The sequence below is a fragment of the Capra hircus genome, chromosome 13 (genome assembly GCF_001704415.2).
Source record: "Capra hircus breed San Clemente chromosome 13, ASM170441v1, whole genome shotgun sequence".
In the NCBI taxonomy this organism is placed as follows: Eukaryota; Metazoa; Chordata; class Mammalia; order Artiodactyla; family Bovidae; genus Capra; species Capra hircus.
This window is the reverse complement of record NC_030820.1, coordinates 48661791-48733879: the sequence shown is the minus strand read 5'-3', so window position 1 is coordinate 48733879 and position 72089 is coordinate 48661791. Positions and strand designations below refer to the sequence as shown.

The 72089-nt window shown below is 40.3% G+C and overlaps 1 protein-coding gene across 1 annotated transcript; it reads right to left on the bottom strand.

Annotated features, from left to right (window-relative positions):
* BMP2 (bone morphogenetic protein 2) lies at window positions 32140-42568 on the bottom strand. Its single transcript, NM_001287564.1, is given in 3 exon segments — window positions 32140-32989; window positions 40889-41238; window positions 42439-42568. Coding segments are annotated over 2 exon segments (1188 nt in total). The 5' UTR covers window positions 41232-41238; window positions 42439-42568; the 3' UTR covers window positions 32140-32144.

Below are 72089 nucleotides of genomic sequence, written 5' to 3'. Positions count from 1 at the left end.
CCAAGGGACTCTCAAGAGTCTTCTCCAACACCACAGTTCAAAAGTATCAATTCTTTGGTGCTCTGCCTTCTTCACAGTCCAACTCTCACATCCATATATGACCACAGGAAAAACCATGGCCTTGACTAGGTGGACCTTAGTCGGCAAAGTAATGTCTCTGCTTTTGAATATACTATCTAGGTTGGTCATCACTTTTCTTCCAAGGAGTAAGCGTCTTTTAATTTCATGGCTGCACTCACCATCTGCAGTGATTTTGGAGCCCAAGAAAATAAAGTCTGAACTCTTTCCACTATTTCCCACCTATTTCCCATCTATTTCCCATGAAGTGTTAGGTCCATGAATCAAGGCAAATCGGAACTGGTCAAACAGAGATGGCAACTGAACACTGACATTTTAGGAATCAGCTAACTAAAATGGGCTGGAATAGGTGAATTTGACTCAGATAACCATTATATCTACTACTGCGGGCAAGAATCCCTAGAAGAAATGGAGTAGCCATCATAGTCAAAAAAGAGTCTGAAATGCAGTACTTGGGTACAATCTCAAAAATGACAGAATGATCTCTGTTCATTTCCAAGGCAAACTATTCAATAACACAGTAATCCAAATCTATGCCCCAACCAGTAATGCTGAAGAAGTTTGAAGTTGAATGGTTCTATGAAGACTTACAAGACCTTCCAGAACTAACACCGCCAAAGAGATGTCATTTTCATTATAAGGGATGGAATACAAAAGTAGGAAGTCAAGAAACACCTGGAGTAAAAGGAAAATTTGGCCATGGAATACAGAATGAAGCAAGGCAAAGGCTAATGGAGTTTTCCCAAGAGAATGCACTGGTTATTGCAAACACCCTCTTCCAATGACACAAGAGAAGACTCTACACATGGACATCACCAGATGGTCAATACTGAAATCAGATTGATTATACCCTTTGCAGCCAAAGATGGAGAAGCTCTATTCAGTCAGCAAAAACAAGACCAGGAGCTGACTGTGGCTCAGATCATGAACTCCTTATTGCCAAACTCAGAATTAAATTGAAGAAAGCAGGGAAAACCACTAGACCATTCAGGTATGATCTAAATCAAATCCCTTAAGATTATATAGTGGAAGTGACAAATAGATTCAAGGGATTAGATCTGAAAGACAGAGTGCCTGAAGAATTATAGATGGAGGTTCATCACATTGTAGAGGAGGCAGTGATCAAGACCATCCCCAAGAAAAAGAAATGCAAAAAGGCAAAATGTTTGTCTGAGGAGGTCTTACAAATAGCTGTGAAAAGAAGGGATGTGAAAGGCAAAGGAAAAAAGGAAAGAGCTGCATAAGTTGCTTGTATATTTTTGAGATTAGTTGTTTGTCAGTTGCTTCATTTGCTATTATTTTCTCCGATTCAGAAGGCTGTCTTTTCACCTTGCTTATATTTTCCTTTGTTGTGCAGAAGCTTTTAATTTTAATTAGATCCCATTTGTTTATTTTTGCTTTTATTTCCATCAGCAGATGAATGGATAAGAAAGCTGTGGTGCATATACACAATGGAGTATTACTCAGCCGTTAAAAAGAATTCATTTGAATCAGTTCTGATGAGATGGATGAAACTGGAGCCGATTATACAGAGTGAAGTAAGCCAGAAAGAAAAACACCAATACAGTATACTAACACATATATATGGAATTTAGGAAGTTGGCAATGATGACCCCGTATGCAAGACAGGAAAAAAGACACAGATGTGTATAACGGACTTTTGGACTCAGAGGGAGAGGGAGAGGGTGGGATGATTTGGGAGAATGGCATTCTAACATGTACACTATCATGTAAGAATTGAATTGCCAGTCTGTCTGACGCAGGATACAGCATGCTTGGGGCTGGTGCATGGGGATGACCCAGAGAGATGTTATGGGGAGGGAGGTGGGAGGGGGGTTCATGTTTGGGAACGCATGTAAGAATTAAAGATTTTAAAATTTAAAAAATAAAAAACTAAAAAAAAAAAAAGGAAAGATATACCCATTTGAATACAGAGTTCCTAGGAATAGCATAAAGAGATAAGAAAGACTTCATCAGTGATCATTGCAAAGAAATAGAGGAAAATAATAGAATGGGAAAGACTAGAGATCTCTTCAAGAAAATTACAGATATCAAGGGAACATTTCATGCGAAGATGGGCTCAATATAGGACAGAAATGGTATGGACCTAACATAAGCAGAGATTAAGAAGAGATGGCACAAATACACAGAACAACTATACAAAAACATCTTCATGACCCAGATAACCACGACGGTGTGATCACTCACCTAGAGCCAGACATCCTGGAATGGGAAGTCAAGAGGGCCTTAAAAAGTATCACTATGAACAAAGCTAGTGGAGGTAATGGAATTCCAGTTGGGCAATTTCAAATCCTAATAGATGATGCTGTGAAAGTGCTGCACTCAATATGTCAGCAAATTTGGAAAAGTCAGCAGTGGCCACAGGACTGGAAAAGATCAGTGTTCATTCCAATCCCAAAGAAAGGCAATACCAAAGAATGTTCAAACTACTGCACAATTGCACTCATCTCACACGCTAGTAATGTCATGCTCAAAATTCTCCAAGCCAGACTTCAAGTACATGAACCAAGAACCAGAAATTCAAGCTGGATTTAGCAAAGGCAGAGGAACCAGAGATCAAATTGCAAACACCCACTGGATCATCAAAAACGCAATGGAGCTCCAGAATATCATCTTCTTCTGCTTTATTGACTAAGCCAAAGCCTTTGACTGTGTTGATCACCCCAAACCACTGAAAATTCCTAAAGAAATGGGGATACAAGACTACTTGACCTGCCTCCTGAGAAATCCGTATCCAGCCCAAGGAACAACAGCTAGAACTGGACATGGAAAAACAGACTGGTTCCAAATCAGGACAGGAGTATATCAAGGCTATATATTGTCACCCTGCTTATTTAACTTATATGCAGAGTACATCTTGGGAAATGCTGGACTGGATGAAGCGCAAGCTGGAAGCAAGACTGCTGGGAGAAATATCAGTAACCTCAGATATGCAGATGACACCATCTTTATGGCAGAAAGTGAAGAAGAACTAAAAAGCCTCTTGATGAAAGTGAAAGAGGAGAGTGAAAAAGTTGGCTTAAAGCTCAACATTCAGAAAACAAAGATCATGGCATCTGGTCCCATCACATCATGGCAAATAGATGGGGAAACAATGGAAATAGTGTCAGACTTTATTGTGGGGGGCTCCAAAATCACTGCAGATGGTGATTGCACCCATGAAATTAAAAGAGGCTTGCTCCTTGGAAGAAAAGTTATGACCAACCTAGACAGCATATTAAAAAGCAGAGACATTACTTTGCCAACAAAGGTCATATAGTCAAAGCTATGGTTTTTCCAGTAGTCATGTATGGATGTGAGAGGTGAACTATGAAGAAAACGGAGCACCGAAGAATTGATGCTTCTGAACTGTGGTGTTGGAGAAGACTCTTGAGAGTCCCTTGGACTACAAGGAGATCCAACCATTCCATCCTAAAGAAAATCAGTCCTGAATATTCATTGAAAGGACTTATGCTGAAGCTGAAACTCCAAGACTCTGATCACCTGATGTGAAGAAGTGACTCATTTGAAAAGACCTTGATGCTGGAAAAGATTGAGGGTAAGACAGGAAGGGGATGAGAGAGGATGAGATGGTTGGATGGCATCACCAACTCAATGCTCATGAGTTTGAGTAAACTCAGGAGTTGGTGATGGATAGGGAAACCTGGCATACTATAATCCACGGAGGTCGCTAAGTGTCACACACAAATGAGCAACTGAACTGAATTGAAGATCACAGTTTTTTCAATAATCCTTCAGTTCAGTTCAGTTCAGTCGCTCAGTCATGTCTGACTCCTTGTGACCCCATGAATTGCAGCATGCCAGGCCTCTTAGAGATGTAATTTTTTTTTTTTTTTCGTACTCTGTTCCAAGTCAAGTCATTCTTTCTAGCAGTTATGCTGCTGGTCTTCTTGCTACACCCCAAGAGAGCTTCAGCACTAACTGAAACAGGTCTTGTGAATGGGGTAAACGGAAGCCTCCCCAGGCTAAAATGGCATCAATTTTCAAAGTTCCCCCCAAATTTCTAAAGTTGCTTTTTGTATCTTTGGTGAATTTAAGAGTTATAAATGTTTGGTTTCACAGTTTTGCCCAATTTTATCATTGCTTTCTGTCAAGAGGATTTACCTTCCTTCTTACTTCTTCTATCAAGAAGTCCAGAACTCTAGAATAAAACTGTGTATCTATGGAATCCCAGAAAATTGATTACTAATGGGAAGAAATCTGGAAAATATCATTTTACTACAAAATAAAATAAAGATCAACAACCTTGAATTTGGACCTTTTGATTGAATAGTAACAAAAACTAATAGTTAAAAAAATATTTTCATCTGGGAATTAAGATAACTGGGTTCTGGTTCTGATGTTGCCGCCCATGAGTTGCCAATCCCAGTGCACTGGTTCAGCTAGCTGAGCCATGCATTTCTCAGCTGTCAAGCAGAAGTCCCTGTCAGGGTCTTTCTAGGTCTAATGTTTGAGCTTCATATGAAAACAGCAAAAAATAACTGAAATATACTTAAAAGACCACAGTGATAATGAAAATAAAGCAAGCATGTTGCACTATAATGCCCACAGCCACTTTGGTTAAACACAATAGTGATCACGGACTTGTCTTAGCACACATTCAGAGAATGTGAATATGTCACTAGAGTTTTGACATGATCGTATAATCAAAATCTGATCCCTTGGACAGCAAGTAGGTCAAACCAGTCAATCTTAAAGGAAATCAACCCTGAATACTCATTGGAAGGACTGTTGCTGAAGTTGAAACACCAGTATTTTGGTCATCTGACGTGAACAGCTGACTCACTGGAAAAGTCCCTGATGCTGGGAAAGATTGAAGGCATAAAGATAAGAAGGCATCAGAGGATGAGAGGGCTGGATGGCATCACCATGACCAATGCAATGGACATGAACTTGGGCAAATTTCAGGAGATGGTAAAGGACAAGGAGGCCTGGCATGCTGCAGTCCATGAAGTCCCAAAGAGTCAGACACAGCTGGGCAGTTGAGCAACAACAACATAACCAAAATGCTCAACCAATGGCCTGCTTGATAATATAAATAATAACTAAGTAACCAAGGCCTAATCACACAGATAACAAGTATAACATGTGTTTGTTCATCTAAAGACAAGGCTTCAAATCTCAGCTCCCTGCTTAGTAACTGTGGGTGAGAATCTTTAATCATTCTAGGCCTCAAGTTCTTCATCTAAAAAATGAGTATAAAATCATATATCACTATAATAGCTAAGAGGATTAAAACAGACATAGCATTTCAAGTTCACAGCGGAGTGTGGCACATAAATGCTCTATAAATAATGGTAGGTATAATTATTTCATATCGCCAGGGTTTGCTCTGAGCTGGCAATGGAGGTGACTATGTGCATAAAGGTGGAAAGCCATACCAGATCCTTATTCCTTTGCCTAGACTGATGCTGGGATAAGTTATGCTAGGAAAGCCCTCCATAAACTAAATATCAGTACCTGTTATAAGCCTCACAACCCTATAATGTGGAACTGGGAAGGTACAATGGGATGAGGTGGGAGGGGAAGTAGGAAAGATGAGAATTGAGCAGCCAGTGAAGAGAATTCCACAGAGGGCCACTGATTTGCTTCAGGTGGTGGAAGGAATAAAGTGAGAATCTGTGAGGGTGACAAGAAGCACATAAGGAGCACAGAGGAGACTGGTTCTGCCTAAGGCTACCTCACAGGTCCCATTTCAGAAACTAAAGTCTTCTCCCTTCTCTCTTTCACAGCCCCAAGCATCTATATGTCCCAATGACTCATTGTTCTCTCTTCTTTATCAGCAAAATATGCAGTTTCACTCCTCCACCTTGCCTCCCAAATTGGTCCCAAGCCCAGATATTTCCCAAAACTGTGCCTCATTTATCCCCCTTGGCAGGCGTCCCTAAAGGTTCTCTGGCTGTTCTCAGGCTGACATGTTGGTGACCATATTTACCCACTATGGTGTGTGTTCTTTTCTGATGTATGGGCTTTTCTTCCGAGGCTCTAGGAAACAGCCTCTCCAAGCGACTCATTAGGATGTTAGGGGTTATGTTGATTCTCACAACTGACAAAGTCAGTTGTGAGAATCAGGTATGGTTCACTCAGGCTTCATATGATGTTCTTGCCTCTGCCCATCCCCAACTTCATCATGAGGTTGCAGCAGTTTGAAGAATCATAGCTGCATAGCATCTCAGAGAGAGGGAGCAAACGACTATTACTTCCTCTGTCTCTCTCTATAAAGAAAAAAATCCCCATTACCACATTTCCTTGAAAACGTATCCTTTTCTGAGCCTATTCCTGTGGTCAGAGAAATGCCATATACCAATTGACTATAGCCTGCATTCTTAAACTGACCCCTTGCAAATTCCTCAAAATTTCATGTCTACATGAACCTTCTGGGGATCTTGCTAAAATAGACTCTGAATCAAGAAATTTGGAGTGGTGTCTGAGATTCTGCATTTCTAGCATCCCAGGAAACACTGATGGCCTACATTTTGACTACAGAGAAATAATGGCTATACGGACTAAATATGGAAGGGTTATAAGCTTCCTAAAAATGACAACTTTGTTTCTATTCACCATTGAATAGAGCCTATAATACTACTCTGGTAGCTCAGACAGTAAAAAGTCTGCCTGCAGTGCAGAAGACCCAGGTTTGATTCTTGGGAAGATCCCCTGGAGAAGAGAATGGCAACCCACTCCAGTATTCTTGCCTGGAGAATCCCAAGGACAGAGGAGCCAGGTGGGCTACAGTCCGTGGGGTCACAAAGAGTTGGACATGACTGAGCAAACAACACACTTATAATACTAACAGTACATAATAGGTATCCTCTAAGTATTTGTTTAATTTTGAAGAACTATCTTCCAAAAATTGGGACATTGATGACTAGCCAGGTAACAGAACTTCTCTGAGCACAACTGTTAACCTTTGAACCTTTCCAATATTATTTAAAACACCCAATAGATTCTGAAAGCCCAAACTGAATAAGTGATATAATACTTGCACTTTGAAATTGGAAAGTTAAGTAATTCACCTTTCCTTGAGAATTTTCATAAGAAAACAGCTCAACAGCCCTCCTGAGACATCAATAATTAAACAGAGGAATATCTTTTCCAGGTATACACATTTTTGCAATTAGAAGTATTACATACAAAGGTTATTGAATGTTTGAGCCTCCAAGAAAAACTGCAATAATTTTTTGCAAACTTAAAAAATTGAATATAGTTAACTGTACATTATATGAGTTACAAGTATACAATACAGTGATTCACAACTTTTAAAGATTATACCCATTTATAGTTATTATAAAATATTGACTATATTCCCTATGTTGTACAATATTTCTTTATGGCTTATTTTATACTTAATGGCTTGTACCTCTTAATCCCCTTCCCCAGACTTTCCCTCTCCTTTTCTGTCTCTCCACTGGTAACCACTAGTTTGTTCTTCATATCTGTGAGTCTGCTCTTTTGTTATATATACTAGTTTGTTGGGCTTTTTTTTTTTTTTTTGACTCCACATATAAGTGATACCATACAATATCTGTCTTTGTCTGACTTATTCTGCTTATCATGGTGCCTTCCAAGTTCATGCATGTCATTGCAAATGGCAGTTTCATTCCTTTTTATGGCTGATTAGTATGCCATTGTATATACATTACCTACCACATCTTCTTTACTCATTCATCTGTTGATAGATTCTTAGGTTTCTTCCATATCTTGGCAATTATAGATAACGCTGCTGTGAACATTAGAGTAGGTGTATCTTTTCAAATTAGTGTTCTTTGGCTATATACCCAGGAGTGGAATTATTGGGTAATATGGTAATTCTATTTTTAGTTTTTGGAGAAATCTCAACACTGATCCACAGTGTCTGCATCAATTTACAGCCTCACCAACAGAGTGCAAGGGTTTCCTTTTTTCCACATCCTTGCCAACACTTGGTATTTGTGTTCTGTTCATTCTGACAGATGTGAGGTGATATCTCATTGTGGTTTTGATTTGCATTTCCCTAAAGATTAGTGATATTAAGAATCTTTTCATGTGTTGTTGTTCATCTGCATTTTCCTCTTTGGAAAAATTCTATTCAATTATTTTGCCCATCTAAAAATCATGTTGTCTTTTCAATGTTGAGTTGAGTGAACTGTTTATGTTAGATATTAACATGTTATTGATCGTATCATTAGCAGATATTTTCTCCTATTCAGTAGGCTGATGGTTTCCTTTGCTGTGCATAAGCTTTTAAGTTTAATTTGGTCCCGTTTGTTTATTTTTGCTTTTATTTCAGTTGTTTTAGGAGACAGATCCCCTCCAAATATTACTATTATTTACATTAAGACTGCTTTGCCTATTTTTTCCTCCGAGAGTTTTATAGTATTTAGTTTTACATTTAGGTCTTTAATTCATTTCGGGTTTATTTTTGTATATGGATTGTATGTATATTGTTGCATTTTATATATGTACTGTTTAATTTGGCTTGATGATATTTTGTTGAGAACTTTTTGCATCTATGTTGATCAGTAATACTGACCTGTAATTTTCTTTTTTTTGTGATAACTTTGTCTACCCTCCTACCCCTTTTGTTGTGGCTCCTTCTTTATGTCTTTTGCTTTAGGCCTTTTTCATTGATGGTCATCTGCAGATAGTTGTGATTTTAGTGTGCTCATGAGAGGAGGCAAGCTTACAGTCTTTCCAACTTTCCATCTCAGCTATCTCTTTGCAAACTTTTTAACATGCCTTCTCATACAGGATAAGGATAAGTGGCTTGTGAAAATGACAAATTATCCAAATTATTTTGAGAAGGCGAGCAGAAGTATCCTGCTTTAGAAGATGTCCTATGTGTCCCAGCAGTGCTCTCCCCTCTTGTCACCAAGCTATTTGCTCTACGGGTTCCCCTAGGGAGGCTATATGGGTCATTCCATTGTAGTGGGCTGGCTATGGGGGTGGTCTGATAGGCTTGTTTGAACCCTAGCGCAGTCGGTTGCCAGGCCCTGCAGATAAACTAGCTGTTAGTTAACAGGGTCTGGTCATGAGACGACTGGCTGCAGAACCCCAGGGGGTACCAGGGCTAGTGTTATCTCACTGGTGGGTGGAGTCAGGGTCCAGAAGACTCCAGAGTTGTTGCCTTCCCCCTAATGGGTGGAGGGTGCAGGTCCTGGGGTGTATGTCAAATTACTAGCAGGTAGAGCTGGATCCTAGAGACTGATTGCAGGGCCGAGGGTTCCCAGAGCTGGTGTCAGATCACTGGGGGTAGGAGAGGCGGGGGTGGGGAAGGAGAGCCTGGTTCCTGACATAGTTGGGTATGGGGTCTTCAGTGTCCCAAAGTTTGTGTTGGTCTGCTAGTGGTCCCAGGGTAGGGTCTGGCCTGCTGTGGGTGGGCTGAATCCTCAGGCTGAGTGATCGCGGTTTTCTTGAATCTGTTGTCTGCCCCCTGGTGGGTGAGGCTGGTTTAGTGGTTAGGGCAGGCTTCCTGGGGGGCAGGACCAATTCCTGCCCACTGGACAGTAGACTTGGGTTTTGGCCCACTAGTGGGTGAGGCCATGTCTAGATGCCATCGTGGGTTCAGGAAGTCTTTAGGTAACCTGTCCACTGATGAGTTGGGCTGTGTCCCTACCTAGTTAATTATTTGCCCTAAGGGATCCCAACACTGGCACCTATAGGCTGTTGAATGGGACCAGGTCTTGGTGCTAATGAGCTAGAGGGTAGATTGCATGATGGTGTCTGTCTGCACCCTTGTTCATGCAATAGAAAGCTCCAAAATATGGCTGACACCAATATCTATGTTCCCAGGGTGAGCCTCAGCCACCCCCCACTCCACACACCATCACCAACTCAATAATAGACATGTGTTTGAGCAAACTCTGGGAGATGGTGAAGGACAGGGAAGCCTGATGTGCTGCTGCAGTTCATGGGTTCACAAGGTGTCAGACACAACTTGGTGACTAAACAACATCAAAATGTCTATGTCCCCAGGATGAACCTCAGCCGCACCGCTCCCCGCCCCCTGCAACACACACACCCTACACCCAGTCCCTCCTGGAGACTCTCCAAGACCAAACTACTGCTTTTGGTCCTACCAGATTACCGCTTTTCTCCTGGGTCCTAGTGGGCATGAGATTTTGTGTGCATCTTTTAAGAGTGAAGTCTTTATTTCCCCCAGTCCTTTGGGACTTCCAAAAGTAAGCCCTGCCAGGCCTTCAAAGCCAAATGCTCTGGGGGCTCGTCTTCCCAGTGCAGAACCCTGGGCTGAGGAGCCCAACTCAGGGCTCAGAACTCTCACTCCTGTGCGAGAAGCTCTGCAATTATTCTCTAGTTTGTAGTTTGCCCACCTGGAGGTATGGGTCTTGATTCTATCTTGAGTCTGCCCCACATATCCATCTTGTTGTGGTTCCTTCTTTATGTCTTTAGCTTTACATCTTTTTCTTCATGGTCATCTGCAGAGAGTTGTGATTTTGGTGTGCTCATGAGAGGAGGAAAGCTCAGGGTCTTTTCACTCTGCCATCTCAGCTATCTTTTTGGAAACTTTCTAACATGCTTTCTCATATAGGATAAGGATAAGTGGCATGTGAAAATGACACAAATTATACAAATTCAGATTGAAATATTGAAATGAGATATCCTTTTGTTAATACAATACGTTCTGATTCATTAGAAAATATAAGAGCAGGTGATTTAGATTTGAAAGGACTTATAGTACTTTCTAAGAAGTTTTTCTGAAATAGTTTCACGTCTTCCCAAGTGTTTCTTCCTGTTTGCAGTCCTCAGCAGTAGCTCTGCATTCTGTAGGAGTGAAGACACTTGGATAGATGCCTTCCTGAATTCCATGCATTCGCCCGAGTTGATGGCTCTTGAGAGAAAACATTATCTCCAAACGAAAAACTTCAGATGGAAGACTGTAGAACATAAAAACAAACAAAAAGCCACACTCAGAGTTATGACCCCAGGCATTTCCCAGCTCTATTCCCTAATGAAACAACTTTCTGAAGTTAGAGGGGATAACAGCCATCCTCACATCAGTCAACACTGATGTAAGGCCTCTGTGACCTCCATCCCATTTACCTCTTGCTAGTAGATCTCAGGTGACTGTCAGAGGCTCAGTCAGTTCCTGGGAAAGGACTAATCCCCAAACCCCATTTTCTTATCCCCCTTTTCTTATCAGGGGGAAATGCACTTATTCCTTCTGGAGACTGACTTCCAGAGGTGACAAATGCAAACTGTGTTTTCTCAGTTGCCCCTAAACTCCAATCCTACCTCCTGCCAAGCTCACAGGGTAGAAGGTTCCTCTCTGGCAAGGAAGTTTATGCATGACTGTCTTTTTTCATGGGAGAGGGGTATATAGAACAAGAAAAGAGAAAGCAGGGCACAGATACTATCCTACATTCTTCCCTTCTCCCAGCAGAAAATGTTCAGTACTTCACCTAAAGGAAGTGTAGGGCACAAGACCTATTGTTTTCCCTGGCAATGAAGGGGAAAAGAGAATCTTGTCCCACTTTGGACAATTTTGAAAGCATCAACATAGCCAGTTCTATAGCTGAGGGACTGGAACATACTATGAACAACTTGGAAAACAAGAATCTCAGTAGCTATTGTAAAAAAGTACTGAAATGAACATCAGAATTCTTGTGTGGCTAGGGCATAGAAGCAGCCTAGATGTCCTTCGACAGATGACTGGAAACAGAACTTGTGGTACATATATACAATGCTATTACTCAACTTTGAAAAAGAACACATTTGAGTCAGTCCTATTGAGGTGGATAAACCTAAAGCCTATTCTACAGACTGAAGTAAGCCAGAAGGAGAAAGACAGATATTGTATATTAATGCATGTGTACAGAATCTAGATAGATGGTACCCTTGAATCTATTTGCAGCAGCAATGGAGATGCAGACAGAAAGAACAGACTTGTGGACAAAGTGGGGGAGGGAGAGGGTGAAATGAATGGAGACAGTAGCATGGAAAAATATAAATTTCTATATGTAAAACAGATGTGTTGTGCCGTGCTAAATTGCTTCAGTTGTGTTTGACTCTGTGCGACACTGTGGACCATAGACCACCAGGCTCCTCTGTCCATGGGATTCTCTAGGCAAGGATACTGGAATGGGTTGCCATTCTCTTCTCCAGGGGATCTTTCCATGTAAAATAGTTAGCCAGTGGGAATTTGCTGTGTGACACAGATAGCTCATCCCAGTGCCCCCTTACAACCTAAAGGGGTAGGATGGGGTGTGAGATGGCAGGGAGGTAGGTTCAAGAGAGAGGGGACATAAGTATACCTGTGGCTGATTCATGTGGTTGTAAGGCAGAAACTAGCACAATATTGTAAAATATCTTACAATAAAGAAATTTAAAAAAAAAATCTTAGTAGCTAAACTGTATACAAAGGTCCAGAAATTGTTGCCTTCAAAGAGATATTTTTCCTGTCAAGTTTTGTGGGAAGACCAGGGGACAGACTTGAAGATAGTCATAAGCAGTAAGTACCCCACATAGAACCCCAAATCCCTAGGTGAAACCAGAACTGTTATAACTCTTGCCTATCCTTGGAAGCAAAGAGAATTTTCCATAAGAATGACTATATATACACACACACACACCTCATTTTTCCCTGCCAGCCAGCCCTGTGCCCCTATATTCTTTTTAAGAACTTTTGCATTTTTGGACTTCCCTGGTGGTTCCAGTGGTTAACACTCCATGCTTCCACTGAAGGGGGCACTGGTTCAATCCCTAGTCAGAGAACTAAGATCCTGCATGTCAAGCAGCACAGCCAGGGGAAAAAAAAAAAAAGCATATTTGTTCTTCCTGCACTGTATGTCAGTCTGAACCCATACGATTTGAATGAACCAAAATGGCCACAAAGGGATCAAGCAGAGAGCCCTTCACTGTTCTTAAAAGGCCCTTCCCATGTTTTATCCCCTCTTGATTTTAGACTCAGGAAGTTTCGAAGAATGGTGGTAGCATTCAAAACTAAAGTAGGGAAAGGTTTCTGAATATTCCGTTAGGAAATATACTAGAATTAGGAAATTTTGCTTAGGAAAGGTAATTCTCTGAGCTTATCATGACCTTTGCAATACTGAAAATCTTTCAAGAACTCTAAATAATGGGTTTTAAGAGAGTAGTACAAAATCATTTTTAAAATACTAAGCAATATAGATAACTTAAAAGTATTACAAAGTCATCACTGCAAAGTGATGATTTTCCCCATCCTTTTCATTTCTATGCAAATCTTTAATCTAGGAAATGTTAGTGATTACTAAATGCCTCTCAAGCTTCAGGATACAGGGTGAATAATTGAAGTCATTCATTTATAAGATAAGGCATTAATGAGTAACTATGAAGATCATATAATCGAATTGTGGAAATTAACAACATTTCAAAGTTCAGTTAAATCCCTCTGAGAAGTTCTAGCTTTGCAATTCTAAACAGTTGCTGCTTCCACTTCAAAAAGTAATTCTTTAGCCTTCTCTTTGGTACCTTCCTTGTCACCACACCCCCACCATCCCTACTCCCAGTGCTTTTCTAACAAACAGAGAAAGAAAAAGGAAAAACAAAATAATAACTGTTAAAATTCCAAGGTTTTACTTCAAGCCAAGGCCACATTTCTAAGCAACTTTGATCAGGCAAATTCCCTCTAAGTGTCTCAATTTTTCCTCTAGAAAAGTGAAATAATGGATCTGCAAATTTGTAACGGCATTTAGAGATTGAATGAAGCCTACCTGCTGAGATTTCTGTTTCCAGACAGATGGAGTAGACATCCTTTTACTTATTCCTCCTGTTAAGTTGAACTAAAAACAACTAAACTAAAAACAAATATTAAAAGATCTTAAAGGTGATAAGAGGAGGGCAGACCAGCTAGAGACCTTGGCAGCTGAAGAACATAGGTAATGAGTTCTCTGAAGTTTCTCTGCAACTCATTTATTCCAGATTGAATCCTGGAGAAGTAACACCCTACCAACAACATAGATGGAAAAGGAAAAAAAAAAAGCGTGACAGAAAGCCTGCTCCCTGTGGCCAAAGGATAAGGAAAGGGATAGTCTACAAGGTGATAAACAAAAACAAAAAACCTCAGATAACAACCAGTCTACTCCAGCCAAGCAACACAGAATAAAACAGCAGCCCAATCGCTACCTCTACCAAGAAAGGCCAAGTGGAGAACCTATACACCCATAATTTGGCAGCTTGAAATGAGGGGCTCCAATCCTTTCTCTCTCAGGGTTTATCAGAGGAAGCCTAATGGAGAGTCAGGATTTTCACCAACATTCAGTAGTAACAGGAACACCACAGTCTACAGTGTCAGTGGAAAGCATATGGGGATCCTGAAATCCCACCCTTTCCATCAGTAGCAAGGAGCGTCTCTCCCCTGGAGTATCAGCAGAGTCAGAGGGAAGAACCTGGACTCCAACCTCATTCAGCAGTAAGGTGGTGGTACCCCCGACCTTCATACACCAGAGCACTGTCAGAAGATGCCTGATGCAACATAAGACTTATATAAGATCTGGAATCTTATAACACACTAAACTGTCTGGGTTTCAATTTTTTAAATTAATGTATTTATTTTATTTGGAGGCTAATTACTTTATAATATTGTGGTGGCTTTCAATTGAAGAAAGTAGGGAAAACAACTAGGCCATTCAGGTATGATCTAAATCAAATTCCTTATGATGATACAGTAGAAATGATTACTAGATTCAAGGGATTAGATCTGGTAGATAGAGTGCCTACAAAACTATGGATGGAGGTTTATAAATTGTATAGGAGGTGGTGACCACAACCATCTCCCCAAAAAAGAAATGTAAGAAATCAAAGTGGTTGTTTGAGAAGGCCTTCAAATAGCAGAGAAAAGAAAAGAAGTGAAGGGCAAAGAGAAAAAGGAAAGATATACCCAACTGAATGCAGAGTTCCAGATAATAGCAATGAGAGATAAGAACACCTTATGTGAACAATGTAAAGAAATAGACTAAAACAACAGAATGGGAAAGACTAGAGATCTCTTCAAGAAAACTGGAGCTACCAAGGCAATATTTCATGCAAACATGGGCACAATAAAGGACAGAAATGGCAAGGACCTAATAGAAGAGATTAAGAAGAGGTGGCAGAAACATGCAGAAGAAGTGTACAAAAAAGCTCTTAATGACTCAGATAACCACAATGGTGTGGACACTCACTTAGAGCCAGACATCCTGGAGTGTGAAGTCAAGAGGGCCTTCTCAAGTAATGCTTCCGGAGGGAAGCATTACTATGAACAAAACTAGTGGAAGTGATGGAATCCCAGCTGAGTTGTTTCAAATCCTAAAAGATGATGCTGTGAAAGCACTGCACTCAATAGATCAGCAAATGTGGAAAACTCAGCAATGGATACAGGGTGGTAAAAAGTCAGTATTCATTCCAAACCCAAAGAAAACAATGTCAAAGGCTGTTCAAACTATTGTGCAATTGCAATCATTTCACATGCTAGCAAGGTAACGCTCAAAATCCTTCAAGCTAGGCTTCAGCACTCTGTGAACTGAGAATTTATAGATGTAGAAGCTGGATTTAGAAAAGCCAGAGGAATCAGAAATCAAATTGCCAATGTTCGCTGGATCATAGAGAAAACAATGGAATTCCAGAAAAACTTCTACTTCTATTTCATTGACTATGCTAAAGTCTTTGATTGTGTGCACCATAACAAACTGTGGGAAATTCTTAAAGAGAAGGGAATAGCAGACCACCTTACCTGTCTTCTGAGAAACATGTATGCAAATCAAGAAGCAACAGTTAGAACCGGACATGGAACAATGGACTGGTTCCAAATTGGGAAGTACATCAAGGCTGTATGTTGTCACCCTGCTTATTTAACTTTTATGTAGAGTACATCATGCAAAGTGCCAGGCTGGGTGACTCACAAAATGGAATCAAGATTGGCAGGATAAATATCAACAACATCAGATATGCAGATGATACCACTCTAGCGGCAGAAAGTGAAGAGGAACTAAAGAGCCTCTTGATGAGGGTGAAAGAGGAGAGTGGAAAACGTTGGCTTAACGCTTTTTTAAACACTCTTAAAAAAAGTAAAACCATGGCATCTGGTCCCATCACTTCATGACAAATAGATGGGAAAAAAGCAGAAACAGTGTTAGATTTTACTTTCTTGGGCTCCAAAATCATTGCAGATGGTGACTACAGCCATGAAATTAAAAGATGCTTGCTTCTTTAAAGGAAAGCTATGACAAACCTAGACAGTATATTAAAAAGCAGAAACATTACTTTGCAAACAAAAATCTGCATAGTCAAAGCTATGGTTTGTCCAGTAGTCATGTAGTATGGATGTGAGAGTTGGACCATAAAGAAGGCTGAATGCCAAAGAATTGATGCTTTTGAACTGTGGTGTTGGAGAAGACTCTTGAGAGTCCTTTGGAGGTCAAAGAGATCAAACCAGTCCATCCTAAAGTAAATCAACCCTGAATATTCATTGGAAGGACTTTTGCTGAAGCTCTAATACTTTGGCCACTTGATGCAAAGAGCTGACTCATTGGAAAAGTCCCTGATTCTGGAAAAGATTGAGGGCAGGAGGAGAATGGGGTGACAGAAGATGAGATGTTTGGATGACATCACTGACACAATGAACATGAATTTGAGCAAACTCAGGGACATAGAGAAGGACAGGGAAGACTGGTGTGCTGCGTTCCATTGGGTCGCAAAGAATCAGACACAACTTATCCACTGAACAACAACAACAAATAAACATACCTGAAATAAATGATTAATAGGAAATCTTAGCAAAGCGATAGAAGACATGAAGAAAAACGAAATGGAAATTCTAGAACTAAAAGAAATAAAATAACTGATATATAAACTCAGTAATGAGTTCAACATCAGAAGGAACAAGGCAGAGGAAAGAGTCAATGAACTTGAATAAAACAATAGAAATTATAGAGAGGAAATAGACTTGAAGAAATGAACAGACTCAGGGATATGTGGAACTATACCAAATGACCCTGATATCACATTTTTAGATAATGATATTTTTAAGCAGATGAAGGTAACAAAATTACTCATACAAAAAATGGCAAAAAGTTTCCTAAATCTGGCCAAAAATGGGAGGTTGGTGAGGTCCAACAGGTTCAAGAAGCTGAGTGAAACTCAACCACAAAAAAAGCCAAAGAAATTGATTCCAAGAGACATCACAGTTAACCTTACGACAACTAAAGACAAAATCCTAAAAGTTGCCAGGGAAATGATGTATCACTTAGAGGAGAAAACTAGAGTTCAAATGGCAGTAGTGTGTTTCTCACCAGAGCTCTGGAAGCCAGAAGGAAGGGGCAGAAGATTTAGGTGGTGAAAGAAAAAAAAAAAAAAAAGAACTATCAACTCTGAATCTCATACCCAGAGAAATATCCTTTAAGAATGAAAGGAAACTTTAGACATTCTCAGATGAAAAATAATTCAGAGTATATTCCCAGCAGATCTACCTGAGAAGGACAGCTAAGGAAGAGTGCAGACTGCCTGCATTCTGGCAGAGATACAGTCATTGCCAAAGCCAACATGGAGCTCCACTTCTCCCACCTCCTTCCCCGTAGGCAGCAGCAGACCTAAGGTAAGGATGTATCCAGACTCCTCCCCAGACAGCGCTATAAACAGAATGAAAATGATCGAAGAATTCTTGAAATATCAGTAAGGAAGAAAGTCTGCAGAAAAGAGAAAATAAATCAGTTAAGCCTAGGACTTTCCTTCTCCTTGATTTTTCTAAATTGTATTTGATAATTCAAGTAAAAATTATAATATTGTCTAATGTGATTGTTAATGAATATAGAAGAACTATTTAAAACATCTATATTACAAATAGGGATGAGCGAAAGGACCTTCAGTTCAGTTCAGTTGCTCAGTCGTGTCCGGCTCTTTGTGACCCCATGAATCACAGCATGCCAGGGCTTCCTGTCCATTACCAACTCCCAGAGTTTACCCAAACTCATGTCCATCGAGTCAGTGATGCCATCCAGCCATCTCATCCTCTGTCATCCCCTTCTCCTCCTGCCCCCAATCCCTCCCAGCATCAAAGTCTTTTCCAATGAGTCAACTCTTCGCATGAGGTGGCCAAAGTATTAGAGTTTCAGCTTCTAAATCAGTCCTTCCAATGAACATGCAGGTCTGATCTCCTTTGGGATGGATTGGTTGGATCTCTTTGCAGTCCAAGGGACTCTCAAGAGTCTTCTCCAACACCACAGTTCAGAAGCATCAATTCTTTGGTGATCAGCTTTCTTTACAGTCCAACTCTCACATCCATACATGATTACTGGGAAAATCATAGTTTTGACTAGAGGGATCTTTGTTGGCAAAGTAATGTTTCTGTTTTTTAATATGCTGTCTAGGTTGGTCATAACTTTCCTTCCAAGGAGTAGGTGTATTTTAATTTCATGGCTACAGTCACCATCTGTAGTGATTTTGGAGCCCCCCACAATAAAGTCTGACACTGTTTCTACTGTTTCCCCATCTATTTCCCATGAAGTGATGGGACCAGATGCCATGATCTTAGTTTTCTGAATGTTGAGCTTTACGCCGACTTGTTCACTCTCCTCTTTTATTTTCATCAAGAGGCTTTTTAGTTCTTCTTCACTTTCTGCCATAAGGGTGGTGTCATCTGCATATCTGAGGTCATTGATATTTCTCCCGGCTATCTTGATTCCAGCTTGTGCTTATTCCAGCCCAGCGTTTCTCATGATGTACTCTGCATATAAGTAAAATAAGCAGGGTGACAACATGCAGCCCTGACACACTCCTTTTCCTATTTGGATCCACTCTGTTGTTCCATGTCCAGTTCTAACTAGGTTGCTTCCTGACCTGCATACAGGTCTCTCAAGAGGCAGGTCAGGTGGTCTAGTATTCCCACCTCTTTCAGAATTTTCCAGTTTATTGTGATCCATACAGTCAAACGCTTTGGCATAGTCAATAAAGCAGAATCCACAGTTTCTTCAAGCACCCACATAGCATATCCCAAGATAGACCAAATCTTGGCAATAGAACAAATGGCAACAAATTTAAAATGTTTGAAATCAAATAGAGAATGTTCTATGACCACAATGCAATCAAACTAGAAATCAACAGCAGAAAGGCAAAGTGAAAACATTCAAACACTTGGAAACTAGACAACATACTTCTACATAATCCACAGGTCAAAGTCTTATGGAAAAAAAAATAGAAAAAAACATTAAAATTTGTGAATGAGATAAAGGAGAGCTGAAAGGGAAATTTGTAGCACTAGATGAAGAATGAAGAAAAGTCTCAAATCAGTAAACTAAGCTGTCATCACAAGAGATTAGAAAACAAAGAGCAAAATAAACGCAAATAAGAAAAGGAAAGAAATAAAAGACAGAAATTAATGAAACTAAAAACAGCGAATCAATGAACAAAAATTTGGTTCTTTGAAAAGACCAATAAACCTTATAAATCTCTAGCAAGAATGACAGAAAATAAAAGAGAGAAGACATAATACTATCTGAAATGAAACAGAAGGTACCAGTGCCGACTCTGTAGACATCAAAAGGATAAGAAAGGAATATTACAAAATATTACAAAGGATAATAAAGGAATATTTAAGTGGACCAATTCCTTGAGAAGTATGAGCAAGAATAAGTCACTCAATATGTAGTAGATAATATGAATAGCCCTATTATTGTTTTAAAAATGAAATTGAATTCATTATGTAAATCGTCCCCAGAAAAGAAATCTTTAACCCATATGGTTTCACAGAATTCTACCAAATGCTCAAAAAAGAATTAAAGTCAATTTTATACAATTTTTTTTTCCAGAAAATCCAAGAGGACAGAACACTTCTTAATTCATCCTGTGAAGCCATTATTACCCTCATAACAAAACCAGAGAAAAATATTGATAGTACCAAAAAAAAAAAAGCAAAACAATATCCCTCATGAATATGGATACATACTTCCTTAAAAATATATTAGCAGACATAATTCAACACTATGTAAAAAACATTACATTTAATTATATTTAATACCATGACCAAGTGGGATTATTCCAGTGATGCTGGTAGAGTATTTGAAAATCAGTCAATGTAATCTACCACATTCACAAAGGAAAGGAGAAACATCATGTAATCACAGCAATGGAAGCGCCAAATGCATCTTTTGTGCATGTTTAAAACTTTTAAAACACAGGAATAGAATGTTTCGTCAACTTGATAAAGAAATGTCTTTTCAAAAATACCTACAGTAACATTCCATATAGTGGTGAAAGGAATTCAAGATAAGAGAAACACTAAGATGAGATAGGCTGTCTGACAGTTGGTCAACTTAGTGAGAAGATGACCTGGGGAAGAGGAGTGAGTGGGAGCCAGGAGGTGATTAGCCCCAGAAATTCCCCCTTGTCTTTGTTTCCTTAATTGAAGCATTCATCCAACTTCTGTTTCAGAGGGAGGAAAGTATATTTCGCCCAGTGAATGTTTAAGTTCCTAAAGAGTAAATAACTGTTACAGCTTTTGAAATTTCATATGAAATTATCAGAGTCATGAGAAAAGTGCTAATATAAAAATTAAAGTCAAATGAATTATGACTTCTGGATGCAAAGCAGAAGGCTTTGCTCTGGGCCATGCTCTGCTGAAGGCCAATGGGCTGCCAGATCCCTCCCACCTCACCCCACCCCCATCTGCTGGACTGGCCTTTCCCCCTAGCATCCCACAGGCTGGGTTACAGAGGAGAAAGCAGGGCAGTTCCTCCTCTACCATGAGCATTTTCCACCAGGAAAGGTCATGGAGTTACTCCTTTCCCCAAATTCAGTCCCATGACCATGGAAAAAGTAAATCACAGGAGGATCTTGTTCCCTGTTCAAGCTGGCATCTCAGAAGCGATCTCTGGCATTGTGACATTTTAGTTCAGCAAACTCTCAGATTGGTGACAACATAGGACCAATTCCCTCTCCTTTAGTGTCAGATAAGCTTAGGTTTTCTAGCTCTTCTTTCCCAAATGCATTTCCTCAGAATTCCCTGGTACCCAGAAGAAGGGAGAAAGAGACACAAAGAGAAGAGAAAGAGAGACAGAGAGAGTGGAATGTAAATAGAAGTATAGGAAAGTTCTAATTGGTTTTTTGAAGATTAGGTAAGTGATGGGACAAATAAAGATATCGATTTCCACTTCTGCTAAGCAAGGACCACCACTTAACTTACCCCATAACTAGATAGCCTGCAATGTTGTTTGGGACTTAGAAGTCAAACCCCAGCCCCCACCACAGATCCCTTGGCAGGAGCTTTCCAAAGAGCTGTGTTTTGGCAACAGCTGCTATAGAGGAAGGCTCTTATTTTTACACCACTGGGGCTGAAACACCAGCATCTCCCTCTACTTCCTAGAAACGGTACATAGTAATATGTGGAAGTGTTCCCATCCCACAAGTTTCCTTAATAAATTTCCTTAAGATTAACAGCAGTGTTATAGTTTTAATGTCCTAACTTTAATGGTTCTGGGAAAGAGGATCTTTGAGACTATCCCCCATGCTATGAGACTGCACCTGTATACTAGGAATATCTAGCAAGACTCTGTCTGCTCCTTCATGTCATGTCCTTAAATGTAAGGCCAGAATCTATAAAGCTCTTAGAGGAAAACATGGGAAGTATACTCTGACATAAATCACAGCAAGATCCTCTCTAACCCACCTCCTAGAATAATGGAAATAAAAACAAAAATAAACAAATGGGACCTGATTAAACTTAAGTTTTTGCACAGCAAAGGAAGCAATAAATAAGATTAAAAGACAAGTCTCAGAAAGGGAAAAAAAATATTGCAAATAAGGCAACTGACAAAGGATTAGTCCCCAAAATATATAAGCAGCTCAAACAGCTTAATATCAGAAAAACAAACAGCCTAATCAAAATTGAGGAGAAGATCTAAACAGACATTTCACCAAAGAAGACATGCAGATGGCCAACAAACATGAAAAGATGTGAACATCAATATTAGAGAAATGCAAATCAAAACTATAAAAAGGTATTACCTTACACCAATCAGAATGGTCATCATCAAAAAAATCAACAAACAATAAATGCTGGAGAGGATGTGGAGAAAAGGGAACTCTCCTGCACTGCTGGTGGGAAAGTAAACTGATACAGACATTATGGAGAATACTCTGGAGATTCCTTAAAAAACTAGGAATAAAACTACCATGTGTTTGCATGCATGCATGCTAAGTCTCTTCAGTTGTGTCCAACTCTGTAGCCCAGATAGAGTTGACTGTAGCCCACCAGGCTCCCCTGCCCATGGGATTCTCCAGGCAAAAATACTGGAGTGGGTTGCCATACCCTCCTCCAGGGGATCTTCCCCATAGAGGGATCAAACCCTAGTCTCTTATATCTCAAGCACTGGTAGGTGGATTCTTTAACATTAGCACCATCTGGGAAGCAAAATTACCATATGACCAGCAACAGCACTACTGGGCCTAGACCCTGATAATACCATGATTCTAAAAGACATATGTACCCCAATGTTCACTTCAGCACTATTTACAATAGCAAAGACATGAAAGCAACTTAGATGTCCACTGACAAATGAATGGATAAAGAAGTTGTGGTATGTATATGCAATGGAATATTACTCAGCCATAAAAAGGAACAGATTTGACTCAGTTGTAGTGAGGTGGATGAACTTAGAGCCTGTTATACAGAGTGAAGTATGTCAGAAAGAGAAAAATATCATATATTAACACATATATATGGAATCTAGGTAAATGATACTGATGTACCTATTTGCAGGGAAGGAATGGAGACACAAGGGAATTCAAAGAAAACCCTACTTTGGTTTCATTGAACATGCTAATGCCTTTGACTCTATGAACCACAACAAACTGGAAAATTCTTAAAGAGATGGAAATACCAGACCACCTTACATGTACCCTGAGAAACCTGTGTGCAAGACAAGAGGCAACAATTAGAACCTTACTTGGAACAACTCACTGCTTCAAAACTGAAAAAAGAGTTTGACAAGGTTGTATATTGTCACCTGTTCAACTTATATGTAGAGTACATGATGTGAAATGTGGGGCTGGATGACTAACAAGCTGGAATCAATATTGCTGGGAGAAATATCAATAACCTCAGAGATACAGATGACACCACCCTTATGGTAGAAAGCAAAGAGGAACTAAAAAGCCTCTTGATGAAGGTGAAAGAGGACAGTGAAAAAGCTGGCTTAAAACTCAACATTCAAAAGACTAATATCAAGGCATTTGGTCCCATCACTTCATGGCAAATAGATGGTGAAAAAGTAGAAGCAGTGATGAATTTTATTTTCTTGGGCTCCAGAATCACTGTGGATTGTGACTGCAGCAATATACTCTAGAGAGCATATTAAAAAGCAAAGACATCACTTAGCCTACAGTGGCCCGTATAGTCAAAGCTATGGTTTTTCTAGTAGTCATGTACAGGTATGAGAGTTGGATCATAAAGAAGGCTGAGTGCCAAAGAACTGATGCTTTCAAATTGTGATGCAAGAGTCCCTTGGATACAAGGAGATCAAACCAGTCAGTCCTAAAGTAAATCAACCCTCAACTGGAAGGACTGATGCTGAAACTGAAACTCCAATGCTTTGGCTACTTGATATGAAGAGCCAACTCATTGGAAAAGTCCCTGATGCTGGGAAAGATTGAGGGCAGTAGGCAAAGGGGACAACAGAGAGTGAGATGGTTGGATGGCATCACCAACTCAATGGACATGAGTCTGAGCAAGCTCCAGGAGATGGTGAAGGACAGAGAAGACTGGCATGCTGCAATTCATAGGGTTGCAAGGAGTCAGACATGACTTAGTGACTAAATAAACACAACAATGGAGATAAGTCCAAATGGAGAATGGACTTAGGTGGTCTTAGGTGGGGAAGAAGAGGGTAGGATGAATTGAGAGAATAGCAATGACATATATGCACTATTATGTATAAAATGGATAGCTAGGGGGAAGTTGCTGTATAACACTAGAAGCCAGCCTGGCACTCTGTGATGACCTACAGGATTGAAAAAGGGAGAGGGGAGGGAGGCTAATGAGCGAGGGGAGATACATACAAACATGTATATATATATATATATATATATATATATATATATATATATATATATATGCAGAGAGAGAGAGAGAGTTATGGCTGATTCATGTTGTACAGCAGAAGCCAACACAAATTTTAAAGCAATTTTCCTCATACTAAAAATTAATTTAAAAAATTACTTTAGCAAACTCATGAGTACATGGAGAAACAAAGGGATATCCAGGCCTCAACCTGATCCAGTCCATGGAAAATGATATTCAAGCATAAAAGATACTCACAAAAGAGAAAGAGGATCTAGAGCTCACTTAGAGGTTATTCCCCAACAAGGCAGAAATAATTTTTCCTTTGGTTTGCTGATGTTGGTAAGAGGATTTTAGAATTCTTAGCTTTCAGCTCTTTTTCAGTTAACAACTATTCTTGTTTCTGCACAGTTCAATATAAAGGGAGCTATCAAAATCACCTCTGTGCCTTCTCAAAACAGGTCAAATCCTCTATAGCATCATCATGGAAGGAGTTACTGTTCCATAGTGTATTAAAAATTAATGTCTCTGCTGATAAAAGCTGCATGGATCTCACATACGTAAATTTTCTAACTACAACAACACTTAACTTTTCCAGTTTTCCCCATTTTCTTTTACTCAGCCAAGTGATCTTCAGGTAATAAACACACAGCAAACAGCAAGTCTTTTGAGATTAGAAAATACTGGAATTTCCCTGGGCCTATTTCCTAATTTATGTTTAGCTCGCCCATTGATTGCCATGAGATTTGCAGTCAGATTCATTTCTGGGCCTTGATGTTTAAGCATCATTATTGCTGTGCCTCCTAATATTGTCAAGACAAAAGTACTGGTGAGGACAATAGGTTTACTGGTGATGTCAAGTGACTGAGCAATGTTTGCTGCTGCTGCTGCTAAGTCGCTTCAGTCGTGTCCGACTCTGTGCAACCCCATAGACGGCAGCCCTCTAGGCTCCTCCATCCCTGGGATTCTCCAGACAAGAACACTGGAGCAATGTTTAAGTCAGTTTTAACTTGTGGTGGTGGTTTAGTCACCAAAGTTGTATCTGACTTGCAACCCCATGGACTGTGTAGCCTGCCAGGCTCCTCTGTCAATGGAATTTTCCAGGCATGAATACTGGGGTGGGTTGCCATTATTAACTTGCTCAGTGGTAAAGAATCTGCCTGCCAATGCAGAAGATGCAAATGATGTGAGTTTGATCCCTGGGTTGGGAAGACCCCCTGGAGAAGGAAATTGCATACCACTTCAGTATTCTTTCCTGGGAAATCCCATGGACAGAAGATCCTGGTGGGCTACAGTCCATGGGGTCAACTTAGCAAGCATGCACACACAAGATTTCTTCAGCTGAGAACATTTTATCAAATTTATGTGTAGGGCCAGATGGGCTTCAGAAGATTCTAATGTCCAAAACAGTCTACGATGAACAAACTTCAGGGCTCCCTGTTTGATCTTCATGCCAGGAAATCCTGCCTATAAATGATTCAGTAAAGCTGGTAAAGTTTTCCATGGATTTGACTGAATTGCAGCACAGGGAACCCTGTGAAGAGGAAAGAAAGCATCTCAGAGGATGGAGGAGGGAAAAGGGCAGACCTGAAGTGAGCAAAGCATGTCAGCTACAAATTGTGTACACATGCAACATGAACTTGTGAACACACGTCCAACTTGGCAGATGTATAAAGATTGGATATTAATAATGTGTTCCTGAAACATCTTACTGAAATGATGATTTAAGTGACTTTGATTTAAAATTAGACTTTTTAAGAATTTTTTAAACATTTCCAATACTATCTACTGAAAACCAAATGCAGCTTCTTGGTGACTGTGTTCTGCACCAACTGAAGTCTTGTATTTCTGAATGTTACCTCAAAAAGTAATCTTTTAAAAAAAAGCAATCTTTTCTCCACCTCTTTGCCTTGCAACAATTGAAGCAGCTGGGGGCTGGCACACACTTTATTAGTGATTTAAAATACACCCTTAGAAACTAAGCTGGCTTTTTTTGCCCATCCAGGTGGGAAGCATGTTCCAGCAAATGGGAACAACACTTAAGAAAGTTCTCAAACAGATAATGCTTTAAGAGCTCTACTTCAACAGATCTTCTACCAGCCATCTCGGCAACAAAAGACCAGGGTAGCCTGGTAAGAGAACTAAGCCTTCCATATAAAGACAAAGATAAAACAGTTCAAGCAGCCAAGATTCGACATCTTTAAAAATGCCTTTTCAATCTTTAACTTTCGTCTGCTTGGTTGTCTAGCAACCAAGTGCCGAAAAGAAACTCCACCCAAAACAAAGTGAAACAATGCAGACACTTAGCTTCAGGAGTGTGTGCGTGTGTGTATTAAGATTCTCAGGGAGCAAAGATAGAAACTCGCTTTCAGACAATTAAAACAGAAAAAGTTCTGACAGTAGATAGCAGGAAAGGAAGTCGGGAGTGAGGAAAAAGCAACTCGAAAATGCGTAATGCAGGATGAGGGTATAGTTTCCACACACCGGGCTAAAGCAAGGTTTACACTCTTAAGTAATAAAAACAAACCATTAAGCTCGGCCCAGCACTGTCAGGAAGTATAAAACAGTTCTTGAAATTTTGCAGTGACTATACAACAGCTTTTCATAAACTCTGTTTCCTGATCTTCATTAAATGTTCACATCAAGTTGCCATGGGGCAATTAGCTTGCCTCCTGAAATCAATAAAAAATCAACAATTTGGAAATAGTTGTCCAGTAAAATAGTTCAATAATTATTCTCTCATCGTGTTGTGGCCAAGCAGTTCCAGTGTAAATGCAGACCAGATGAGAGTCTGCTCCTCAAGAGGGGCGCTTTCAGCAATGGGCAGTTTGCAGAAAAAGCTGCACATCAAGACACACTGCAGCATGAATGCAGTCCTGGCATGACTTGGAATGGGGCCCAGGGCTTGGGGCAAACACAGGCTGGAAGTGGCATTCAAGCCAGTGTCTGGCTGTCTGGAGTACTGCTTATGCACCTCAGAGAGACTCACTCCAAAGTGTGGAGACCTAAAATAAATAATAGACCCAACAGATACAAAATTAGGCACCCTACACTCAGCATTTGGTCCCCAGACAGGAACAAACCAAGATTATCCTCCTGGGTTACAGGAGGCAAGAGAAAAAAAATATGTGTATGTCTATGTCTGTGTGTATGTATCTACATCTATGTGTATGCCAACATTATAAAGAGTATATCTGAGATTAGGATTCATTCATTTCAGCATTACTTCCACAAATATTCCAAACTGAATTGCTTGCAAGAAACTTTCAAAGTTCTCTCCCAAAAAATAAAATGAGCTTACTAAACAGATGACCTTCCTAAGACATCTTGCTACAGAAAAGGGGTCAAGACAAAGTTCATTCTTTGCTGAGGGAACTCAGTTCCTTTTGCTTTTTCTAGCCAGAGTCCATTCACTTCAGCACCTTATTTGAAGCCAACCACAGCATTACAAATTCCAATATTCATTAAATGAAATGTCAAATACCAGCTTGGGAAGCTTTGTATCACCCTCTAAGCTCAGTGGTGTTGTACAGTGAACTTAGAACTTAAAAAAAAAAAAAAAAAAACAAGCATCATTTTTAGTATAAACAAGTGGTTCAAATGTATGACATCTATTTGCTGCCTTCAAAGGGAAAACTTTTAATTCAGATACTTGGCAATAAGATCACACGGGATCAACTCCATGGACTGACTTAAGTGTTAGACTTTTTAAAAGTACGTTAAAGGCTTGCACCTGCTCCCCCATCCACATAGATGTACTGACACGTATTTGACTAAACTGACTACCTACATGCCCAAGCAAGCAAGCTGAGCAGATTTTACAAGATAAGTAACCAAGTGTTTTCATGTCTGAGGGTGGCTAGAACACAAAATTGCCAGTCATCTTGTGGGGGAAAAGAATGTCTTTGAAAAAAATACATAGGGCATCATTTCAGATAAAATGTATCTAAATGCCTTCCTGTATATAGGTTTGGTTGTTTTGTTTTTCTTTTAAGTGCTGCTTCTTAATGAGGGGCCTAAACTTGGTCTTTCTGCTGTTGTGACAGAGAAGTCTTAGAATCTATACCTGGGAACATGTTGGAAATGTAGAATCTCAGGCCCTACCCCAGGCTGATGGAAACAAAACTGATGTAACATGATCCCAAGGGGTCTGTAGATCTATCAAGGCTGCATTCTCCTGGAAGTGATACTGGGGATTCCCATGCACAATAAAATCTAAGAAGTTTTATTTAGAGCATCATTTGTTAGGTAGAAGTTCACTTTGAAGTTTGCAGGGCAGGGAGATAGTCAGAAAATTCTGCCCTGGAGAATACCATAAGGGTATAATTTATGCCAGTGGGGTGGAGGCAAGAGGAAAAGCAATTTACTGAGTGAAGTAGACCTGCATTTATTCTCCATCTCATCTCACCTCACCCTACCTGCCCCCTGCAAAAAAATAAGCAGAAAATGAACAGAATAGTTCCAGAGCAGTCCTACTTCTTTGTGATTGCCCATCTATGTCACACTTATTTCTACATTTAAATTGTTCTTTACTGCAAGGTTGTATTCTTTTTGCCTTATTATAGATTGGGGGGCTGTAGCATCTAACATTCAGTGAATTGATATCTTAACATTAATATGATTTAAGAATAGAAATACACTATTTTAAAAAGTGCTTTGATTTTCACAAATGATTATTTCACTTCTGATAAAAAACTAAGGAAAAAAAATGGAACATTTAGATTATCCATAATGATGTAGCCTGTTACACAGACCAGACTGATAGATAATCTCTCAATTCTTCACTTCTTGAGATACAATATAAAACAGGAAATGGAGTAGAAGTTATGAAAAACATGGAAGCATAGAGAAATCTGTAAACCACTCATCTTCCTCCCCAGTTTTGAAGGCAAAACATGAACAGAGTTATCTGGACCTGCCATACAAGTTAAAACCATGCCAGGGAAGCAGACACAGCCCAGACAAGCACAAAACCAGATGACACAACTTAATCAATTTTGAAAGGTAATCTCCCCAAATTCAGAAACTTACATTTTTTGAAAGCCAATTCTAAAAGGATTCAAAGGTTCCTACAGAATAGAGACTGAAAACTGAAAACTGAAAACATTCAGTGTCATGGGGTTAGTTATGACATTTCTTTTTTTCTCAGAATGAAGAATGTGAGCCAAAATGTGTGTAGGAATGTAGAATATATGTAAGAATATTCTGTTTCTCTACTGAACTGCCAAGAGGGTCAGAGTCCTCAACTATTACAAAATCTCAGGAACTAAACTGAAAATACCATCATCTACTTATATGTAATACTTGGCACATATATCTTTGTGTGTATATTTATATATTACATATATGTCTATATATATTTACACATATATTTGTGTATATATTTCTATGTATTTACACATTTGCATATATATTCACATACACATACATATTTACATACATTGCACATATATATGTCTATATATATTTACACATATATATTATGCAAGAGAACACACTTGAGAATCATTTTCACTATGAAATTCAGAACCAATTAAGCAGAGGTATAAAAAGGGATGAAACTGCCAAATGTATGGAAATTCTTGGGCTATATACTTTTGCACTGTCATCTGGAGTATTTGGAAATGACAAAACATGGATTACTATTTTTCAAGATGTTAAGACTGTGCAGCCTGCCCCTCACGTCCACAGCAAGAGAGGAAGAGTGTGAGGGACAGAGATGATATTGCCTTCTATTGAGTGCAAGAGCAATAGGATAGGGATAAAAAGAGACTAAAAGATTTTAAAAGTGGAAGGAGTAAAAGATAACTTGTAGTAATTTTTCTAAAAACACATGATCTACATAATCTCAAAGCTTGTTTCCCAGGTGGCTCAATGGTAAAGAATTCACCTGTCAATGAAGGAGACACAGATGATGTGGGTTTGATCCATGAGTTGAGAGGATCCCCTGAAGAAGGAAATGGCAACCCCTTCCAGTATTCTTGCCTGGGAGATCCCATGAACAGAGGAGCCTGGTGGGCTACAGTCCATGGAGTCGCAAAAGAGTAGGACATGACTTAGGGCTAAACAACAACAACAAAAATACTACTTTTCTTAAAAAAAAAAACAAACAAAAAAAAAAAAAAAACTGCCTATATAATCTCAAAACACAGGGTCAAACCTATCATACCCAAAACATAATCCAAAATGTAACATGCTCATCACAGGTTAATTCCTGAGAAGAATCTGATGATGACAGTGTTCCTTTACTAATATACTCTTTTGTTTGGCCAATCCCAAGGCAGAGCTACGAAAGGAAATTAGAACAAGACCTTATCAATCACAGTAGGACCAGAGGTGACACAAAGTCCTAGAAATTGACCTTAAAATACTTCAAGTAAAATTATGAGGTGTGGTGGGACCCTTGGCCATATAAGCATACCCATCCAACCCTTCCTGGGGTCTGATTTCAACCCAGAACACAGAACCCCTGTCCTTTGTAAATGTTCATTCTGAGTGGCCTAATTTGACTTCATTTTCCTTGGGCTTCAGTCCAGTTGGCCAGATGACCTTGTAGAAGCTGATCTTAGACACTTTCCCTTTCTAATTTTTTGGCATCATTGCCTCAGTTGCATGGGATATCATCTCTGAAACTTTATCTTGGGTTCCCCAGGTTTTGCCTATTTTGTAGAACTGGTTTTCTCTTAAATCATCCTGCTCCAAAGAAGTGCATGTACAATACTAAAGCACTGATCAATTCCTAAGAATTAGCCCATGACCTGCTTGCAAATTTCCAACAGCTCCTTGCCTCTTCCTACCTCCCTCCAAAATGAGTAGCCTCAGAAGCAAAAATGTAAGCAAATGTAAGGAAACTTTGTGAACACTGTACACATGCACCGTTTCTCTTGCAGGTTGGTCTTTATAGAATGAAATGAAAGAACTTTGATATTTATTGTCTGAAATAGGTTTAACATTTGGAGAAATGTGTTTAAACACATAACCTTAGAAAGAAAAACAAGCTGATGGAACAGAGAACTGGGGTAGGCAGAAAACAATTTTGCTGTGTGGGGGGCAAAGTTAGAAAATTGAGTCCTTCTGAGCATAAAGAGCTCCCAGGTGAGGTAAAAGTGAAATACAAATTGATTTCCAACTCTTCACAAGGGCCACTAGATATCAATTTTAAATATACATGATCACAATATCAATAATGAAGAAATCTTATATTTTATTTAATACTTTGGCCAGTCCAGCTCCTTTGAAGGGGTCATTAGTTTAGGAAAGAACAACAAACCATCATTTACTTTCCTGTAGGTTCATCGTTTTCCTAATTATTTCTATTGGTCTTGCTTTACTCTTTCTGCAAATTAAGGGTTAGGGGAAGGGTTTCTATATTAGATCAGTAATGTCTGGTTCTTATCCAAATATTCCACCTAATAAGGATGTAAATTCTCACGGACTGGACAACCACTCTGCAACATTCCTGAGAACTGAATAATATAATAATCTTGAAAGTCAGCAGAGTGGATTATCCACTTTTTTTTTTTTTTTTCCTGGACTTGAACTTGTGACCTTAACAGTAGCACTGCAAAAAAAAGCAAATGTGCTAAGCACTTTGCCAGAGTAACCTTCCATGTAGACTTTTCATCTTAAATACACACAAATGAAAAACAACTACAATTTTTGGAAAATTATGTACAAACCCAATACTTCCTTTGATTACATATAAATACAAATTAGCTATTTTTCCTAAAAAGTGGTTATAATAGTAAATAAATACAAAATAAATCTGACCATTATACTTCATGTGCTGGGGCTGAACCCATATAAAATGTACAACTAAATACATTTTAAAATCTTTAAGGAATAATTCTCTGATTAAAATATTTGTTTTCCCAACTTCTTTTCGTAGATATAAATATATTTTCAAAATAGCTGTGTTTTTTTTTTTTTTCTCCATTCCATTCCATAAATAAAGTCTTCATTGGGAAATATTAAAGTGTCAACTTGATTTTTTTGCTGTTTTTCTAATATATATATATATATATTTATATTTTATTTTGCTGTGCTAACGACACCCACAACCCTCGACAACCATGTCCTGATAGTTCTTTAATACCACCTTCTCATTCTCATCAAGGTACAGCATGGAGATAGCGCTGAGCTCTGTTGGGACACAGCATGCCTTGGGAATCTTAGAGTTAACTGAGTTGACCAAAGTTTGGACAATGGCATGATTCGTGGAGTTCAGGTGATCAGCCAGGGGAAAAGGGCACTCCCCGTGGCAGTAAAAGGCATGATACCCAGGCGGCGCAACGATCCAGTCATTCCACCCCACATCACTGAAGTCCACGTATAAAGGGTGTCTCTTACAGCTGGACTTGAGGCGTTTCCGCTGTTTGTGTTTTGCTTGCCGCTTTTCTCTTCTGTGGAGAGGGTGTCCTTTCCCATCGTGGCCAAAAGTGACAAGCAAGGGCCTTATCTGTGACCAGCTGTGCTCATCTTGGTGCAAAGACCTGCTAATCCGCACATGCCTCTTGGAGGCCCCATGGCTGTCCTCTGGGTGGGCTACCTCCACCACGAACCCATGGTTGGTGAGCCCCTGGGCGGTCCACCTCATCACGGCGGGGGTGACATCGAAGCTCTCCCACCTACTGGCATTCTGAGTCACCAACCTGGTGTCCAAAAGTCTGGTCACAGGGAACTTGGAGTTAGCTGTGGCAGGTTTTATAATTTCATAAATATTAATTCGGTGATGGAAACTGCTATTGTTTTCCAAAGCTTCGGGCATATGTTTCCGAAAGACCTGAAGTTCTGCTGAGGTGATAAACTCCTCAGTGGGGATAGAAGTTAAATTAAAGAAGAATCGCCGGGTTGTTTTCCCACTCATTTCCGGCAGTTCTTCCAAAGATTCTAATTTGATATGAAAAAGTGGAAAAAAAGAAAAAGTGTTCAGTAAGGCAAGTAAGACAGTCTGATTGTATATAAGGATTTATAAACATCACTTCAGGGTTTGATTCAACCCATGTAACGTCTGCAACCAGAAAATTACAATTTCCCCTTTAGATAAAGAAACGATCCTCCCTTTTCTGTACATTTATGTCAATATACACACCAAGAAACAAAATTTCACAATTCATTGTCACTTTTTTTAAAATCTAATATATGAATACTGCTTCCAGGTGGCTATAATAATGGGGGGAATGGTGAAGCATTTCTTTGGAATTCACAGACTTTAGGGCAAAAAAAAAAAAAGTCAGCACTGTAGTTAGTAGAGGCCTAATGAGTGAGGATTTGAGGAAATTATTGCATTTCTTAAAAAGAAAAAGGCTTTAATGTCAATCCCTTAAGCGGTATTCTAAAACATTACTCTGCAATTTAGATGATTTACAAATCTCGATATACAGATTTCAGTTTCCTAATTAAAGACTTTGAAACTCAACATCAACGATGACATTTTGCAAAGTACACCCTACTATTTTACTCAAAAGTCAAGAAACAAAGGCATTTACAAGGGATCTGCTTCTTTGGAAACGTAAGGGTGGAACTAGGACACTGTAGTAATTAAGGCTGGACAATTTCAAGAGAAGTTAACTTCCCAACTTTGTCTGTTCTCTAACCTCCTTATGACCTCAAAAATAAAAATCTCACTTCAGATGTTTTTGGGGAAAAAATGATTCTCTTCTATTTATAATTCATTTATCTTAAAACAAAACAAAACAAACACCCAATAATAGGCTACAGGATACAGACAAACCTCCTGCTAAATTTATGAAAATCTACAGAAATGTCATTATGATATTCATGATGTAAGAGATAATCTAAATACAGAATAAACATTTTGTATCTAATATCATTATTTTAAAATAGTCATTTAAGTGGGCTATATGTAGAAAATTCTTCCTGATTTAAAACTCTAGAATTTCAATTTTAAGTACTGCTTTTTGAACAAACAATGTAACATAGCACCTTGAATGTTTAGTCTGCAATTCATAAAAAGTACACATTATTATTAAATTAATAGTGAATAGCACTGGAATTTTGAGATATTTGGGTTTACTTTCTTCTAGCTTTACCACATCCTGTCATTTCACTGTCACCAAATTTTACCTGCTTCATTCAGGATCCAACCTGAGTGCCAGCAAAATCAATTTAGCCATAGTTCCATGTCATCACCGTAAGAGGAAATCATTTTTCATTAATTTTATGGTTGTATTTCTCCTAAGCCAAATAGCTATTCATTGTTCACAAAATCTAGATATCTTAGCAAAGAATAATCAGATCATTTCCTCAAAGGTTCTACCTTATAAACCTTCATCATCAAAGCAACAGTCATTACTGCAAGCTAAGGTCAACAGGGGTGGTTTACACTAAATTATGGAGGAATGTTTTAATGGTATGCTTGGAAACTTTAACCTTCTTGCAAATCACCTAGGACACCTTAACTCTTCAAATGCAGATTCTGATTCAACTGGTGAGTCTGGGGTGGGGCCTGAAATTCAGTATTTCCAGCAGCTCCCAGGGGAGGGAATGCTGGAAGCTGGGGGAACTGCCCTTTGAGCCTAAAGGTTTTAAAGAATGCTTTTCATGTTCAAGAATAAGTTGCCAGAAACAAAGTGCCTTTTTTGTTAAATAATATAAAGATGAACAGAAGAACCATTAGTGTTGGCCGAGGAGTTAAGAGTTGAAGCCATGGATAAGTAGATCTAAAGCTCCTCTCCTTAGACATAGACTAACCCACACTTGCTTTTGAACTGTGGTGTTGGAGAAGAGTCTTGAGAGTCCCTTGGACTGCAAGGAGATCCAACCAGTCCATTCTGAAGGAGATCAGCCCTGGGTGTTCTTTGGAAGGAATGATGCTAAAGCTGAAACTCCAGTACTTTGGCCACCTCATGTGAAGAGTTGACTCATTGGAAAAGACTCTGATGCTGGGAGGGATTGGGGGCAGGAGAAGAAGGGGACGACAGAGGATGAGATGGCTGGATGGCATCACGGACTCGATGGACGTGAGTCTGAGTGAACTCCAGGAGTTGGTGATGGACAGGGAAGCCTGGCGTGCTGCGATTCATGGGGTCACAAAGAGTCGGACACGAATGAGCAACTGAACTGAACTGAACCCACACCTGTAGGGCTACCTTTGGGAGAGCTCTAAACTCTGCTGCCTGGCTAATGGTACTTCAGACCAGGCACTATTTTAAAATAACCCTCCCACCAATCAACGAGAGCCCTCCTCCAATATCAAGGATTGTGTTTATCCCCCTGCAATTCAGGAGCCCTCTGATGTTTCCACTTTCTGCAGAGAAGCTACCAGAGAAAACAGCAGTGATGTAAAAATCAGCAGTGTCCTCTAGACACAATGACCCAAAGCCAGACCTGGCCCCAAGCAACTGACTTCGCTGATCTCAGAAAACATAACAGTTTCTTGCTCTTCTTAAAGAGGGGAAGGAAAGGCACATTATCCGGGGCCTTTGTGGAACAGCTGTATTGACAAACAAGCCCAGAGAAATAACACACACAGCCAGGAAGAAGATGAACAATCTCTCAGGTAAGCATGAGAAACAAGTAAATGAAGCAAGGAGGATGGGTATAAAAGAGGCATTAAATAGAACAATAATGAATGTATGCTCAGTCATATCCAGCTCTTTGCGTCCCCATGAACTGTAGTCTACCAGGCTCCTCTGCCCATGGGATTCCCCAGATAAGAATACTGGAGTGGATTGCCATTTCCTCCTCCAGGCGACCTTGCCAACCAAGGGATCCAACTGGTGTCTCCTGCATTGGCAGGCAGATTCTTTACCTTGAGCTACCTGGGAAGCCCAAATAGAACAATAACCCTCCAAAAGACCAATGTATTACTGAATTATATAAAACTCCCACAATTCAACTGGATTTAACCTATTAAAAGGCAATATCAGGTGCTCCAAAATCTCATTGGAGGTATTAATAAGTGGCAAAATACCTACTTGGCAAAGGAAAAAACGTATGCTATTAATTATCTAGTAATGTGAAGATCTTTCTCCAATTTTGCAGCTTCATCTCACTCAACCTAATCCCTACCGGACCACTGCTGCTGCTACTAAGTCACTTCAGTCGTGTCTGACTCTGTGCGACCCCATAGACGGCAGCCCACCAGGCTCCCCCATCCCTAGGATTCTCCAGGCAAGAACACTGGAGTGGGTTGCCATTTCCTTCTCCAACCGGACCACTATCCCTTCTTAATTCAAAGGCCTCTACAACAAGGCCCCTGACTATAGACTCTGGTCACAGAGATACGTCAGAAGGTCACAGGAATTCCCAAACCCAGGAAAACTGACCAAAGTTAGGGTACCCTCTTCTTTTGATCTGCAAGGGAACATGATTTTTTTCTAGAAGGTAGAAAAATATCTGAACTTTTTGAAATGAAGTAAAGAAGTTACAAATCATCACATCAAGCCTGGGGATTCTGAAAATAATGGAGCACTTACCTAAGAAGGCAATGTACATTTCTCTGAGGTATATGTAAATAATCTTTATTGAATAAGCTGCACTTGCCAAGGAATCTGAGGATTCCAGACTATTTTAGATGTGAGTCCCTGAACTTCTAAATTCTTAATCAAATAAATGGAGCTATGGCTGCAAAAATGTGGGAAAGTAAGAGAAAATAAGGTAAAAATGACATTCAACCTCTCTCCCAACAGCAAAGTTCTAACTTAATCATCTACACTGTCAATTATTCATCTATATCAAAATAATCCAAAGATAAGACTGAATTCCCACAGCTAGCCTAGGCTCATTTTGACTTCCTCTTCCCTAGACCAGGGAAGAATATGAATTACCAGGGTAATATGAATTACCTTATGACAGATCAATTAGAGAGAAACTGTTACTAGCTCCATTTTGTAAATGAAATAAGTGAAGCTCAGAGAGGTTATGTGACTTTCCTACGGTCACAGTGCATAGCTATGCAGTTGAGCCTACTGTAGGCCCCAGGTTTCTGGCCACTAGATGGCACCATCTAACATGGGGGAGGAGTCAAAAACTCAAGCAAAAGTCAAAACCAACAGAGGCAGATTTATATTTAATACAAATATATCCACAGGGTGAGTTCTGTCCCAGTTAAAGGAATAGAAATGATGAAGGAAGCAGACAGAACTAAATAAGCAGAAAAGTAAAGTGGCAGGCACTGGGACATGCAGATCTTGTTTGGAACCACTGATATTCTGTGGCTGTCTTTTTCTCCTACAGTATGACGAGTTTTAGCAAAAAGTGAGTTGTCATTACGTTTTGAGAATTTTGCAACAATCTTTGAATAAAAAATGTCCGTTAAGAAAACAACAATGAAAACCTGCATATGTTCTAGCTAGTCAGTAAGGTTGGAAGTTATTGCCCTGAAATAAAATCAAAGTAGTGGAGAATAAAAAAAATCATGTCCAAAATATAAAATAATGATTAGAGAATATATATATATATATAGATAGATAGAGAGAGAGAGAGAAAGAGAGAGAGAGAGAGAGAGAGAGAGAGAAAGGGAGAAAATTAATGCGTCAAGGAGAAAAAAAGATTAAATACAAAAGGTTCAAATGAGTTAGTTAAAAATTAAAGACAACAAAGGAGATGGCAGCTAAAAGAGAGAACATGGTCACATTCACTAACTCTGATTTGGCCTCTGCACACCCTTAACTCCAACACCTGTGGAATGATCCAGGGTCCTCTTATTATAAGTTGCCTCCCTGGTGAAAGATACAAAAGGTCAAGTCTTTAAAAAAAAAGGACAAAATGGCTCAATGAGGAGGGATCAACAGGGAACAGAGAAGAACCACTCAAAAAGAAAAAGCATGTAAAATATTAGTGCAAGAACTCTCTGGGCACCAAAGGCTCCATCTATGAGCATTTCCCAACAGAATGCCTGTTCCACATAAAGGGAGCCTTTCCTATTGACACTGAAATACCTGGGGACACTTGGGAAGCATCTCCAGGTGAACACTGGTTTGGTGGGTATATGTGCCCAAATCCTTGGTTGTACTGGGAATTTGTGTTCAAACTGGGAATCAGTGTTCCTTCACAGGGCAGTAGTTGTTTCCTGAACTTTCCTTTTAATTGGGTATTTTCAGGAAAATTACATTTGTAGAAAGAAGGTTAATCTTTAATTCAAAGCTTTAGTCATAGAGGCAAATAATTCAGTTATTTCAGGCAAAAAGAAAACTGTGTCTTCAGAGTCTGGAGAGCAAGCATGTGGTCCTTCCATATTCCAATCTGACAGGAAAGAATAAAGATTTTTTGCAGGGCCAATGAAGTCAACCAGTTTCAATGTGCTTTTAACTATAAGCAAAGCATAGAATATTTTCCAGTTAAAAGAAGTGATTTTTTATCCTCAGTGTCAGTTCTGAAAGGCCTATGAGACTGAAGTACTTTTTAACAACTTTGAAAAAAGAAAATGTTTTGCAGTACTTGGACTCTCCCAAATAAAAGCCACTGTAGAAAGTACTAGAGAAAGCTTAATAGGAGAAATGATAACTGATCATTTCTGTGTCTGAGCACCTATGATGTGGATCTATTATCTTCTCACACTGGTTGAAAGAATGCCACCATGATATTGCTTGTCTTGTATTTCAGCAAATCACCCAGATCCTGCCCACAAATAAAACCAACAGGTAATTCTTGTAATCAGATCCTTTGGTTCTTTAATAAATAAACACCTATGAAGACTCTAGGAACCAAATTCTGCTCTTAAATCCTAAGCCTTAATCACATGTTTATTAAAAGACTTTTTAGTGTCACGCATGGATGTTTTATAAACAAGAATATTTACAAAAACCAAATTCTGGGTTATACAAAAATGAACTGGTCTTCAAAAGAAGGGCAATTTGTAGCATACTGATTATATGCTAGTCATAACAAGAAAAGAAATGGGTTTGTTAAAATTTGGGGCAAACATTACATAGTTTTTTTTTCTATCATCTAATTGCATTAAAATCTGAAGTTAGTACAAATTGATTTTAAGCAAGTTGGTAACTTCTGTACTATTTGGCACATAACACTTAACATGTTTAAAGACATAAATTCTGACTTATAAGCTCAAGTATGCTATTTAAGTTAAAATAATGCACTATATTAAGTTTGCTTGTTTAGATTTGGTCAAGGCACTTCAAGAGGAAGGAGAATTATGGAGACTTCACTGATGGGATCGTCATGCAACTGAGTATTTTTAGGTGTCAAATGTTTTAAATGATCTATCTTCTTTTTAAGTTCCAAGAGACACACAGTACCTTCTTGGCCTTAAAAATAAAGAATGATTTCCTTGCTATATCTCCAGGAGAGGTAGCCAAAATAGCAATTTGTATTACTTTTCTATCCAGAAAAACAAATCTAATCAGCATCAGTTGGGAATGATGAGCTGGACCTATAATCACTCCAAGGTGGTGATGAGAGAATGGACATGAACAAAAACATTTCTACATGACAACAGACAACTTGTGCTTTCAGTAGATGAAACATGAAGGAGTAACATGAGACCTTTCTTACTTCCAAACCTAATTTCTGCTAGCAGAGAGCGTCTCACTTAGAAACGAACTGATTATCAATTCAATGTCCCCTTCATTAGGTATAGCTGCCTTGATGAAGTAATGTAATCTGCCTTTACAACCCCTTCCCACTATCAACTGCTGTTCTCACAGTGTAAGTCTTCCACACTGGGAGAAAACGCCTGGCTGTGACACTACTGATTTGCTTATATCAGAGCACAGATTTCCACTTGGAACCAACCACCTCGGCAGGGCAAGGTAAGAAAAAGGGAACTATATCCTAGTTCTCCAATATTCTACAAGTGGCTGCTCTGTGATATACAACTTTGGATCCTCCTCTAGAACTTGAAGGAACCTGGGCTCTGTTTAGAATGTGTTAAGCCAAAGGAGCATTTAAAAGTGTAAAAAAAGAATTGCAGTGGAACGTATTTTTGAGTAATTGCCCTAAGAACTTGGGTATAACAGATCTCAAAAGTTGCTCTAAGACATGTCAAATCCACTAGATGCCTTTCTGATGAAACAAGCAGAAATACCCTACCTTAGAAAAACCACATCCAGTATCATAAAAGAAAAAAAAAATCACATTTCAATGCACTAAAAGGAAAACAAGCAGCTAGCTGCTGCAAAAGCTTTCATCTGAAGGCTAGCCTTGTCTCTGTTAGGAAGTTCATCTCAGATTTAAGCAGAAGACAAGAAAGTCATTGTGGAAACAGTAAGATTGATTGGGGAATTGATCTCCCACGAGGATTAGATAGGGATTTGAAATCTTCCAAACCAGGCCCAGATCTACTGTAAATTAGAAAGACTTTGGGGCCCTGGGCTTTGATTTTTCAATACTATCTCTGAAAATTTTGCCCTTGGCGCTGTCATGCCTAAAACCCTGGCTTAAGCAAGAGAAGCAGATTTATAGAGCAAAGGCTTCCAAACAGACATGAAGAGATCCCAATCTGCCCCCCTCCTTCTCATTCTTCTCCTAAGGAATTCTTACACGTTTCGCAGTCTAGGGGCATGCCTTTTGCCCTCATCTTCCCCATCATTTGATTTCTCTCCAGTTCCTGGAGGAGGAGTCGCTCTTCTGGCTCCAAGCCAGGAAAAGAGTGCCGATTTACCGAAAGGGAATCCCTGGCTCTCCCGCCACACAGGCAGTGCGTGAAAGCCAGGTTCTGAAAGGTTCTTACAAACAGGGAAATGTCTGCAGCGCCCGGGCCAAGCTGCCCTGCCAGAGATGCCTGCAGTCTGCCCACGGCGGGGCGCTTTGCCGTACGACTCCCCGCCCCCGTCTCCGCCCCCAAGCTCCGGCCCCGCGCCTCACCTTCGTGGTGAAAGCTGCGCACTGTGTTGGCGAGGCTGGCTGCCCTCTCCAGCCGGTGGTCCGGGGCGGGCGCACCGGGTTGGCCCGAGTGCTGGCGGTACAAGTCCAGCATGTAGGGGGGCACCACGGCGTCCCTGCTGGGGGTGGGTCTCTGCTTCAGGCCGAACATGCTGAGCAGCCGCAACTCGAACTCGCTCAGGACTTCGTCCGAAGGCTGGGATGAGGAGCGGCCAGCAGACGCCGCGAACTTCCTCCGGCCCAGCTCGGGAATGAGGCCGGCCGCGCCGCCCAGGAGGACCTGGGGAAGCAGCAACGCTAGAAGACAGCGGGTCCCGGCCACCATGGTCGACCTGCGGACAGGGCCGACATTAGTCACGGAGTTTCCCGCCCAGCCCTCACCCCTTCCGCCCCCGCGGGCTCCCGCTCCGTCCATTTGCCTCCTCCTCCAGGGTGCCCACCTGGCTGACAACACTCGCGGGGATACTTAAGAGGAGCTGAAGCTCAAACGTTTGGGAGAATGGAAAAACACCTAGTTCCTGAGCCAGATGGGTTTTCCCCGCTCCCATCCCATTCTCAACCCGTCAAGATTTGCCCCCCACCCCACCCAACCCCACCCCAACCCCACCCCACCCCACGCTGCGTCAGTGACTGTCACTTTTTTTTTTCCTGCGACACTCACGCTGACAACTGTATAGGGAACCTGGGAAAACCACCGCTTAGTCTCACATTCCTCCGTACCCTAACCTAACCCAAACACACAGCGCTCACTTGCATATAAACACTCACAAATGGTGCATGTGACTTCCTTACAGGCACTGTATAGAACTTCCTGATACACACAGGGTCTGTAACTTCCAGAGCCAGTAAACTCCAGGACACAACTTCCGAAATCACTCGCAACCTGTGACCCGAACCTAACCTCAGAAATGTCAGGGCAGGCCACTCCATCCCCCCTCCCCTCGCCCCCTCCTATGCAGTAAATATACACAAGTATCTTCCTATTATAAGGTAGACGGGTAATATCTATTAATTCACGTGTCAGTTCAAGGTGGCACGAAATAACTGCCCCCCTTGCATTCCTGGTAAAAAAGAAAACAAAACAACAACAACAACAACAACAACAAAAACCAGAGAGAATCCCAACGTATAATATTTTCCTAAATGGGACGCGGCTCTGAGTAGAGAGAGCAGTTCTCCGGGAGAAACTTGAAGTTAAAACGGCAGGACGTATAGGTTGGCAGCTAACGGGTGAAATCCACGGGCCACCCTTTAGAAGGGACTTCTTTAACTTAAAAAAAAAAAAAATCATCCATGTGTTAACAGCCCTAATAAAATCCCGAAGAGGGGGAGGGAGGAGGGGCGGAAGAGTGCGAGCCAGGAGGGCAAAGCCTAAGGTCGCCAGGGGCGGTAGGATGTGGGTATCCCCTCAGCGGCTCGGTGCACGTGGACCTGTTCTGTTTACGTCCCGCCAGGCCTGGCCCCGGGAGGGGCTCAGCTGCTGCGGCCGCGGGAGACCCGCGCCCACCCCCAGCCCCGGCCCACGTTGTCACCTTTAGGAGACCGCAGATCGTCTAAGAAGCACGCGGGGACACATCCATTGAAAGAGTCTCCACATGGAAAAAGCTCTGGCTGAAGGACCTGGCGCGGGGACCCGGTTCCCTTCCTTCGCCTCTTCCTTCTCCCGGGTGCCGGCCAGGCAGTCCCTCCCAGCACGCAAGGAACGGCGTCTCGGGTCGGGCCCGGCGGAGAAGTGGCAGGGGCGGCGGGGTTCGCAGGCGGTGAGGCTGGTCCGCTGGGGCAGAGGCACCGGGGCGAAGTGGAGAGCGCAAGTTATTTTCCCTGCAAGTTCAAGAAGTCTCCAGCCAAGTGCTGACACACAACAACAGCGGGCAGGGGGAGGAGTGCAGAGCAGGGAAGGGAAGGGAGAAAGGAAAAGCTGGTGCTGTCGTCGTCCTTAGGAACCAGCGCCCGCGGGACGCGTGGCCCCGCGCCGGGCCGGCTCCGGGACTCTCGGGACGAGGGTTGGGCGCTCGGCGCTAACTCCGCCGCGGCCCATGGCTCGGGCCAGCCATCCTGGGCGACGCCGGGTCCGGGGAAGGGCGCAGCGGCGATCTCCGTGCCAGGCGAGTTGCCCCCCCGCATCACTCTGCCTTCCTCCAGCGCACCCCCATTAGCGCTAGCCAGTTGAAACCACCGCGGCTCCGGCGCTCCGGCGTCCTCGGGCACATTCTCCGGCGAGTCGAGCCGAGTATCGGGCCGCCGAGGCGGGGGGCTGCACTCTCTCCTCGGTCTCTTAGCCCCCAGGCCAAGCCACTGTACCCTTTGTGGCCAGCCTGGGGTCCGATCACACCTCGGTCGGCGCGTTCCAGGTCCCCGAGCTCCGGTGGGAGGTGATCGGCATCGCGGCGCTCGGGCTCAGCGCGCCGGTCTTCGGCTCCGGCGCGGCCCGGTCAGCCGAGGCCACGGCGCAGCGGCGCGCACTGCCGGGCGCTCTAACCGGCGCGGGGTCTGCGGGCTCGGGTGCCTCTGAGTCCCCAGTAATCCGCGAGGCGCTCGCCCCGAGGTAGTTCGGTGGGCGGCGGAGCCTGCGGCGGCTGATGTCTGGCGGCAGCTGCCAATCTCGGGTAGGGTGTGGGAAGAAGAGCGGCGGGCGCAGCGCGAGCCGGGCGCAGCGCGGCGCGGCGGGGCGAGGACTCTGGCGGCGACGGCGGCGGTGGCGGCGCCGTGGCGCGGCGCTCGCGGCTTTTAAAGGGGACGCCGCCTGCCGTCTCCCTCCCGGCCCAGGCCGAACACCCTCCCCCTCGGTGGCGCGGCTCGCCGGGGATCCCCGAGCGGGCGGGAGCAGTGTGCAGGGGTGTGGACGGCTAGCCGGGCAGCCGGGGCAGCCGCGGTGGGGTGGGGCCGAAGGCGGGGACCCGCTGCCGCCGGGGGGGCGCTCGTGCCTCCAGCCCCTGCCCTCAAAGGGGAGATCCGTCGGAGCGCCTGGCCCTGGCTAGGACTACCAGGACGAAATTCCGATGAATGCCAGGTCGGACCTTATTTCCCCTCCTGACCCGTTATTTAGCTTTCAGTTTGAAGATACTCCGTAATAGACGATTAAAGAAGAACTCAACCAAGTTTCAAAGCATCTTGGCATAGGCGTGGGGTACACTCTTCTGTGTTTAACCGAGGTGAGAGGAGAATTAAAAGAAAACTAGAGATTGGATTTGCGTGTAACTTACACTTTAGCATTCACAGACATATGCATTCACATATGTAAATTTATTTATATAAATGTGCTCTTTTATTCCAATAAATATATGTGTAATACACAAATATACACGTGTGTGTCTATAAATATATCCGTATACGTAAATTTGTGCTACCAAAGCACACGTTTCTATAACTTTGTGTGAAATGGATTTCCTTCTGCTATTCGTGACATGAGCAACATGGAGAGAGTGTGTGTGTGTGTATGAAGAGAGGATGAGAGGGATTTTTTCTTTTTACTGTAGAAATCACTTCATGCCTTATATTTATCTCTCCTAGCTCAGGGGCAGGCCATTAGCAACTGCAGAGGAAGGTAAAATAATGGCACAGTGTGAGCCGAGGGGACGGAACAGCTCTGGTCTGAGACCTTAGAACCTTCTGCCCCACCCACTTCCACCAGATCCCAGCGGCAGGTCTGTGACATGTGGTCAAGTGACTTGTTTTCCTCAGCCAAGACAGTCCCCAAATCTGCTGTACCACAAGCCCCAAAGCCAGAGCTTTCTGTCCTTTCCAGTATCCCAGGATCGCCCATCCATAACTCAACCAGTTTACCCAAACAATCCCAAAAGCCAAAAGCAGAAAAGTTTTGGAAAAGGCCAGATGGACAAAATCAAGCTCACCTGCACAGAACCTTCAGCCTGTAGAGCAGAAAAAGTCTGAAGCAAGAGCTCATAGCAATCTATTATCCATGTGTATTATTTTTTCAGTTGGGAAGCTAAAATAATTGTAGGTTCCGCTCACGTAAATCGGATTAGCAACCCACAGAGGGGGAATTAGGCCCTAGCTGTTTCTGAAAGTATAAAGGTCAAATAAGGTATTTCTGAGGAAGCCTGCCTACCAGGAAAATAAATGGGGGGGGGGGGTACAAAATATTCAGGAACATGGTGCTTTTTTATTTTCCCCTGAAAATGAAACTCTATGGAAGCTGATTGCCACTCTGAATCTTTGGAAACCAAACAAGTTGGCAAGAGAACATATTCTATTCACAGGCACTTTATGTCACAAATGTTTATTGTGCTTTTGAAACTATTTCCTTCCCTATCAAGTTTGAGGAGTTAACAATTGTTTCTGTCATCAGTGAGATTTAAAAAACAAAACAAACTTATATGAAACCTAAATCAGTGTGTAGCTTCTAAAGAGGAGGAGAAAGTTGACAGCTATTGAACATGCCTCAAGTGAGGATGAAAAATAAATCTCTGGTGTTGACATCAAGGATGTCTCACAGCTGTAGCCCTTCATAACTTGGGAGCTTTGTCAGTTTGTGAAATAATCTTTGATCATCAAGAAAAACAGGGAAAATTGGCACTTCTGGATACTCTATCCCATTCAGTGTTGCCCATCACAGAATCTCTTACATGTGTGATACCTGATTACATGGGGCTGTGTTTCCCAAGCACAACTTCCTAAATGTTGGCCCTGTTTCCCCTAAGAGCCAGGCTCTCTGGTTGTTTTTTAGAGATGGCTGCCCTCTTGTGGTGAAAATGAGTTTGAACACTTGGGAGAAAGAAGCGAATAAATAAGTAAATACATAAGTAAACATGAATAAATAATCTCCAGAGACTGATTTGGGGTGCAAAGTTCAGAATGATCATACCTACCCATTTTCCAGGCAACAGGAATAGTTCAAAACAATAAATCTAAATGGAGGCAACTTCTTTTTAATCTCTTTGTGAACAGTCACCTTCCCACCTGCAACTCAAAATGCAGGATTACTAGTTTGAGCTGACAGTATCTGTTTCCCTTGAAAATATTGCTTGCCGCTAGCTATGGCCAATGCTACCTTTTTCAAAGGTTTATTACAAATTTTTTAGCCCATAAAGTGAGATTCTTTCTTTCTGAGTGTATTAAATTTAGTTTATCTGCCAGATGTGGGATGTGGTGAGATCGGGGTGGGGGTTCTTTTTGGGCAAAGTGATGGTAGTTGCAAAGTCAACTTCCTCAAAGGGGACCTGGAAGTTATGTGAAAAAGTAAAGCCTATCAAGTTAGGGTTCTCTTTTTTTAATATAAATTTATTTATTTTAATTGGAGGCTAATTACTTTACAATATTGTATTGGTTTTACCATACATTGACCTGAATCCGCCATAGGTTTACATGTGTTCCCCATCCTGAACCCTCCTCCCACCTCCCTCCCCATTCCATCGCCATCTCATCCCTCTATATGAAGGAGGCTGCTGCTATTCACTGCCAGTCACTTCTTGCCGGTTTTTCAAGAGAGAAGAGAAATCTCATTTAATTGTATGTGGACATGACCTGGGATGAAATTAAGTGCTTAAAGAATCATACTTTGGCAACTTTTCCTGTAGCAGTTCAGCCCAGATGATGTTTGGTTTTATTGCATCCTGCAGCTATTAGCATTCACCATTGTTCTTGCAGGCCTACCATTATGCAAATTAACATTAAAATCATGAACCTCACATATTGTAAAGGTCACAGCAGGCATGAAATGATCTATCTACCTTGTAATTGTCATTCCGCCGAAACCTACAGCAACTCCTCAGAGAAACCTCTCGGCTTGGCAGCACACCTATCAGCTTGTTACTAGAGTGACACCTAATAGCAGTTCTACTTACTTCACCTGGATGATGTGCTTTCACAGGAACCAGGAGCCACAGCAAAGCACAGAATCTGGTCAGTCAAACTTCTACCTATTTGATGTATAATTAGATATGGTGGTGGCTTCCCTGATAGCTCAGTTGGTAAAGAATACCCCTGCAGTGCAGGAGACCTGGGTTTGATCTCTGGGTGGGAAGATCCCCTGAAGAAGGAAAAGGATACCCACTCCAGTATTCTGGCCTGGAGAATCCCATGGACTGTATAGTCGGTGGGATCTAAAGAGTCGGACACAACTGAGCCACTTTCATATGTTTAAATATGGTGGAAGGATGGATGGGGTAAAGTGATTTTCCCACTAGAAGGCCTAGTATCAGGAGTTTGGGTTATTCTTTTCAGATAAATACTGACGTCTTAAAAATTAAGAGACGATGAACTGTACGTATCTAACCAGATTGTATCATATTGTAGGTTACACACAGTAGATGCTGTATGCACATGTTGCTTACAGCCCAAGACATAGTTGGGTGACTTACATTCTACTTCTGGTTTAGCTATGGATGGCTGATTTTAAAATGGTCATCTTTTGGCCTCATTTGTTAATGAGGGTAAATAAATATGTTCTACCTGCCTCAGATAGCATGATACAGGTCAGATGCTTGGCCTGTGTGAACTTGAAGTAAAAAATGGCATACAAACACAAGGTTCTGATTGCTACTTACTCTATGTATCTTTAAATGTATTTCTTGGCCTTCTGCCTGAAATATTATGGCCTGATTTTGAAAGATAGGACTTTTCATGCCTTTCTTCTTCTTCTTCTTTTTTTATTCTAAGAGTTTTTATTAGGTTGCCTAACAATGGGTATTTATTCAGAAAGGTTACCACTTAGGTTGATTAAGCCAATAACAAATTGTGACAGTCTTAGCTCCTTCATGAATAATATGTAGAGATTAATAGCTGATCTCCTCACAGAGCTGTGCTGCTGCTGCTACTGCTAAGTCGCTTCAGTCGTGTCTGACTCTGTGTGACCCCGTAGACGGCAGCCAACCAGGCTCCCCAGTTCCTGGGATTCTCCAGGCAAGAACGCTGGACTGGGTTGCCATTTCCTTCTCCAGTGCATGAAAGTGAAAAGTGAAAGTGAAGTCACTTAGTCGTATCTGACTCCTAGCGACCCCATGGACTGCAGCCCACCAGGCTCCTCCATCCATGGGATTTTCCAGGCAAGAGTACTGGAGTGGGGTGCCATTGCCGATACATAAATGAGAGGATATGTGTCAAGACAACAAAAATGTTGCCAAATTTGAATTACTACAAGGGACTAGATCTGACAGAGAGAGTGCAGAATGAACTATGGATGGAGGTTCATGAGATTGTACAGGAGACAGGATTCAAGACCATTCCCAAGAAAAAGAAATGCAAAAAGGCCAAATGATTGCCTGAGGAGGCCTTACAAATAGCTGTGAAAAGAAGACAAGCAAAAAGCAAAGGAGAAAAGGAAAGATACATCCATTTGAATGCAGAGTTCCAAAGAATAACAAGGAGAGATAAGAAAGCCTTCCTCAGCCATCAATGAAATAACTAGAGGAAAACAATAGACTGGGAAAGACTAGAGATCTCTTCAAGAAAATTAGAGATACCAAGGGAACATTTCATGCAAATATGGGGCTCAATAAAGGACAGAAATGGTCTGGACTTAACAGAAGCAGAAGATACTAAGAAGAGGTGGCAAGAATACACAGAAGAATTATGTGATCACTCACACTCACCTAGAGCCAGACATCCTGGAATGTGAAGTCAAGTGGGTCTTAGGAAGCATCACTATGAACAAAGCTAGTGGAGGTGATGGAATTCCAGTTGAGCTATTTCAAATCCTGAAAGATGATGCTGTCAAAGTGCTGCACTCAATAGGCCAGAAAATTTGGAAAACTCAGCAGTGGCCACAGGAATGGAAAAGGTCAGTTTTCATTCCAATCTCAAAGAAAGGCAATGCCAAAGACTGGTTAAACTACCTCACAATTGCACTCATCTCACACACTAGTAGAGTAATGCTCAAAATTCTCCAAGCCAGGCTTCAGCAATATGTGAACCGAGAACTTCCAGATGTTCAATCTGGTTTTAGAAAAGGCAGAGGAACCAGAGATCAAATTGCCCACATCCACTGGATCATCAAAAAAGCAAGAGAGTTTCTGAAAAACATCTATTTCTGCTCTATTGACTATGCCAAAGCCTTTGACTGTGTTGCTCACAATAAACTGGAAAATTCTGAAGGAGATGGGAATACCAGACCACCAGACATGCCTCTTGAGAAACCTATATGTAGGTCAGGAAGCAACAGTTAGAACTGAACATGGAATGACAGACTGGTTCCAAATAGGAAAGGGAGTATGTCAAGGCTGTATGTTGTCTCCCTGCTTATTTAACTCTTATGCAGAGTACATCATGAGAAACACTGGGCTGGAGGAAGCAAAAGCTAGAATCAAGATTGCTGGGAGAAATATCGATAACCTCAGATATGCAAATGACACCACCCTTATGGCAGAAAGTGAAGAAGAACTAAAGAGCCTCTTGATGAAAGTGAAAGAGGAGAGGGAAAAAGTTGGCTTAAAGCTCAACATTCAGAAAACCAATATCATGGCATCTGGTCCCATCACTTCATGGCAAATAGATGGGGAAACAGTGGAAACAGTGGCTGACTTTATTTTTGGGGGGCTCCAAAATCCCTGCAGATTGTGATTGTAGCCATGAAATTAAAAGACGCTTACTTCTTGTAAGGAAAGTTATGACCAACCTAGCGAGCATATTAAAAAACAGAGGCATTACTTTGCCAACAAAGGTCCTTCCAGTCAAGGGTATGATTTTTCCATTGGTCATGTATGGATGTGAGAGTTGGATTATCAAGAGAGCCGAGCACTGAAGAATTGATGCTTTTAAACTGTGGTGTTGGAGAAGATTGTTAAGAGTCCCTTGGACTGCAAGGAGATCCAACCAGTACATCCTAAAGGAGATCAGTCATGTGTGTTCATTGGAAAGACTGATATTGAAGCTGAAACTCCAATACTTGGCCAACTGATGCAAAGAGCTGACTCATTTGAAAAGACCCTGATGCTGGGGAAGATTGAAGGCAGGAAGAGAAGGGGACCACAGAGATGAGATGGTTGGATGGCATCACTGACTCAATGGACATGAGTTTGAGTAGACTCCAACAGTTGGTGATGGTTAGGGAGGCCTGGAGCGCTGTGGTTCATGGGTCACAAAGAGTTGGATATGACTGAGTGACTGAACTGAACTGAACTGACACACATGCAAATTAAGGTCATTAGTTTTTGGATGATTGATTTTGTTTTATGTTATTTTCTATTGCACTTGGTAAATACCAAAAGTCAATGTTAAATGAACCTACACTTCTGACATATAAGCTTTCTAATAGGTTGTTTTATTAATATATTTTTAATTGAAGGATAGTTGCTTTACAAAAGTGTGTTGGTTTCTGCCATACATCAACATGAATCAGCCATAGGCATACAAATGGCCTCTCCCTCTTGAACTTCCCTCCAACCTCCCACCCCATCCCACCCCTCTGTCACAGAGCACTGGCTTTGAGCTCCCTGCATCATAGCAAATTCCTACCAGTTATTTATTTTACATATGGTAATGTATATGTTTCATTGCTACTCTCTTTATTCATCCCATCCTCTCCTTTCCTCAATGTGTCCACTAGTTTGTTCTCTATATCTGCATCTCCATTGATGTCCTAAAATAGGTTCATCACTGCCAGCTTTCTAGATTCCATATATATTCATTAATATACAATATTTGTTTTTCTCTCTCTGACTTGCTTCACTCTGTATAATATGCTTTAGGTTCATCTACCTCATTAGAACTGATTTTTGTCCCTTTTTATGGCTGAGTAATATTCCATTGTGTATATGAACCACAATTTCTTTAGCCATTCATCTATTGATGGACATCTAGTTTGGGTCCATGTCCTAGCTATAGTAAATAGTGATGCCGCAAACACTGTAGTATATGTGCCTTTTTCAATTTTGGTTTCTTCAGGGTATATACCCAGTAGTGGGATTGTTGGGTCATATGGTAGTTTTATTCCTAGTTTTTTAAGGAATCTCCATCCTGTTCTCCATGACAGTGAAAGGGCAGTCGCTTAGTCATGTCCAGCTCTATGCAACTTCACGGACTATAGCCTGACAGGCTCCTCTGTCCATGGAATTCTCCAGGCAAGAATTCTGGAGTGGGTCACCATTCTCTTCTCTAGGGCACCTTCCTGACCCAGGGATGGAACCTGGATCTTCTGCATTATAGGCAGATTCTTTACCAACTGAGGCTTCTCCATAGTGGTATCAATTTACATTTCCACCAACAGTGTAAGTGGGCTCCCTTTTATCCACATCCTCTCCAGCATTTATTGTTTATAGATTTTTGATGATGACCATTCTGGCTGGCATGAGGTGATACCTCATTGTAGTTTTGATTTGCATTTCTCTAATAATGAACCAGTTCAGTTCAGTCACTCAGTCGTGTCCAACTCTTTGCGACCCCATGAATCGCCAGTTCATCCTAAAGGAGATTAGTCCTGGGTGTTCACTGGAAGGACTGATGTTGAACTGAAACTCCAATACTTTGGCCACCTGTGCAAAGAGTTGACTCATTTGAAATGACCCTGATGCTGGGAAAGATTAAAGGCAGGAGGAGAAGGGGATGACAGAGGATGCGATAGTTGTATGGCACCACCAACTCAATGGATATGAGTTTGGGTAGGCTATGGGAGTTGGTAATGGATGGGGAGGCCTGGCGTGCTGCAGTTCATGGGGTCCCAAAGAGTTGGACATGACTGAGCAACTGAAATGAACTGAACTGAACTGAACTGAATAATGAACAATGCTGAGCATCTTTTCATGAGTTTGTTAGTCATTGGTATCTTCTTTGAATAAATGTCTGTTTAGGTCTTCTGCCTACTTTTTGATTGGGTTGTTTATATTTCTGGTATTGAGTTGCATGAGCTGCTTGTATATTTTGGAGATTAACAGGTAGTTTTAGATGTCTGTTAAGTATTGTTTCATTATATTCACATCAATATATTTATATGTCTTGGCAATGATATTAAAATGCTTTGATCCATGTTAATTATATTGTGAAGAGTCAATGATAATATTTCTCTTTATGTATCTAGTCTCCAGATATTTCTTGAGATAGCCATGGTTCTATCCACTTAGGGCCCAGGAAATACAAAGTCATGAAGTCTCTTCTCATAATGCATTTATAATTCAGCTGAAGAGATGGGGAGTGCTTTCAGGTAAATATAACAAATATAAGGCATTCAAAGTAAGAACCTTAAGAGAAGTGAGAAACAAGTGCTGTAGTTTCAGTGGAAAGTGATCTCACTTCTGAAATGTGGACTCATTAAATTCATAGAAGTGAGAATACTTGAGAGAAAAAATCAGGGGGAGTAAAATTTCAGTAGAATTAGTAAGTGTCTTTATGAATGTACATGTTAACAGAAGCAGTATTTACACCAACACCTTTAGTTACTGAGTTTCATGTACTAGCTGTTTTCCACCTATTTTTTCATTTAATTTCATTTTTTCATTTAAGACCCTTACTCAGTGGGTATTATTATTCCCATCTTACAGATGAAATTAACCTTACAGATGTCTTAAACTAGAGAGGTTAAGACAGCTTCCTAAGGTTACACAGGTAGCAAGAAGCTATCTGTCTGTAGCCTGTTCTGATATTCATATATTTTGTTTGTTTGGGTTTTCTTCCCCCACCATGCCAATGGTCTCTAGATTCCAGAGAGTAGGAGAAATCCAGTGACAAGACATTATGAGGCAAGGTGTTGGACTGTGTTCTGTGCAGCATGGCTGGTAGTTCAGATTTGGAGGTGGGTTTGAATAGGATACTAGGAGATGAATTTACTCTTCAGGTAGGGTCCCAGCAGGAAGGCAATAGCACATTCTTTAAAAAAAAATTTTGATTAACAAAGGGACATTCTCTCAAGATGTGGGCAAAGTTGAAGAAAAATAACTAGGATAGTGAAGTACTCCGATTTTACATTGGGAATCCAAACCAGAGGCTTTACCAACCTTAGGTCTACAGGGACATCGGAGGAACAGTTGGCTGCAGCTAAAGAGAAGCTGCTGGAAGAAGTTGGCAGGCAGCAGGAGCTCTGGTAGAGAGCCAGCTGGGAAGGAACTGGCAGGGAGAATAAGTATCTCAAGCTCTCCTTCATCCTACTTTCTGAACGATCTTTGATTTCTCCTATTGCCCTGATTTGCCCAGAAGGATAAGTATATTAGTTAGTTATTGCTATGTAACAAATTACTGCAAAACTTAGTAGTTTCACACTGATTTCTTATCTCCCATGGGTCAGAAATCCAGGAGCAGTTTAGCTGGTTCCTTACCAAGGATCTCACAAGGCTACAGTCACAATGGTAGCCAGAAGTGCAGTCTCATTTGGGCTGAGGGTACTCAGCTTACGGGGTTGTTGGCAGAATTCATGTCCTGATAGCTGGAGAACTCACTCATGATCATCAATGCCAGCAGGAGAAATCTCTGACTACTAGACTCTCTTCTCAAAGACTTACCTGATTATACTAGGGCTACCCGGCATAATTTCACCATTGGATAACTCAAATTAAACTGATGAAGGAGTTTAATTAAATCTTAAATATTAATTAAATCTGCAAAATTCCCATCAATCATTGCCATAACTGAATAAGGGGAGTGATATCCCTCCATCATATTCATAGACCCAGGTCATACTCAAAGGAGGGGATTCTGTAGAGGCTGGGAATCTCAGTCCATGAAGAAATAGAGATCTGCCTCTCAAGCATAGAACAAGGTGAAGAGTGGATCTGGGATACAAAGAGAGAATAGCAAACATAGTATATTTTGAAACATAAGCAAACTTCAGGACCTTGGGGCTCCTGAGTACTAGTCACTGTGGATCACTGTGAAAGAATTTTACCAGAGGAATGCTCTGATTAGAGATGCATGTTAGGAAAACCAGTGTCATTTTTGGTGGAGTGTCATGGAAAGAGTAAGGAACATAGAAAAAATCAAAGGTGAAGGGACCAGATAGTAATAGGAGCTTGAAATCCATGTGAAGAATAAAACAATGTCATTGGGTAGAGGAAAAAATCAGTGATATCTGTTGGGTTTGGAGTCCAGGTGACAAAAGCTAGTGACACCCTTAACAGAAAGGAGTGTGTGCAGAAGCTGAATGGTACAAGCGTGGTTCTTTTTGGAATTACCTATGAGGCTCTGGTTTAATATTCTCATAGAAGCTTAGAGCAGATATTTAGGCATGGGCCTACAGTTCTGAAAGAGAATTAGTGTGTTGTGGATTTCTTAGCTAAGGCTTAACCATATGGAGTCTTCCTAGGTGGTGCAGTGGTAAAGAATCCACCTGCCATGCAGGAGATATGGGTTCAGTCCCTGGGTTTGGAAGGTCAACTGGAGAAGGAAATGTCAACCCAATCTGGTAGTCTTGCCTGGGAAATCCCATGGACAGAGGGGCCTGGCAGATAACAGTTTATGGAGTTGCAAAGGGTCAGACACAACTTGAGCATCTGAACACACAGAAACATTTGGGAGAAGATTGACAAGGAAGGGAATAGATACTACATTAAAAGGTTCAGAGAAGTGAAAAACAGAGAGTAGTAATTTGTCATAAAATTCATACAAAGGTAACTTTCAGAAGAGGAGTCATGTCCACAGTCTTAATGCTGATAAGAACTAGAAAATGATTCAGAGACTAGGAATTAACAAGAGCTCCCTGGACATATTTTTATAACAGATACAAAAGAAAAGTGAAGTAGGGAGCAGAAATAGATGTTTTTCTGGAACTCTCTTGCTTTTTTGATAATCCAAAGGATGTTGGATATTTGATCTCTAGTGTCTCTGTCTTTTCTAAAACCAGCTTTAACACCTGGAAGTTCACAGTTCATGTACTGTTGAAGCCTGGATTGGAGAATTTTGAACATTACTTTACTAGTGTGTGAGATGAGTGCAACTGTGCAGTAGTTTGAGCATTCTTTGGCGCTGCCTTTCTTTGGGACTATGCCAAACCATTTGACTGTGTGGATCACCACAAACTGTGGAAAATTCTTAAAGAGATGGACATACCAGACCACCTGACCTGCCTCTTGAGAAATCTGTATGCAGATCAGGAAGCAACAGTTAGAACTGGACATGGAAAAACAGACTGGTTCCAAATCAGGAAAGGAGTATGTCAAGGCTGTATATTGGTATATTGTCATCTGCTTATTTAACTTATATGCAGAATATATCATGAGAAATGCTGGGCTGGATGAATCACAAGCTGGAATCAAGACTGCTGGGAGAAACAACAATAACCTCAGATGTGCAGATGACACCACCTTTATGGCAGAAAGTGAAGAACTAAAGAGCCTCTTGATGAAAGTGAAAGAGGAGAGTGAAAAGTTTGGCTTAAAACTCAACACTCAGAAAACTAAGATCATGGCAACTGGTCCCATCACATCATGGCAAATAGATGGGGAAACAGTGGAAACAGTGGCTGACTTTATTTTTGGGGGCTCCAAAATCACTGCAGATGGTGACTGCAGCCATGAAATTAAAAGATGCTTGCTCCTTGGAAGAAAAGTTATGACCAACCTACACAGCATATTAAAAAGCAAAGACATTACTTTGCCAACAAAGGTCCGTCTAGTCAAGGCTATGGTTTTTCCAGTAGTCATATATGGAAGTGAGAGCTGGAGTACAAAGAAAGCTGAGTGCCAAAAATTGATGCTTTTGAACTGTGGTGTTGGAGAAGACTCTTGAGAGTCCCTGGGACTGCAAGGAGATCCAACCAGTACATCCTAAAGGAAATCAGTCCTGAATGTTCATTGGAAAGACTGATGTTGAAGCTGAAGCTCCAATACTTTGGCCACCTGATGCAAAGAACTGACTTATTTGAAAAGACCCTTTTGCTGGGAAAGATTGAGGGTGGGAAGAGAAGGAGACGATGAAGGATGAGATGGTTGGATGGCATCACTGACTCAATGGACATGAGTTTGAGTAAACTCCGGGAGTTGGTGATGGACAGGGAGGCTTGGAATGCTGCAGTCCATGGGGTCACAAAGAGTCAAACACAACTGAGTGACTGAACTGAACTGAACTGAAGTAGGGAAGGGGCTGCATGGAACTGGAGTAGAAGTCAACTGAGGAGATAGAGTAAATGAGTGAAAGAGAAGAAATTATCAATAGGTGAAAAGTATCTCCAAATAGTTCATTAAATAGTTGAAGTTGTCTGGGGGTCTTAATAAAATCAATACCATGTTTTTATAATTGGCTTCATTGGAGAAGTTCTGTGTGGTCATTTGTTTTTCACTAAAATAAATCTCCCAAGGGAATAGTATATTCTAACAATATAACTAGTACCTAGAGATTCTTCATCACTTAAAACTTTATTTGCATGTTTCTGTACCTTTCACAGTTTCTGATAGTGCATGAAACCTGGGAAGCCTGACATAGTTATTCCTGAACTGTTAGTCACGTTCATCTCTCCACAGGGTTCTCACAAGCCCAACTGCAAACCGTTACCTACAAGTTCAGTAAGAAAGTTTTTCAAAGGCAAAAGGGGTTTGAGGGCAGCAACTGTAGAATAATGATAAAGTTCGTATTGCTATGAATGATAAGAATCCAAGAGAATCACTCTGATTAGTGATTCTTAAGGGATATTCTCATCCTGGGCATACTTCACAAATTGTCTTAATTAGACACAAAAGATTTTGTTTCTTGCCCTAATTTATGTAGAATTTGTTTGTTGAGAAAATAATGTGAGGTCTATGTGGCCTAAGACATTTTGGGAAATATTGCATTTTATCCTCTCATGTTTGCAATGACCACTCTCTGTCACCAAAGACTGGATACAGCCCAATGTTCACCGCAGCCACTTAACCTTGACCACACTAGTATACCGCTGATTGCCAAATTCCACCATCTGGTGGAGTTTGCTTTGCCTACATGCGCTACTAGCCAGGTGTGCTAGGGAATTGATAGCTCCCAGGAGCAGTCCTTAACTAACGACCAATGGGCCTTCGTGAGTGAGCACCTCACCTCTCTCACATCACTGGATGGGATGACTCTGAGGCGCATGATGCAACCTCCCACGGCCCCTGTCACCCCCAGAGGTAACTGGGGTACATTGCACACGTTACTGGCCCTCTCCCTCCCGTCTCACTTCCCCATTTCCCTAGTTATGTTTTCTCCACCTTCCTGTAGTCTGCCTAGACTAAAACCCTTGTCTTAGTGTCAGCTTCTAGAGAAGCTTCAGATAAGCCCTGGATTTTCTACCCATCTAAGATAACACCTCACAAATTGCACTCTGCCAAGAATGAAGTAAAATGGTTGGCTTTAACAACCTGCCTCCTGCCCTTTGTTTAATGACTTTTACTTTTATTCATTCAGTGACTTTCACTTTTCCAGACACTGCTAAGTTTCTGAGGCTGCAAGGATGAATACAGAGAAACACACAAATTGATCAAATAGAAGTTTACATATGGTCCAAAATGTGAACCAAGAATAAAGTTACCACCTTCCCTTGTAGGTAAGAGGTTTCCTGGGAAAACATAATACTTGAGTTGAATCATGGAAACTGAGCAGGTGTTGAGAAGATAGGAAAGGGGGAAGGGAATTCCAAGCAGGAGGAACAGCAGGGGTAAAGGCAGGAAAGCGTGAAATATCAACATGCATTAAAGCAATGGTTGGTAATTGACTGTGTCTGAACAGAATAGGAGAGAAGGGTGCCTGCTCTTTACTGGGCAAAGGAATTTGGACTTCTCCCCATAGGACCTACTTTGAGAAAAATCTCTTTGGTAGACACGAGCCTGAATGGCTTAGAGTAGCTCCAGAACGAAGGTGCTACTTGTTCTTCTGAACAAATTAAAAGGCTGTTTTAATTATTTAAGCAAGAAATCGGGCATCCTTGAACTCAGCAGAAGCATAGGATGAAAGAGAAGGCTATAGGAGACTGAAAAGATAAAATCGGATGACCTTTAATTGCTCAACATGAATGAAAAAGGAAGTGCAGAAAAGCCCGATTAAAAAGGTACAGTAGAGATTGAGAAAATTCTTAAAAAACACATGTGACTTCCAGAATCCAAAATTTCAATCCCAAACTATCAATGATTATGTTCTTGGCATACCAGTGACTATTGCTGATTATGCCCTTAAGATTATTCTCTCAAGGTCATTCATGTCAGTAAGTATACATCCTTACTTCGCAGTAAACTGTCTATTTGCAATATGAAATGAAGTCATTTTAAACTATTAGGGTGCCATTTCATGTGTAAATAATTAATAAAAATCAATTTGCATACATGAAGTAGGTAATAGATGTGCAATATGTGATCTACTCCAGGGCAGACAATGTCATAAGAAAATTAAGGAAAACAGTCATTACATTCCATGCCTTGAAAATTAAAGTAGTCCTTCTTCTCTAACAATTAATTTTTGCCAGCTCAGTAAAGTACTGTTTAAGTATCTTATTTGACAAGTAAACAAAACTTGTATACAGAAAAGATTGAAACTAAGGAGAGTTAGTTATTTTCATATGGAGATAAATGGACTTATTATATAGAACATTTCAAAAGTGAAATCAAATTGCAATTTTATATTTTACTTATTTATACATTACATGTAATTATAAGAAAATGTCACTCAGGACAATCTATTTTTGAAAATTTTGTTTGCTTTGGTTTCTATAATGAAAACCTCAGCACCATAATACTTGATAATGACCAAGTATTATCTTTGTATCAGCTATTAATAAAAAATAATACATAGAAATTACATCATATTTGTTCTGACCATTTGAGACACAATGGCATGGGTATTTCAAAGAAAGAAGAAGAAAAGTGAGGGAGGAAGGAAGGAAGGGAGGGTAGAAGAAATTAGTTCTATCTGCTTTTTACTCATTTGCCATGAAACTAATATAAGGGCGTAAATATCTCTGGTTGTTTGAGTGTTCTTGTTATTAGTATTTGAATTCAGAGTAAGTTTAAGTCTTATTGATTTTAGCTAGAGAGTTGATACAGTATCCAAAAGTGCCAAACATAGAATCTGACAGAACTAGAACTATTTGGCTAATTTCAGTTTAAGTGCATTTGTGGTGATTTAATTCATTTACGTATGCTAAGTGATTTTTATTATGATACTACCAAGAAGTGTCTGAATTGCATCCCCATATGTCTTCCTTCATTTTCAGCAATAAACAAATGAAGCACTTTTAGATAGGAACAAACTTTCAGATCAGCTGACTCTTGCTTCATGCCCTATGTCAATAATTAAAAATCAAAATTGGATGCTTTTCCTATTTTGTTCATTTGCTTCAGTTAAGCCACAGTGGAAGTTGAATGGTACCAGCTCTTCTTTGGCTGTCTTTCTCTTTTTGAGATAACTTGAATAAGGTGAACGGATCTTACAAATGACTGACTCCTAAGGAAGGAGAGGGTGGAATGAATTGAGACAGTAGCAGTGACATATATACATTACCATGTGTAAAATAGGTATCTAGTGGGAAGTTAGTGTATTACACAGGGAGCTCAGACTGGTGCCCTATGATGACCCAAAGGGGTGAGATGAAGGGTGGGTGAGAGGGAGGCTTTAGAGGGAGGGGGCATATGTACATTTATGGCTGATTCATGTTGTTGAATGACAGAAACGAACACAACATTGTAAAACAATTATTCTTCAATTAAAAAAAATTAAAAAGTAAATAAAAAATGAATGACTAATTCTTCCATGAAATCCTGCTTTAATGAACACTTTCAGGAGTGTCTTCTAAGTTACATTTTCTTTTTTACTTCATACTTTTTTCTGAGCTCTGTGGTCTCTGTTCCAATTTCACATAATAGGAAACCCTCCAGTGATACCTGTTTTTAATGGAACTTCAAGGTTTCGCTTTGGAGAAGGCAAGGTTCCGGGGTTGCGGAAGGAGAACTAAGGGATGAAGCCATTACTTGTCACATGGACCAGGAAACCGTTAGGGGACAAGGAGAATGCTAACAACAAATGATAGCCTTGTTGAGCTGCCACGCCACCCTTCACATTATAAACTGAAAACCTTGCTCCCAGTTTACAAAATATCTGGATATGTTAGGGGATTCACTTTGTTTTTAACATGTTTATAAACTACTAAAAATTTAATAATGATGAAATCACATTTTATTTTAAATAATATTTTAAAGCATTTTTAACAGAGAAAAGTAAAGAAAGAAATTTATGATGATTCATGATTATGTTACCTGGATAACTCCTGTTAACTTAAAAAAATGATCCACATGCTTATTAAAAAAATAAACATTACCAAAATACATTAAATGAAAATAAAGTTCTCCTTCTTTTTTTTCTACCTCAAATGACTTTTTCTAAAGGCAACCAGAGTTAGAGGATGCAAATGTAATCTTATAGAAATCAAGACATTACATATACTCTAGCATTTGCACATACATTTGTGTATTTGTATTTGTGCAAAAATATTTTGCACAAAGGACTGATATCACACACTCTGATATCCACATCTTTTGATTTTTAAAATCCAAATATCATGGAGAAATATGCATATATATATATTTATATGACAGACCACATAGATCTGTCTTACTATCATACAAGTATTATTGCCATGATTTCTTTAGTTTGCCTCTCCTGGTAAACATTTAGCTATTTTCCAGTTTTGTTTTGTTTGCTATGGTAAGAATGTTTTAATAAGAAATTCAAGTACAAGTTTGCAAGAATATTCAGAGGGTGCATTTCTAACAATAAATTTTCTGGATCAGAATATGTTTATTTAAAAAATATTGAAAACATATACTTGAACTGTCCCTCAAAAAAGTATATACTGATTTATTCTATAATCAACAGAATCCTCAGCAATCTTCAGTTCAATTCAGCTCAGTCACTCAGTTGTGTCCAACTCTTCGCGACCCCATGAATCACAGCATGCCAGGCCTCGCTGTCCATCACCAACTCCCAGAGTTCACTCAAACTCATGTCCATCAAGTCGGTAATGCCATCCAGCCATCTCCTCCTCAGTCATCCCCTTCTCCTCTTGCCCCCAATCCCTCCCAGCATCAGAATCTTTTCCAATGAGTCAACTCTTCGCATAAGGTGGTCAAAGTACTGGGGTTTCAGCTTTAGAATCAGTTCTTCCAATGAACACCCAGGACTGATCTCCTTTAGAATGGACTGGTTGGATCTCCTTGCAGTCCAAGGGACTCTCAAGAGACTTCTCCCACACCACAGTTCAAAAGCATCAATTCTTCAGCGCTCAGCTTTCTTCAGTCTAACTCTCACATCCATATATGACCACTGGAAAAACCATAGCCTTGACTAGACAGACTTTTGTTGGCAACCTTATGTACCAACAAATGATGGTAAAATGGTTAGGTACAAACATTATATTATCATTTCTATTTCCTATTTGGGTGAACTCCAGGAGTTGGTGAGGGACAGGAAGGCCTGGGGTGCTGCAGTTCATGGGGTTGCAAAGAGTCGGACATGACTGAGCGACTGAACTGAACTGATGGTTGAAAAGTTTTACCTTATGCTTTGTTGTTGTTGTTCAGTCACTATGTTTGACTCTTTGTAACCTCATGAACTGCAGCACGGCAGGCTTCCTTGTCCTTTACTATCTCCCTGAGTTTTCTCAAACTCATGTTCATTGAGTCAGTGATGCCATCCAGTCACCTCATCCTCTGTCACCTTCTCCTCTTGCCCTCAATCTTTCCTAGCATCAGGGTCTTTTCCAAAGAGTCAGCTCTTTGTATCAGGTGGTGAAAATATTGGAGCTTCAGCTTCAGCATCAGTACTTCCAATGAATATTCAGGGTTAATTTCCTTCAGAATTGACTGGTTTGATCTCTTTGCAGTCCAAGGGATTCTCAAGAGTCTTCTGCAGCACCACAGTTCAAAAGCATCAATTCATCAGATTCTTTATCTGTTTTTCTAGACTGCTTGCCTCTTTCTTATTGACTTAAAAAGCAAGCAAATAGAATATTATAATACTATTATAACACTTAAAAACTTTAATTGGTACAGGTTCTTTGCATATTAAAGAAATACTCCTTTGTCAGAAATTAGTCTTTTCTGATATGAACATTTATTCCATCCTTTGACTGACTTTTGACTTTATGATGCATTTTTTCTGTATTGAAATTTCAAACATTTTTGTAACTAAATGTATTTATCTTTAATTTTGTGACTTTCATTGTTTTATGTCTTACTTCAAAAGGACTTTACATGCTGCAAGATCATAAATTCACTGATTATTTCTTGTAGTATTTTAATGGATTTCAATATTTATCTTTAAATCTTTGATATATCTGGAATTTCTCTTTGGCTTATCAGTTTCCCATCACCTCTATTGAATTATCCATCTATTGTTACTTGTTTGAAATGACATCTTTATCATGTAATTGCTCATTTATATTTGTGACTCTTTCATTGATCTCTTCATCTGTTTCTTTTTTTTTTTTTTTATCTAAGTGCATGGTATAATCGTTTCCTATTAGAATATGAAGTATGAAGGAAGGAATAGGAATCTTACATGCCTTATTTGTGGTTAAATCCACACATTTAGCAGTCCCTGACACATAGTGGTTTCTCAGAAATACTAGTTGAACATATGAATAATAAAAAGTTCTAGTTCTTTATTCATCAGCTTTGTATATAATCTACTGATGGTCCATATAAAAATAGGGGATTAGTACACTGACTCATCTCCTTAGCTCTGCCTTTCAGCTCTGGATTTCCTGTTGCTCTATTATTATCTTTTAAGTTTCAATAATTAGAATATGGGCTTTCTGAAATCATATTTCCCACATTGACTTAATTTTAGTTCTGCGTGTAAATAAGTTCAATGCATCAATATGTAGTCTGATCAGGGCTTCTCCTGAAATAGGTTTTATTGAAAAGAGTATATGGATTTAATGAGATTTATTGTATTCTTGTTTAATGAGTTAAATAACATTTACATAGTGCTTTCTATTAGTATGTGCCTGGCTCCGTTCTAAGTACTTTGCAAATATTAGCTTATTCACAAAAAGGTATAGTTCCTGAACTTTTGCATATAATTTACTTGACTTTAGATTTGTATGCCCTTCTGGCTTGGTTTAGAATTTTTTACCAACTCCTCCATCCCAAATGACTTGAAGACAATAGATACAGCTTGATTTTTACCCTTTGTACTCAACTTGCTTTTTCTATCTGTATTCCTGAAGAAAATTGTATTGATCCTTGATGTTCAAAGTTTAGCATGATGTATCTGTGCTTGCCATTATTTATTGGTTTATCTTAGAATAGATTTTATAATCAGTTTAATAGATTTGTTAATTTAAATCATTTTCATTCTGGTGACATTTTCTCCTGTGCATGTTTTAATCCCCTTCTCTCTTCTACCTATTAAAATTAACTATTGGGTTCTTTAAAATTTTTTAACTTTTTAAAATTGAGGTATCATTGATATAAAATTATATTAATTTCAAGTATACCACACAATGATTCAATATTTGTATATATCGTAAAATGATCACCACAATAAGTATAGCTAGTATATGTCAGCTTACATAGTTACAATTTTTTTTCCTTGCAATTAAGACTTTTAATAAAATCGATTGTCTCAGTAACTTTTAAATTGTAATCAGTACTACATTCTGAACATTGCATCCCCATGACTTCTTTTTTTAAATAATTTTACTTATTTATTTTTATTTTTGGCTGTGCTGGGTCTTTTTTGCTGCCTGTGGGCTGTCTCTAGTTGCAGCAAGTGGAGGCTACTCTTCATTGTGTTGCCCAGGTTTCTCACTGCAGTGGCTTCTCATGTTGTGGACCATGGGCTCTAGAGCACAGGCTGAGTAGTTGTGGTGCATGGTCTTAGTTGCAGTATGGCATGTTGGATCTTCCCGATCAGGGATTGAAGCTATGTCCCCCCCATTGGCAGGTGTATTCTTAACCATTGGACCACCAGGGAAGTCTCTTGTGATTTCTTTATGAGAAGTTCTATTCGCATTTTCTATGGACTTCCTTCATATCCTCTGAGTGTGCATTACTACAAATTGGAAATAGATGTGCACTAAAAATCTTTCTTCCATCTGTTTAAGGTTGGGTAGAAGTGATAGGGCCATTTGGGAGGCCCTATCATTTCTTTCTGATTCTGACTGTTACATTTCAAAGATGTTCTTTTAAGTAGTGTGCCTTTTCCTTTGATTGATTCCTATATGCAGTATATTTATTTTCTCCTTTTTTTTCCAAATTCTTTTTATTTTTTTTAAACTTACTGTTCTGTACCACTCTGCCATTTTACTTTGGACTCTGCAAGTCATCTATTTACTTACCATGTGCTATTTCATGTGTTTTAGTTTGTTTGATTTAAAAGCAGATGCCACTATGTAAGAATAGCCTTAAAATCCCACAAAGTTCAGTGACAATAAATGACTTCCCCATGGCCACCAGATGATAATGTTGAAGGTAGGACTTATCCTACTTTCTCAGTTGTGGAGGCTAGAGAAAGTATGTCAGTAAATTGATAGGAATATCAGAAGCAGACAATAGCATATATGATAGCCATGTTTAATAAGCACACAGTATACAAGATACTCTACTGGGCACTGAGCATGAAGGAACTCATTTGATCCTCACAGTAACACTATAAAGTATTAACTTTAGTTGTTTTTATTTTATAGAGGGAAAATAAAAAGTTCAGAAGGTTAAAATGACTTGTCCAAAGCTACCCAGTTCCTAGTAAAAATAGTACTCAAACCTTGGGGATACAGTTCCAGAAATGGTGGTTTTAATCCTTAACTTGTAAAGAATCCTCCTGCAGTGCAGGAACCCTGGTTCAATTCCTGGCTCAGGAAGATCCTCTGGAGAAGGGATATGCTACCCAATCCACTATTGGTGGACTTCCCTTGTGGCTCAGCTGGTAAAAAATCTGCCTGTGGTGAGGGAGACCTGGATTCAGTCCCTAGGTAGGGAAGATCCCCTGGAGAAGGCAAAGGCTATCAATTCCAGTATTCTGGCCTGGAGAATTCCATATTCCAAGGGGTCTCAAAGAGTCAGACATGACTGAACGGCTTTCACTTTCTCTTTATACTGCCAAGTCACATGAGGTTTTCTGTATTTCACATGTGAACTTAAAAGAGATTTGATCATTCTAGGAAGACTGTGCTAGCTTCCTGCTTAAGTCAACTCTGTCAATTCCATCCATTCATTTAGATGTTCCATGTATAATACTCCTGGTGACTATGAAGTTCTTGTTGAATTTATTGGATGATTTCATATTGACTCATCCTTAATCAATAAAAGCTTTTTTATTGATTGTTCCTTTAACATTTTTGTCTGCACATTTAGAGGTTGTCAAAGAAAATGTAACAGTGAGCTGTTATTTGCAGTGAGCCACATTTGGCAGCCAACCATGTAATTAGAACTAACATTGGCCTTGAAGGTGTGACAGCTGACCCAGTCAGATCATCCAGTGTTTTCCCTTTTGCATGCACAATTCCTGTCTAATACCATGGTACAGAAGGAAATGTTCTCTTTCTGAAAATTTTCTCTGTATACCAATCAAATTGTTCCCTCGGGATACATCATAAAGAAATGTCATCGAATACTTTAATTGTGGCATTCACAAGAGCTATTTTTAAAAAAGCAACACTTGGTCACAAACTCAGATTTTAATCAAAAGCAAATTTCTGGTGAGTTGAGTGATTTTTCCAATGTTTTTCAGCTTAAAATTTTTGATAGTCACTGGCCCCATAAATTGAACCTATTTTCAAAAGATTTGAGCTAAATTAGTTCAGTGTTTTACAGTTAAAATAGAAAACCTGCATTTTTCTCTGAGTACAACACACCCACACACACCCACACACACACCAACATCACCTTACCAAATGCTTTTTTTTCCCTACACTAAGTATTTCTCAAAAGTATCTGAAAGTTTAAAATTCAAACTTGGCAGTTGTATGATCCTCCCAGGGGAGGGAATTCAGGGGAATTTAAAGAAAATTGGCTTAGCAATGTGTTTTGAATATAGGCAACAGAACATTTTCTATTTGGGTACAACTACATCAATGAAACTTGAGTCAGTGAAAGTCTTGTCTGATGCCATTTAGAAGGTTGTCAGAGTAAAGGGAGGCGTTAGAAGAATACCTATTGGAACAGAAAACTGCCTTAAGGAAAGGCTCTATTTCCTTCCATTTCCTGTTGTAGATAAGTGAGGACCAAATATAGGAAACCATAAGGTCATTTCAGCAAATAAAAACCAACCCACCATCTGGGTATTATATATTGTGGTCATTGCTGTTGGTACTTTGCTCATGGTGAAAGCTTCAAAGCATGGCTGCAAACACTTTGGCTCTTGGATACCCTTCCTGCATTGCTGGATTTTATCAGGCTTGTCATTGCTCCAAACAAGAGACAGAGGAAGTTACACTAGGTGATTTCTGAGGCTAAATCCTAAAAGGCCAGGTAGCTTCCTCCTTGTTCACTGAAACACTCACTTCTGGAGCCCAGAAATGCCAAGAAGTCACTCTGAAAATCTTGGCTGTACCTTGCTGTTTAACCTCGGGACAGTTACTTTATCTCTCTGTGCCTCAGTATCCTCATTTGTAAAATGAGAAGTAATAGTCTGGGGTACAACACTGGGGTTCTATTATCTGTACCTTATACAGTTGTTTAAAGGACCAAATGCCTTAATAGCTTAGAATAGTGCTGGCAAATAATAGACAAAAATGGAATTATTTGGTAAATGAAACATGCACATCTTTTTGATGCAGATTGCACTTAATACACTTCAAAAACAAGTAATTCTGCATTTTGAATTTCAGAGAACAGATCCCCATGGTGGCAAGTAAAAGAGCTATTTAAAGCTCTAATGAACTTGAGTAATTCAGCCCAAAGAAAATGCTGATGTCTGAAAAGCAAGGATGCTTCTGAAAAAACTCTTTGGCTTGTATTTCCCTTCCTAAATTCTAGGCTGATATTTGCTGTGTTTACATCATTGAACCAGGCATTTCCCTACTCATGTTCTAACACTGAGTAAGATATTTGAACTTATAAAATTTACAAGTCTAAAATAGTTACCAACATGTACTCCCCCTCTCCACAGCTTGCCTCACCCTGTGAGGGCTTAGGTTATAAAAATGAATGAAATCATCATTCCTGTTTACTGGATAATCCCAAAGCTAAAATAAAAAAGGAACTGGAGAGATAGCAAAGAACATTTAAGGAGAAATGAAGATATATGTGTACAGAGAGACCTCACCAGATATCTCACAGGGTAAATTACTGGCAAGCACATCACAGTGTGATCATCTGTGGTTTTCCTTCATTCATTTTTTAGAAAGAAAATGAGTGAATAGGGAGCTAAAATTTGCTCATCAAAGTCCATTTAAGATATAGGTCAATTAGCTAAAGCAAATATACAAATATGCATGTTTTCAGAGATGCCAAATTTGCTAGTCATTTGCTAGTCATCAATGTTTCCTATACTCTGTTCTGGAAACTACACTTCCCAGGCTCTTTTGCACCCTGGCTTCCTGATAATGTTCAGCCAAAAAGATACTTTCATGGAAGACTGGGGGATGGAAGATGGCAGAAGCCAGAATATCTCTCCTCTACTCCCTTTGCTTCATACTTCGTCTCTGCTGTGATTTCAGCTTTCACTGGGAAGACCTCACCATGAATTCTAGCTTCCAAGAGGTGCACCTAGGTTCTGGTCCTGGAACTATTTTTCCTTCTGTTAACCTTAGGGATGGTATCTGCTTCTTGCTATTAATCTCTGGTTTGCCTCACTATCCTCTGTAGGGCTTCTTACCTCCTCCTCATCTCTGTCATCAAGTTCCTTTATTAAATCTCTTCTGTTTGAAACACCTAGAGTGGTTCCAGTTTTCCTGACTGAATTCTCCAAGATGCCTATAAGCAGATTTTTGAAAATTGTTTCTGGTATGAAACATGCAGGAATAAGGTTGTTTTACTGACCTAACATTCTATAGACAGACTGCCATTTGCCTATATGAAGGATGTTATTTCAGTTACACTAATTTTTATATTCTTCTGAGTTGAATTTGCTGTTTTTGGTACACATGGATGTGATCCTAGTTGCTCATTTAGAGGACATGAGAGTTGAGTTGTCTAAGAAAGTGAGTTATATGCATGTTAAGCTGCATCAGTCATGTCTGACTCTCTGTGATGCTATGGATTATAGCCCTCCAGGTCCCTCTGTCCATAGGGTTCTCCAGGCAAGAATACTGCAGTAGGCTGCCATTTCCTCCTCCAGGGGATCTTCCTGATCCAGTGATTAAACCCATGTCTCTTACATCTCCTGCATTGGCAGGCATGCTCTTTACCACTAGCACCACTTGTAAAGCCCAAATTACATACTCAGTTGCAATCAAATTCTCTTTAATTTACCTTTCTATGGGCTCTTCACTGTACATTCTCAGTTTTGTCTAGTGTGCAGTACTTCAAACTCACACCTCATGTGTGATGCATAAAAACTCATCACCCATTAGAAAAAGCTACTCTCACCGCCATGATTTAACAGATAATTAATCTTTAACATTGGTGATTTTTTTCCCTCAAATAATATTTTTATTGACCTCAGGACCACCAAGACTTTGTAGCAGTACCTCCTCATAGGCTGTTTTTTTTTTCCTTGCAAGGTATCATTTTGGGGACCTGGATATAGAACGTGTGTGGATCTGAACCTCAGTAGAGAGGTTACTATCTGCAGGCAGAGCTGACTGTTTGCACGGAGGCTTTATTGCAGCTGCAGACTTAGCACATATGAAAAGGTTTTCTGTGCTCACTTTCTGGATGAGGCAGATTGCATCACTGGGAATTCCTGTCCTCTAACACATAGTAACCAACATGCCTTAATAAGCATTCGCCTTTTTTATTTTCAGGTCAATAACGTCATGCTTTCTGTTCATTAGGGAACTGGTTTAAAAATTTTTTTTTCAAACCAAAAGGAAAGACATAAAATAATATTTCCAATGTTGTGACTCTGGTATGCCCTCGTGCAGAAGCAGTCAGCCAATGTAACTCAATGCAAACCATGGGCAACGTTCAGGCAGGGTTTCCAAGGCATGGTGTCTGGCAAGAAGGGTTGTTGTCAGGGGAAAAGTTTTGTGTATCCTTCCATGAGGTAGATACTGTTGGAGGGGGTGGGAAATTGGCCTCATGCTGTCAGGCACAGCATCCTCTTAGCAAAGAAGTCAAGGGTTCAAAGTTAATGCACTTTGGTTGGAAAAACTGACAGCAGAACCTGAGGAAAGCAAATGCAGCAAACAGGATGCAGACCATCTCAGAAAGCCAGAGTATGTGAGTTGCAGCCAGCAGGCCGATGATGGAGCCACAACAGCCCCAGACAGTGCATAGAGGGTAGGAGGGGAGGCAGAGGTAGCCGACGGGCGCATGGGCTACTTTCAGAGTTACCTTGCTTCCTTGCAAGACTTCAGTGCTGCAGGGTTGTTAAATGTCCCTGTTAGGAGCAGGAGCCACAGGCTTGCTCTAGAATGCCTTAAAAAGTACTGAAGAATATCTTCCAGCATACCTAGTCCCCTATACTGAGCCCTCATTTGAAAAGCCTTTATCTGCACAATGATAAGCAATAATTTAGATGGATTTTTTTTCTTTACCAGACCAATGAATTGTGAAATCCTAAGATTCTCTCATGTTTAGCACACATTATGTTGCTGTCAATGGGAAATACTAAAAGAAAAGTAAGATCATGGCATTCGATCCCATCTCTTCATGGCAAATAGAAGAGGGAAAAGTGGAAGCAATACATATTTTATTTTCTTGGGCCCCAAAATCACTGCAGTGACTGCAGCAATGAAATTAAAAGATGCTTGTTCCTTGGAAGGAAAGCTATGACAAACCTAGACAGCCTATTAAAAAGCACAGACATTACTTTGCCAACAACGGTCCATATAGTCAAAGCTACAGTTTTTCCAGTAGTAATGGACGGATGTGAGAGTTGGACCATAAAGAAGGTTTAGTGCCAAAGAACTGATGCTTTTGAATTGTGGTACTGGAAGAATCTTGAGAGTCCCTGTAACTACAAGAACATAAAATTAGTCAATCCTAAAGGAAATCAACCCTGAATATTCTTTGGAAGGATTGTTGCTGAAGCTGAAGCTCCAAAATGAAAAAGGAGAAGGGGGCAGGAGAGGATGAGATGGTTAGATAGTATCACTGGTTCAATGGACATGAATCTGAACAAACTCCAGGAAATAGTGAAAGACAGAGGAGCCTAGTGTGTTGCAGTCCATGGGGTCACAAAGAGTTAGACGTGACTTATGACTGAACAACAGCACCAGCCTTCTTGGTGACTTCTAGAATATTCTCTGATTTCTTTGCTTTTATCTTATAGAAGGAAATTGGAGCAACCAGCCTTCTACTTACACCATATAAAACTCTGCCCAGTGACTTTTCATTCAAGAACTCATTGAGTCTAATAGCTGCTAACTGGTGGCTAATAGGTGATACCTAGCTTAAAAAGTAGGAGAAGGCAATGGCAACCCACTCCAGTACTCTTGCCTGGAAAATCCCATGGACAGAGGAGCCTGGTAGGCTGCAGTCCATGGGGTCATGAAGAGTGGGACATGATTGAGTGACTTCACTTTCACTTTTCACTTTCATGCATTGAAGAAGGAAATGGCAACCCACTCCAGTATTCTTGCCTGGAGAATCCCAGGGACAGAGGAGCCTAGTGGGCTGCCATCTATGGGGTGGCACAGAGCCGGACACGACTGAAGCGACTTGGCGGCAGCAGCAGCCGAAAGTATTAGATTTGGCCTATGAAGTATATTTTAACTTTTGGAAATGTGTTGCCAATATCTAAAATTTAGAAAAATTTCCATAAAAACTCACAATTCCAGCTTTTTAAAAGAGAGAGATTTGAAAGTACCAGGTCTTCATTTCCACATAGTCTCACAGTGGGGTGTCTCTCCAAATATATGTACTCCCCAGTTTTCCACAGAACCCACTACTTCCCTATGGCCCTTGACTTCTGTTGCCATTTATCAACAATTTCACAATATTTTTTAAAATACAGAATAAGATAAAAGTATAATATGTTTTGTATGAACATTTCTATCAACTATAAGAAACAGGGACAGACCGAGAGCCTTTTTGCAAGTCAAGGAATGTTTCCTTATACCTGTTTTACTACACTCATAGCTCCTATAGGCATTTGAGTTTGAGAGCCTGAATTATACTTATTTATACTAGAAGGTGCAAATGACAATTTGACAGTGGTTGATCTGTGGTATTAATATGATGTCTTGTGAAGCATGTCATCACTTCCATCTTGTTCTGCAGACAGTATGTGAATCTAGACACCAAATTATATGAGGTGACTGGTCTCAAGAATTTATCTCCTCAGATCATTAGGATTTATTTGAACCATCAAGCCCCTGCTTTTATTTTTGTTAAAAAAAAAACCCAATGATTTCTGGAAACAGCTTTTAAAGGGTAAATGATACTACCTGCAGTGAATTGCATGAATAACTGCAGAATTTTGTATAAAGAATGAGTTGAGAAAAGAGTCATTGACTCCTTAGTATCAGACAGGTTTAGTGAGGCCAGGTGAGAGAGAAGCTGTTCTTGTCAGTCAAGGCTTCTCAGCACACAGAGGCACGTGCTGCCTCAGTACCTGGGATTCTTAAATTACTCTCCCAGAGCTATAAAATGTCTCTTTTAAAACAGATGGAAACACTGTACTGGGAAAATCTGAGGACTTTAATACATTTCAAGTCCTGCAGATTTTTGTAATAGACTACAGAGGTAGTTCAAAGGGGAGGGGAACACTATTAGAATGGAACAATTGAAGCCCCTAAAATGTGAAACATACACATGTACAGACATCAGCATTGGCATTTACCAGATACATTTTTGAAGAGAAAGAAATAAAGTCACGCACTGGTAAAGACCAAACTCTAAATGAGATTATATAAATCAATAAGGTAAAATGGGACCCTTCTCTCTGGTGGGGTTGGGATTTGAAGCAACTCTAAAATCATATTGTAATACTGGGCATTCTGCCAATCCCAGGTCTAGATACTTTTTTTTCCCAGTACACCACATCAAATTTAAAGTACAATGTAAGCCCAAGAACCAAACACACTTTCCCCCTTCTTGACTATTTTGTTTTTATACAATTTCTTTCTGGACCTTATACAGGAAAAAGACGTAGATTCTATAGATTGAACATAAGATTGAAAATTCAAATGCTTGTTGGTTATTATGTTTGTTCCCACAGCCACATACCCTACCCCACCTCCAATCCATGTTCCTCTTTGTTCAAGCCTGCTTTATATCCTATGAAGTGATATCTGTGGATAGAATCATCCCAT